Source organism: Terrapene carolina, unplaced genomic scaffold, assembly GCF_002925995.2.
Source record: "Terrapene carolina triunguis isolate 2854851 unplaced genomic scaffold, T_m_triunguis-2.0 Scaffold67, whole genome shotgun sequence".
Lineage (NCBI taxonomy): Eukaryota > Metazoa > Chordata > Testudines > Emydidae > Terrapene > Terrapene triunguis.
The window spans coordinates 51455832-51527729 of NW_020664418.1; the positions used below are offsets into that span (position 1 = coordinate 51455832).

The 71898-nt window shown below is 50.7% G+C and overlaps 1 protein-coding gene across 1 annotated transcript in view; it reads right to left on the reverse strand.

The window, feature by feature from the left end:
* Positions 1-1968, reverse strand: part of RASGRF1 (Ras protein specific guanine nucleotide releasing factor 1) — an 83800-nt gene extending 81832 nt beyond the window's left edge. The window contains exon 1 of the mRNA XM_024200725.1: positions 1693-1968. Within this exon, the coding sequence (XP_024056493.1) occupies positions 1693-1968 (276 nt within the window). The remainder of the gene's footprint in view (positions 1-1692) is intronic.
* Between the last annotated feature and the right edge of the window lie 69930 nt (positions 1969-71898).

A 71898-nucleotide genomic window follows, 5' to 3' on the forward strand; every position in this document is an offset into this window, starting at 1 on the left:
CTGGGCTGAGGCTTTTGAAAAACAATGAGGCCCTGTATGTCCACAAATGCCGGGGACTTTAGACCAGTTGCCAGCCCATCTGCAAGCCTGGAGGGGGCCGGAGGGGACAAGTCACTTTTGTATTGTTATATCTGACATCCTGCTTGTGTGATAGTTTCCCCATCAGCGAACGTGTCAACTGCAAGGGGCTGATCGGCGTCCATTGAAACCAGTGGAAAGGCTCCCATTGACTTCAATGGGCTGTTGGATCAGGCCCTGAACTCATGCAAAGGACCGGAAAATAAATGGCAAGGAACAGGCATGCACCAGCAGTGGCAGATTCGCTGGCCCAGCAGGACTTTTCCAGCCCCACACTCCTAGGATATTTTCCTAACACCTTTAGTGGGTTTTTTAACACCCTCCCCCCGGAACTAACGTCTTTGCTGCCCTGCCCTTGTTCACCTGCCAGGGTTCTACCCTGTCCTGGACCAGGGCCCATCTGGGTTTGTGCAGCGCCTGGCACAAAGGAGCCCCGTCTTGGTTTGTCCCTAGGCGCCAGGGTAATGCCCAGGATTAATACTCATCCGGTGCGCTGCACAAGCTGCGACGCCCCCAGGCCCGGGCAGGGCCAGAGGCCGAGCTGCGCCCAGGGCGCATTCCCAGCCGCACCCGCAGAAACGCGGCTCGGGCCCGCGCAGCGGGAGCTGGGTTTGCGTTGCGGGCCGAGGGGGCTGCGGAAGAGCCGCTTCCGCTCTCCGTCCATCGGAGGGCGCCGTTGCGTTGCAAGGACCCGCCTAATTAAATCCGGCTGATTACCCGTAATGTAGGGAAATGATCTCCGGAGAGTCCCCAGCTTAACGCTAATGAATTAACTCGCCGCTGCGCCTCGGTAGCGCCTCCAAGAGCCCCCTGCCCTTTGGGGCATTTCGCAGCGCCCCAGCTGCAGCTCGCCCTGCGGGCACGAAGCGCCCACTGCCCGGCGCAGCCCCCTCCTCGCCCGGCCCACCGCTACCTGGCGCGCTCACCTGGCTGCCGCAGCAGCCCTGGCACGGTGCACCTGCGGGGCTTGACCGACCGAGCGTGCCCAGACTGTAGTGCAAACACGCTGTATTGCACACCTAGACACACGGTGTTGCACGCACTATATTGCGCACACACTATGTTGCATGCCTTCTATTGCACACGGTATTGCACACGCACTGTATTGCACACGTACACACACGCTCTATTGCACGCGCACACACTATATCGAACGCGTGCACACACTGTGTTGCATGCATTCTATTGCACACACGCACTGTATGGCACACGTACAGACACGGTATTACTCACACACTATATCGCACACACACGGTATTGCGCACACGCGCTGTATTGCACACACACTGTGTTGCACACGCACTGTATGGCACACGTACAGACACGGTATTACACACACACTATACCGCACACGCACTGTATCGCACACACACTCTGTTGCACACGCACTGTATCGCACACTCTATTGCACGCGCACACCGGATTCCACACTCTCTCCCAGGTCTCCGGGGCAGCCTGGCCCTTGCGATTCCCCGACCCGGGCGGTCCCTGGCGCGCTGCCGGGATGCCCACTGCCCAGGAGCGGTCCGTGCCCGGCCCTGCCGCAGCCCCCGCTGAGCCGGGCTCCGGGGCCCCGAGCGGCGCAGCCCGGGGCAAGCTCCGCGCGGCACCGACCTGCTTCTCCAGCGAGTCCCTGGCGGAGAGCGAGGGCTTGGGCGAGGGCGCGCGGTCGCAGGCGCTGCCCTCCAGCAGGTAGAGGCCGGAGGGCCGCGAGCTGGAGTCGCTCTCGAAGCAGAAGAGCATGTTCTGCAGCAGCGCGAACCACTTGCTCTGCCATTTCGTGTTGTCCCCGCTGCGCTTGCACAGGTAGCCGCGGCGGCTGCCGTCCTTCTTCGCCAGCAGCCCCAGGTAGGCGACGTGCCCGTCGTTCAGCCGCATCCCCTTCTGCATGGTGCCCGGCGCCGCCGGCCGGTGCTCACCCGGCCCCCGGCCGCCGGCTCATGCCCGCGCCCAGCCCCGGCGCCGCCTGCTGCAGAGCCCCCGGCCGGCGCGCTGGGGACCGACCCGCTCGGCTGGCAGCGCGGCTGGATGCAGGAGCCCCGGATCCTGCCAGCGGGGGAGTCATGTGATGCGAGCCGAGCCGAGCCGAGCCAAGCGCGGCACCATGGACCGAGCCGCGCACAGCCGGCTACGGGCAGCGGGGACCTGCCGGGCGCGCAGGCGGCCGCGTCTCCATGGCAGGGCGGGCGCTGCCCGTGCCGGGGGGGGGGGGGGGGATCAGGGCAGGCGGGTGCCCGCAGCCCGGCGGGGCGGCCCCCGCTGCATTGCGCCCTGCCCCGGGCTCCGCGCGGCCCACGCGCACCGCGAATTTCAGCGCCGCGCGCGGAGCCCCGGCTCGTGGACACGGGGGCGCAAGTAGCGCCCCTGGCGCCGGGCCACGCGCGGGGCGGGACACGCTGCCAGGATTCGCCGGACCCCCGCCTGAGGCTGCAGCCGGGCGATCCCGGCCACCCGGAGAAGCGCAAGTGCGCGGCCAGCCCGCCCCAGCGGCGTGCGGCGGCGGTACCCAAATGGCAGAGCGCGCGGTATTTTTAGCTTCTCCTCCTCGCCTACACACTTGCATGGAAAGTACAGGGAGCGCTGCGTCTCCCCGCCCGGGGAGCGGACACGGGAGCGGGCAGGCGCAGCTTCTCCTGTGGAGGCCAGGAGAACGGGCAGCCTGGTTGCAAAGCCCCAGCGGTCCTTTGCTAGCTAGCCAAGTTGGATTTGGCTTTGAAGGAGTCCATCGCCCCTCAGTGTAACCCTCCCCCTGAGAGCAGAGACATGCCCAGGCTCAGAAGCGGGAGGCTCCCTGATTAATGGCCCAGTAATCTGTTAACCTCTCAATAGCGCCTGTGTTTACATGGTCAGGGGGGTTGTGGCCTGGCTGGAGTAATGTAAACCATGTCCCCTCCTGAGCTCTCCGTTTGAATATGAATCTCCTAATCTGTTGTACTCTGGGGTCCTCCCAGGCTGGGGTAATGGGAGACCAACCCTTTGCGTGGCAAAGCATTCATCATCCAAAACCCTGGAACCCCATTCCCTAGTGCAGTAGCTCCCTTGCTTCGCCCCACAACCCCCAGGTGAGATTCCAAGCCACCCCACTAGTGTATTGCCAGTTGAGCCCAGGAACAGGTGGGGGAGGGGGACAAAGGGAGACCCCGCTATTTATTTCCATTGGGCTAATTTCGTTTCCTGCAATTCCTTCCTTTGGGCTCTTCTGTACTTGCAGAGTGGAAGAAAATCGCAGGAGGAGCCAGGCACGAGCTGTGTGCAGGGGAGGGGAAAGGGGATGCTGTGGGGTGTTATCCCGTCCCTCTCTGGCCAGCAGGAGGGACAGGGCTCTGCCAGTGGGCATCACGCTACTCCACTCCACAGGAGCTGTGGCACCAAACTCTGCCCCGCTTGCTTAGATACCATGGTAACGGGCACGACCGTAAAACCGAAGCCAGGCAGAAATGTCAGTTCCAGGAGTGGAGTGGCAGGTGGTCAGGGGGCAAGGGGGATGGAAGAGAGGCCTCTGCAGCACTGCGCGGAGTGGGCACCTGCTGCGTGAAAACATGGCTAAGCTGAAGAGGTGGAAAGGGAACCCTAGGCCCCCGGCCCAATGTGTGACCTAGCTCCCATAAGCAAACAAGAAGGGAATCGAGAAAACGATGTTAATTTGACTGAAAATGTTGGAAGGCCTCCAAGGACTTTAATGAGGTCACAAATTGCCATGGTAACACCAAGGAATGGTCTGGGCAATAGGAAGGTTGTTCACATTTGCAGGCACCAAGGAACCAATTTGATTGGACATTTCATATGACCACACCCTTGGTGGACATGTCTAGTGCCCCACGGGCACCTTTGGGTGTTTGGATCTGGAGGTGTGGAGATGGGGCTTTGGCAATCACATCTAGGCCACAGAGACAGCCTTGGGGAAACCAGAGAGGACATCATACCTTAACCACAAAGACAACGCAGGCTTCAAGTGCCTGCGATACCTTGTGTTATCCCCCCGCCCCAGTCTAATATTCCCTAACATATGGGCTTACCCTGTCCTCTGCGCTCTCCAGCATTTCGCTGTGTCTCTGTTTCCAGTCCTGGCAGTCACAATTTACTTAACTCCTTTGTAGCATGGCAGGCTGAATGTCACTCTGCCGGGATGAAAGAACTGGTGGCTGAATGTCAAACATGCCAGCAAAAGATGAGCCCAGGTGTCCAGCAGAAGCCGGTAAAAGAATAATTCACCACACCAAGAAACTTTGATTTGTTTTCTATCCTCTCTCGCCTTCTATGTGAATGAGCCAGAATTAATCCCAGCTGCTGAGGAAATGGGCCTGCCTCTGCTCTTCCTTACTCCAGTCTTATACTGCTGTAACACCAGGACCTCCTGTGGATCTGCTCCAGTTGACAGCTGGAGAATCAGGCCCAAGCTACAATGGTTGAGTTGATCTCTCTTTCCACCCAAAGGGACAGGGTGTGTTGCCAGGGCATTTTACTGAAAGCTCTAACTTACAAATTTTGTGTAACCAATAATAAAAAGGATTTTTTTCCAGAACAAATGTCAATTTCTTTCTCTGTTTCCAAATATTTTAATTGCAATGTTTTCTTCTCTCTCTCTGCCCTTAATCAACTTTTAAATCTCTCTGTTGCGCTGCTTGCTCATGATAGCAGTCTAAGGCCAATGCCTAGGATTTCATACTTGTGCCTAAACTTATGCTATTTCCCATTATTAATTGGAGATGCACCTAGGGGCCAGGGTCCCATTGTGCTGGGCACTGTATAAAAATAGAGCAAAGATGGTTGCTGCCCACACTAGATCAGTAATGCATTTTCCCAATATATTATTTGTAAGGAATTATTCACCCAGCCCAGCTCTAAACCACGCCCCGTGAGAAGCTCATTCATGTATTTTTACCCACAATATGTTCCCAGGCCTCCAGTCTGAAGTCCCACCCATATACCTGAGAAAAAGTGCAAGCTGGAACAGCAAAGATGAAAAAAGTACAACACCCATAAAGAGTGGGCCCTGGGCTGCTGTCCCAGTGCCCAGGACAGGAAGCAGAACATCAGCGGTGCACAAAGCTCCAGGACAGAATCCCAGGAGAGACGGGCAGGTAATAACGAAGCTGTGGAAAAGGGAAAGGGACCCGCACTGTATATTTTCTATACAATGCGTGTTTCAATGTACTGCAAAGAGAAACGGAATGCTGCCTCACGCAGCTCTGAAGTATGTGTTTTGAATGGTTTGCAGGGCTAAAGGATGTGACTACAGTGTGGTGAATAAGTAGTGTTTGGATCATTGGCCAAGGCAGCAAACCAAGGCCCCAACTTTTAGAAATGCTGTGAACAATTCTGCATGTCAGACAAACAACTAGAGAAGTTAGTTGCAGGTGCTGTGAGGGCACCGGAAGCTGCGGTAAGCACATGTGCGGATAACCGGTTCCAGGGCTTAGTGTCGTTTTCATGGACGGCTACAGAAATTGTAATGTCCAGTTCTAAATCTCTGATCCCAGCCCCTCGACTGTCACACAGCAAAGGGCACTCAGTCGAGTTGCTGGTCATTTAGGCAATAATATAAGACTGGTGATGTGGGTTTGCCGAGTTCCAGTTGTTCTCAGACCTAGTGTTGTGGTGGTTACAATAACTAGTGGCTGTCTACTAACACCAGCCTGGCACCGTTGCTATGCCAATATCATGCGGATAGAGGGGTGACATGCGCTGGGATTGTCCAGGGCTTTAGTCGTCTGTGTTTGCCCACTGTCAGCTCAGTTACCTTGCAGACAGCTCTCTGATGTGCCAGCACCCTGCTAATCAATTCAATTTCTACAGAGTCTCTGCCAGCATTTGTTATTCTAAGTCCTGCTGGAAAGCCACAGACAACGAAAATTGGTTTTGCTCCCTGTGCCCTGACAACGTTCCCTTTTCCCCTCCCCCACCGAACACACGCCAGGACTGGCTTTTCAGTACTTGTGCTGCCTGGCAGCGTGTGTCAAATACACTTGAGAAGAACCTAGCATGGGGCTGGTTACCAGGGCACCCCTCATCTGCTGCATCTGTTGCTGACATGAGCCGGCAATGGGCAAACAGCAGTTTAATAAACATTCATCTTAAGGTCAAAGAGCACCGTGTTGCACCCGCCCAGGCCTCCTCCCCCTGCGGACATTCAGTGACCAGCAGTGTGTAGGTCGCATGCAGGGACAGGGAGCAAAGGTGTGCTCTGCGGGAATGCGGCCTTGCAGCACCGGCACTGATCAGGCCCTGTGTGTAGTGCTAGCATCTCTCGTTTGTTCATGGATTCCAGACAACGTCCTCACGCTTACCAGCCAACCCGGTTTAGCTACAGGTTGAGCACACTAACCTTCAACATGTGCACAAAACAAAACCCTTTCCTTCTCTGCCACGTATTGCTGGACAACGTGGGAGCGGATGCTTACCCAGTACTCCCCTCCTGAGACTCAGACACGCACTGCGAGCCCTGGTTTGATCGACACGCCTACAAACCTCAGCCAGGTTAGCAGAACGGATCAGCTCACCAAAAGCCGGCACACAAGTCAGAACCTGGCTATTGAGCTCAAAACGCCACAGCCCATTGCATTGCTAGCACAGCAGATGGCACTCGCAGTGACAAGTTAGCTTCCTGACTCCTGAGGAGGCACTGAAGCCTGGGGATTTTTATACAGCTACTGGGTCTGAGGCACCAGCCCGGTCATCAGTTCTGGCCAGGGGAAGCAGCAGAGGGGGCAGGACAGGCATTGACACTTGAGGTCACTTAAATGTCTTTCCCAAGACAGCAGGTTCCAGAGCTGTGAAAATTGGGTCACTTTTTCTTTTAAGTAAAAAAAAAAAAAAAAAAAGTCTTGACAGTGTCCAGACATTGCCCACCTCAGCCGCCCGCACCTACGCTCCAGTCTGCATGCTCAGAGTTCCCTGGGTTAGGTACATTTAGAGCAGAAACAAGCTACATGCACCGGACTCCTACACGAACATGTTGACTGAGGCTGTACTTTAGGCCAGGACTAGACGGGTAAAGAGGAGCTGGATAGTTCCATGGCAATTCTGTAATTGAAAAGTGCAGGTTGTTTGATCACAGGATCAATCGGAAAGGCAATTTATAGAGCAAAGCCAAGCCAGGTCTTCTCATTTGTAGATCACCAGCATAGGTGCTGGGGGAGCTGCTGCAGCCCCTGGCTTGAAGTGGTTTCCATCATATCCAGGGGTCACAGTTTGGTTCAATGGCTCTCAGCCCTCCCCCGCCCCCCCCCACACACTATCCAAATTGTTCCAGCCCCCCGGTCACCAGTGAACGTGGAGGTATCAGAGTCAGTCCCCGGACATTTATTTCTGAGGCTCTGAGCTGTTAGAACAATGGAGAATTCGGGGAAAGCCTGCTCGCCTTTCACTGATCTCACCCCCACCTTTCAGATTTTCATCACGGGCTCCGTTAACCCTTTCTGCCCGCCCTCCTTAGCCAGCTCGCTTCACTCACCTTTGGGGAAATAAGTCTATGGAAGAAAATTTCAAAGGTATAACTAGGAATTTGGTGCCCAACTCCCACTGGCTTCCAGTTGCCTAACCTCCCGTTACACCTTTGAAAAGCTTTTCCCTCTGTGCTTATTACACTTGGCCAGAAGTGGGAAGTAGTTGGGTCAGACCCTTGGCCCTACTAGCTCGGCTTTGTGCTTGGACTTAAACCTAGTAGTTCTGGCCCTGGAGAGGGGAACCCCCTGGCTGTTGGTCGTGGCAGGGGGATGTTCCTGGAGAAGAGAGCATGCTCCAGCGATCTGACAGCTGGAATGGTCCTTGGGAGCCAGCATACTTTACAGCCGCCCCAAGGCTGCTCTATGTATGCCAGAGTCTGGGCTGGTGCAGAACCAGCCCTAGGACTGGGGTGGGGCAAACCTCTCCATTGCACCTCCCTTTTTCAGCAGCACCCAGCCCACTGGGTGCACATGAAATTCATGCACAGCGTGATTATGGTGAGACCTACATGAGGGAGAACCCCAAACAGAAACCCCTTGTCTTTGGGGATCCCACTGTGGAGCAGGGGTAGGCAACCTATGGCACGCGTGCCGATTTTCAGTGGAAAGCAACAGAGGGTCCTGTGGCACCTTTGAGACTAACAGAAGTATTGGAGCATAAGCTTTCGTGGGTAAAAACCTCCCTTCTGCAGATGCAAGATTTTCAGTGGCACTCCCGCTGCCCGGGTCCTGGCCACCGGTCCAGGGGGCTCTACATTTTAATTTAATTTTAAATGAAACTTCTTAAACATTTCAAAAACCTTATTTACTTTACATACACCAATAGTTTAGTTATATATTATAGACTTATAGAAAGAGACCTTCTAACAACGTTCAAATGTATGACTGGCACGCGAAACCTTAAATCAGAGTGACTAACTGAAGACTCAGCACACCCCTGCTGAAAGGTTGCTGACCCCTGCTGTAAAGTTTCCAGTGCAGTTATATTTAACCTTTACTTCGCTAGGCAAACAATTTTTGCTAGTCCCCTGGATGTCTACTAAAGACAGATTTCACTGAATACACACTGGGACTGGTACCTGAATATATCATAGAGATTTCACAATGAGAAACCAAAGTAGAAACTGTCTCAATCAACTCTACAGAAGAAGATACCCTCGCATAGGTTCAGGGACAAGCAGTATTTTTTAAATGCAATCATCAAGTAACAGTGAGGAGGAAACAAACCAAGTGTAGACAGTGGGGCTATGCCAGTTTACACCATGAGAGGATCTGGCCCATATGTACTAGAGATTGTTCCACCCTCTACTTAGTGGCTCCCACAAATTTTCAATGCTACAAGGGTCAGATAATCATCCCCCTTTCATCAGACATCATTCTTTCACATTAACCAAGAGCCATGCCAGATAGACAGATTCAGCATTTTATTGCACAAATAATTATCTACTAATAGGCCAAGTCTAGTCTCATTCTTTTCATCTCTAGTCCTTACCCCTTCCTAATCCAGTTTCTCTTTCACCCAGCCAGCAAATGTTCCAGGGAACTCCTTTGTAGAGCAGCGGTTCTTACCCTTTCTGGGGCCGCACCCCATTTGTAAACCTCGATGGCCTGGCATGACCCCGTACGTACCTACATTGTTGACAGTCCACAATGGTTCCTGTCCTGGGGGGCTGGCTCGGTTCGGCTCCCCACTCTGGGCATTGCATCCTGTCACAATGTCTTCAAGCTTTGTGTGGGAGGCCTGGGGGTTCAGTCCTGCCCTTGTGGGGGTGGGAGGTTCTGGGAGGGGGCTGGGTCCTGCCCTGGGGGATGTTTGCAGAGCCGGCCCCACACTCGCCTGCAATGGCAGCTCCTGTCCTGCAAGGCTGGCTGGGTTCAGCTCCCTGCTCTGGGGTTGTGACTGGCACATGGGGCACAGTGCCAGTCACTGAGATCTGCCCAGGCCAGCCCCCTGTCATCACGCCAGAGGGGAGGCTGGGCCAACCTGAGCAGTGCTGCAGGAGAGGAGCTGTCGTTGCAGGGTGAGCATGGGGCAGGTTCTGCAAACCACCCCTCCAGGGCTTCCCCCCACTCCCGGAGGCAGGACCCAATCTCGCCCCCTTTCCCACCCTCCCCGGTGACCTTTTGGCACATTCTGGTGACCCCTGGGTTGCAGAACCCCATGATGTGGCCTACGGGCAGCGTTTTCAACAGCTCTAAACATTGGCCTAACCCTGCTTCCACTGCAGTCAGTGGCAAATCGCCTGCTGGTCCCAACCAGAGCAGCGCTAGGCCATCGCTGGCTGCCTTCGAAGATCCCACTCTGAGCATTCGGGGCTGGCCCTGCACGGCAGCAGGGCACAAATATCCTGCCCCGTCCCACATTGTGCCCTGTGCCAGGGCCACCCACGGGACCAGTGGGGAGTGCAAAGGCAACCCAGGCCTGGCGTTCACGGCTGGCACTAGACTCCCCAAAGGAGGCCAAGAGAGTGGAGACAGAACAGGACCCCCCACCCCCCAGCTCCGGCCAGCAGACCTGAGCCATGGCAAGAAGAGGGGCAGTGCTTATGACCCCGGCACCTTTCCTGGCTCCTGGGGGCACCGCGTCTGGGTCAGCCATACCCTGCTGAGGCGCTCTGCGAGGTGACCTGCTCCCCACCGCCTGGCAGCCATGGCTTAAAATCCACAGTCTGGATGGCCATTCACTGCGACTGGGACCGGGGTATCGGATTATGAACACAAACCAGAGGATTCCCGGTGGGTCCCTCGGAGTTCTGGGTTACCTCAGCCACTTACAGGAAAGCGCTTTCATTAGCGCTAGTAGCTGCTGGTAGGCCACAGGCCGAGTCTGCCCCCAGGTGTCCTACTGGAGCCCACACTCCTGGGCAAACTCACTGTTCCCAGCGGGAGTTCGGCTCACTCCTGGGGTCCTTTCCGAGCCCAGTTATAGTCCACTTACCTCTAGTCCCACCACAGGTCACCAGCTGGGAGCAGCCTCCAGGGCCCCTTGTCTGTACCAAGCTGCCCCCAAACAAGGTGGGGGAAGGCTAACGACCGCCTCAGGCTGAGCTTCCCTTACTCCTGCATCTTCCTAGCAGTCCCAGCCAGCCTCCTGCTCCCGGGAAAACGCCTCCCCTCTTCTGGGGCCCGTCTCACCCATTTAAACACCACTTCCCAGGTGGAGCACGCTCGGCAGGGGCAACGGCTGGCACTGCCTGGGGGCAGGAATGCTCATTAGCCTTTCCACCCACGGGATGGGGGCATGTCCCACCGCTGTCAGTGTGAAGTCGGATAGATTATGACCGATCTCTTTGCAAGCTTTTCCTGCGTTTCTAATGTAAGTCACACACGCTCCTCCTCAGCCAGGTGTAGTACAAGGGGAGGACCCAGGCCCACCCACTACTCTGGGTCCCGACCCAGGGACCCTCTAGCGGCAGCCTCACTGCCCTCCTTCTCTCCCCTTGTCAGACTCTGTCCCTGGGCCGCTTCCCCTTCGGCCCTGTGCACCTGCTCGGCACTTTGTAGCAAGGCCTGCAGCCTGGGGTTTTCCTCGACTGGAGCACCCCAGCTCCGTCCCCAGCACTGCTCTGTCCAAGGTGCTACCTTTCAACCCAGGAGCCAGTCCTCCTCCTTTAGCAGTCAGGGAGAGACTACTTCTCCTCCTGCTAGGCAGCCTTTATATAGGGCCTAATCTGGCTCTGATTGGCTGCCTCTGCCCTGCCCTGATTGGCTCCTAACAGGCCTCTGTTGATTGACCGCCGGCCTGCGCAGCCTCAAAGGCCTGTTCCAGCCTTTTTCTCGGGGTGGGGCACCGCCCCACCACAGGCCCCTTCACCAGGCCTGTTCCTGAGCAAAAGCAGACTTGTTTTGGGGTCCAGGAGAGCTGGCTGTATTTTAAAGAATCCTTATTGCGGTTGCAGGAACAAACCATCCCAATGTGTAGAAAGAATAGTAAATATGGCAGGCGACCAGCTTGGCTAAACAGTGAAATCCTTGCTGATCTTAAACACAAAAAAGAAGCTTACAAGAAGTGGAAGATTGGACAAATGACCAGGGAGGAGTATAAAACTATTGCTAAGGCATGCAGGAGTGAAATCAGGAAGGCCAAATCACACTTGGAGTTGCAGCTAGCAAGAGATGTTAAGAGTAACAAGAAGGGTTTCTTCAGGTATGTTAGCAACAAGAAGAAAGTCAAGGAAAGTGTGGGCCCCTTACTGAATGAGGGAGGCAACCTAGTGACCGAGGATGTGGAAAAAGCTAATGTACTCAATGCTTTTTTTGCCTCTGTCTTCACGAACAAGGTCAGCTCCCAGACTGCTGCACTGGGCAGCACAATATGGGGAGAAGGTGACCAGCCCTATGTGGAGAAAGAAGTGGTTCGGAACTATTTAGAAAAACTGGACGTGCACAAGTCCATGGGGCCGGATGCGCTGCATCCGAGGGTGCTAAAGGAGTTGGCGGATGAGATTGCAGAGCCATTAGCCATTATTTTTGAAAACTCATGGCGATCGGGGGAGGTCCCAGATGACTGGGAAAAGGCTAATGTAGTGCCCATCTTTAAAAAAGGGAAGAAAGAGGATCCGGGGAACTACAGGCCAGTCAGCCTCACCTCAGTCCCTGGAAAAATCATGGAACAGGTCCTCAAGGAATCAATTATGAAACACTTAGAGGAGAGGAAAGTGATCAGGAACAGTCAGCATGGATTCACCAAGGGGAAGTCGTGCCTGACTAACCTAATTGCCTTCTATGATGAGATAACTGGCTCTGTGGATGAGGGGAAAGCAGTGGATGTGTTATTCCTTGACTTTAGCAAAGCTTTTGATACAGTCTCCCACAGTATTCTTGCCGCCAAGTTAAAGAAGTATGGGCTGGATGAATGGACTGTAAGGTGGATAGAAAGCTGGCTAGATCGTCGGGCTCAACGGGTAGTGATCAATGGCTCCATGTCTAGTTGGCAGCCGGTTTCAAGCGGAGTGCCCCAAGGGTCGGTCCTGGGGCCGGTTTTGTTTAATATCTTTATTAATGATCTGGAGGATGGTGTGGACTGCACTCTCAGCAAGTTTGCAGATGACACTAAACTAGGAGGCGTGGTAGATACACTAGAGGGTAGGGATCGGATACAGAGGGACCTAGACAAATTAGAGGATTGGGCCAAAAAAAACCTGATGAGGTTCAACAAGGATAAGTGCAGAGTCCTGCACTTAGGACGGAAGAATCCCATGCACTGCTACAGACTAGGGACCGAATGGCTAGGTAGCAGTTCTGCAGAAAAGGACCTAGGGGTCACAGTGGACGAGAAGCTGGATATGAGTCAACAGTGTGCTCTTGTTGCCAAGAAGGCTAACGACATTTTGGGCTGTATAAGTAGGGGCATTGCCAGCAGATCGAGGAACGTGATCGTTCCCCTTTATTCGACATTGGTGAGGCCTCATCTGGAATACTGTGTCCAGTTTTGGGCCCCACACTACAAGAAGGATGTGGAAAAATTGGAAAGAGTCCAGCGGAGGGCAACAAAAATGATTAGGGGTCTGGAGCACATGACTTATGAGGAGAGGCTGAGGGAACTGGGATTGTTTAGTCTCCAGAAGAGAAGAATGAGGGGGGATTTGATAGCAGCCTTCATCTACCTGAAGGGGGGTTCCAAAGAGGATGGAGCTCGGCTGTTCTCAGTGGTGGCAGATGACAGAACAAGGAGCAATGGTCTCAAGTTGCAATGGGGGAGGTCCAGGTTGGATATTAGGAAACACTATTTCACTAGGAGGGTGGTGAAGCACTGGAATGCGTTACCTAGGGAGGTGGTGGAGTCTCCTTCCTTGGAGGTTTTTAAGGCCCGGCTTGACAAAGCCCTGGCTGGGATGATTTAGTTGGGAATTGGTCCTGCTTTGAGCAGGGGGTTGGACTAGATGACCTCTTGAGGTCCCTTCCAACCCTGATATTCTATGATTCTATGATTCTATGATTCAAAGGTGGCTTTCACAGAGAATCCATAAAAACTCATATTTTTATGCAAAAATAGCCACTTTGTCAAAAGAAGGAGGAACTCTCCACAAAGCAGCACAAGAAGTTAGTGCCACATTCCATCAAACATCAACTGTTAATTTTGCACAGCTGTAGGATAGAATCATAGGACTGGAATGGACCTCAAGAGGTCTTCTAGCCCAGTCCCCTGCACTCATGGCAGGACTAAGTATTATCTAGACCATATGTTTGCAAAATACTGGGAATCCGCACGTGTGTGGGTACCTGCCTAAGAACATGGAGGTTACTGAGATATTTGTGCATCGATTTCAATAATTCCTAATGGATACGGAGCAAGAGGATGGAATTAACAGAGAGAGAAAGCAACGTAAGATCATAGTAAAGAAGGAGGCACATATTGCACTTTCAGTGCTTGTAGATAATTTCCCTTACAGATAAAGTTACATACACACACCGGGCCACAATCTGCCATTTTCCATCATCAGTCCAGGCAATGACTCTTCTACTTGGCTCCATAGGCAGATAGGAATAGGATAGATCCTAAATCCTGGGATCCCAGCTGGTAGCACACTGACGTACATCCATATTCAAATTACTTTTGTGTCACCTGGCACATGTCTGGCTAGAATCAACCTCTGCTGCCTGTTGATTGGCAGAAGAACGCCCATTTGATAGGTACCTGCATGGAATGTGTCCTTCCCACTCCAAAGAGCATTTTGGCAATTCTACACACGTTACTTCTTACTGATCCGACGCTATTGGCAAGTGTGCTCCTACTTGTAAAGCAGATTCCTCATTCTTGGAAGCACAGAGGTTTCTTTCTGTGCAGTTGCTTGATATGTGAATTTCAGCATTCAGACACAACATGCTTGTCAAGTCCAGGTGCTTTCCTGAGGTGTACGTTTACCAGAACGTGCACTGGGATTCTTGACATCACCAGCCATGGCTAGCAGGATCCCCTCCTCGTGATTGTGTTCTACGCTGTAGCCTTCTGAAGCACCATCAGTGAACAACTGTGACTCTGAGTGCACAGAAAGTGCACCGTGATAACAAGGCAGGCTGCAGAGCACGTGCAAGGCACCATGGTGCTCAGAGAATGCGACGCTGAAGCATGCTTACTGATTACGAGAACTCGAAAGGTTTGTAGACTTGCTCAAATGATGAGATTTGACTACAATCGGCAGATGTAATGCTGCTCGGTATTGGCCGAGCAATTCTCTGCTCACGTTAACGATCATGCTGCTTTCCTGTTAATTGAAGCTTGAGAGCAAGTGATGTTCAGAGAACTGGGCTCAGGCATTTCACCTGCCCGCTGTGTGGGGAAACAGACAGTCAGCGTGAATGCAGACGATGGTCCAAGCTTCCGGGGACAGAAAGAGACACGTGGGGGGGAGCGTAGATACTGCAAACTAACAGAAAGCTTTGTGCTAGCAAAGAGCGATCGGGGTTTTAAATGAGCCATGCGCAGGTCTGCTGCAAGGTCAGAGGTTCCTAGAAAAGCTTCAGTTGGGTGACTCATGGATACGGCCTATTTGGGTGCGTAAGAGTTTGCAGGATTGCGGACTAGATTTGCATCACCTTGTTTCATCGGCTTATTCTGGATGATCAGAGGAAACTATTTTAGCTGCACCAGTGCAAGGGAACTATTCCATGACTAGAAGTGAGGAAACTATTAGGGCTGTATTAATTATAGATTGTTATAAATATTGTTAACATATAAATAGAGAGAGATAATATGCATGTGCACGCGCGCACACACGCGCACACACACACACAGAATTTTGCCCAGACATTCACTATTCAGAGCGTCCTGAGGGCTGCAGTCACAGCTAGCATGCTTTCACTGTACCTGCCCATAACACTCAGAGGTGTGTCCTGAATAATGAAATGCAGAATCCACAGCAGGACTGCAGAATTTCAGAATTCCCCACAGAACGATCATGACCCAGACGCCTGTCTGAATATTCCTTCTCCCAAAGGGCACAAAACACCAAATACAAAGGAAGGCATGCCGGTTCTGCACCAAACTACAGTGATTTACACTGTACAATAACCAACACGATTTCCTGAATCAGATTCCAGTTTGTAGAGGCTCTGAGGGTGAAAAAACTGGAGAAGAGCCAAAATAAACCACATGAAACTTGCAGCAGAATCCCTCCTTGCCCTAGCTAGCACGGGCGTTCTTCCCAGCAGGTGCTTTCACCAGAGGGGGGGCCTTGCAGCTAGAGTTTCAGAGCACCAGCGGGGGCTGCAGGACGCTCCTGGAAGCGCCGCTCCTTGTGACATCCCTGTGTTTGAAGCTTCCCAAATTCTTTCCTCTCTCCCTCAGTTTCTGCCGCTGCGTTAGAATGAGCCCGGGCCTGCTTTACCCCAGCTGTGTGCTGAGCGGCCGGGCAGCACTTTTAAAGAAGGGTTCAGACAATACCTTCCTTTCACTCTCCTCATGGCCCAGTAACTGAACGTGCAGGAACAGCATTTACTGTGACGGGCAGGGACTCAACACATCCCTGTGCATCAGGGCCTGCTCCACCTCAGTGCAAAGACCCCCACTGCAGCCAGTGAGCATTGGATCAGGCCTGCATCCATCGACGTCTAGGGCACTGTTACCACGAGCGCAGTGGGTGCAGGTGAGGGCCTGTGCTCTTGGGCAGGTGCACGAGCAGGAGCAGAGAAGCCCGGGACAAGCCCCGGGGAGTGGCTGGAAGCTATGAGAGGCAGGAACACAGAGAGGCCCTTGCTGTCCGTACCCACTTCACACTCGAAGGCTATGGCCAGGCTCAGCTCTGCTTCCATCAGCGAGCCCTGCAAACCCAGGGCCACGTGTGCTCGAGGCTGCCCGTGCTCCGCTGGCTCTGGGCTCTCACCTACCCGGTTTGTTTAGCTCGCTTCCCTTGCTTTGAATACAACCCCCGAAGACAGGTGGAGGTGGGGCGTTGCTTTCTCACTAGAGCGGTTTCCTTTTCCACTTGCATCCTATTGCCAGGACTGAATGCGTGTGCGCTGACAGCAGGCAGATGGCTGGAAGTGAAGTCCTGCCCCGGCACCACGCCTCGTGGGGCTGCTAATGGGACACACCTGAGACAGCATCGCTCGGTATCAGCTCTTCCTTCAGCGCTCTGCAGAGCAACAGCACGTTTACGGTTTGCTGTTCGTGCAGGAGCCGGGGTAGGCGCCACAGTGTGTGCGCTATTTTCTGATTCATCGTGGACATGACTTCAAATGAAACGGCAGCACAGACTTAGAAGTCCTGGTTATTTAACGGTTGCAAAATAAGTCATTGGAAAGCAGAGGGCAGTTAGAGTTTAGCATCCTCACGCCCGGCATCTCTCTGGTGCCTGCTAGGCAACCACTTAGGAACTGAAGCCTGCTCTCAGCCCACGAGACGCGCTGGAGGATTGTGGAGAGAGGCCCCTCAACTCAAGCTGCTCCTCTTTCTCTGGTCTCCTCCACAGAGACCGGCCCTCCAGGCAGCGGTGGTGGGTACTTATGCAGCAGCCACTAGCGGGTGGCCAAGAGCTACCAGGTCTTTTCAATGAATACACAGCCGCTAGCAGTGTGAATTTGGAGACCAACGCCAGATGTAGCATGGATGTGCTGATGGGAGACTCCCAGGTGTGGGGGCTGCCCTCTGTCCCCCTGCCCTCGAGGGAGCTGTGAAACATTTCCCATCACGAACTGACTCGAGGGCAGGCAGAAAACCTGCCAGAGCTTTGTGAACCATTGTCGCTGCCTAAAGACCAACCTTCCACCCCGCTGAGACTTCAGTGAAGAACTAGCCTAGAGCTAGAGCAAAGCTGAGGCTGGCAGTCCCCCAGGGCACAGCTCACCCAGGAAAGGTTGCTCCCCACTGCTCTTTGACCTTGGCAACGGCCCCGGTCTGTTCTTCCCTCCGTCCTGGTCCTCGCCCTCAGTCTAGCCTTCGCCTTCTGAACACAGCACTACTACTAGGCTCCTTTCTGGGTTGATCCTCCGCGGCCATGAACTGACCTTGCTCCCCTGAAGTCTCTGCTTCCAGGCCCTCTTTTATGCAGACTTACTGCTGCTCCAGCCACAGCGCAGGCGCTGCCTGGGAGCCTGAGGACTGGCTCTGAGTGCTACTCATCTAATCCTCTGCCACCAGCTCTGGGTAGCCGTTCAGACACATGCAAAGAAACCCAGCCAAACTACTGACCAACATGGCCCCTAGGCAGCGAGCGTACTCTGTGCTCTGTGCTGTACCCTGTGAGCAGTGCTGAGCTAGGAATGAAAGACGGGCCGGGGCTCAAGCAATTTTTTTACATTCATAACTGATGCAGCAAGCCCAGAAGTGCCGCGTCTTAGCCCTGCCAGGCCCAGAGGGGCCGGGGCTCTGAACCGCCAGGCCCAGAGGGGCCGGGGCTCTGAACTGCCAGGCCTAGAGGGGCCGGGGCTCTGAACCGCCAGGCCCAGAGGAGCCGGGCTCTGAACTGCCAGGCCCAGAGGGGCCGGGCTCTGAACTGCCAGGCCCAGAGGTGCCAGGCTCTGAACCGCCAGGCCTAGAGGGGCCGGGGCTCTGAACTGCCAGGCCCAGAGGGGACGGGGCTCTGAACCGCCAGGCCCAGAGGGGCCGGGGCTTGAACTGCCAGGCTCTAGCACAAATTAAGCATTGCCTGTGAGTCTGTTGTGATGTGGAGAAGAGCTCCATGTAGCTCAAAAGTGTGTCCCTTCTGCCAACAGGAGTGGGTCCAGTAGAACAGTGGCTCTCAACCTTCCCAGACCACTGCACCCCTTTCAGGAATCTGATTTATCTCATGTACCCCAACTTTCACCTCACTTAAAAACTACTCGCTTACAAAATCAGACATAAAAATACAGAAGTGTCACAGCACAGTGTTACTGAAAACTTGCTGACTTTCTCATTTATACCATAGAATTATAACATAAATCAATTGGAATATAAATACTGTATTTACATTTCAGTGTATAGAGCAGTATAAACAAGCCAATTGTCTGTATGAAATTTTTGTTTGTACTGACTTGGCTAGTGCTTTTTATGTAGCCTGTTGTAAAACTAGACAAATCTCTAGCAGAGTTGAGGTACCCCCTGGAAGACCTCTGCATACCCCCAGGGTACGTGTACCCCTGGTTGAGAACCACTGCAATAGCAGATATTACCTCACCCACCTGGTCTCTTGTATCCATCACATACGACTGTTGTGCATTCAGCATGTAAAAAATCGCTGGTGAGGTCACAAGTCTCTGGCCCCGTTGCTGCACCCCAGCGTGCATCGGTGTGTCTCACACTTCACCACAGGAAGATACAGAGGCTGCCCATTCGGGTGCGCCCAGTGCTACAGTCCTCCTGGATAGGAGGGGACGTTCTATTGCCTGGTCACACGATGGAAACTGACCTTCCCCTTTAGCCATCACACTCCATCATGTGTCTCTAACTGGTCAGTGGGGCCTTGGTTCATTACCTACCGGCCAGGGTAGCAAACCCCAGTGCCGGCCTGTCCTGAGCCGTTCTGTGTAACCCTGTCTGCAGCGAGGACGATTTGCAGTGGGATAAGCTGCTGGTTAAACCAAAGGGGCTGCAGTTTGGCCCTACTGGAGACAGAACTGGCTTGGGGCTGAGATGACTCTGTGCAGCCCAGCAGGCTCATTATAAACGAAAGAAACCAGTAAGGAAAGGTTGTAAAAGTGCCCAAATTCCACGAGCCCTGCAGTTTTGTGTAACAGACAGAGGCAGTGTCTCCTATGCACTGCTTCAGCAACGCTCCCCCCTGCAGCGGCGCCACCAGACACTGTCAGATCCTCTCCCCGGGGAGCTGTGATTTGTGTGTAATTGATTTCATTTCCACAGGCGGCGGTTATCTATTGCTGATGTGTGCACGTAACACAGGTTCCTTTTAATAGCTGGGAGGGAAGCGTACGTATTGATTACTACATGTGTAACACACACAGCGCCTGAAAATCAACAGTCTAACGAACACTGACCCTGACGGACACATTCAGAAACATTCAGGCTGGTTAGTGGCAAAAGCAAATGACTTTGGTAAGAGACTGGGGCGCTTTATCTGCTTTGTACCCCAGGCCATTGACAAACAATGAACATCGTAGGCATTTCGTTATTACTACTGCTTATTACTTTCCAGGTACTAGGACGTGCTAGGTGCGTCTCAGGGCAGACAGATGACATGAGCCCTGCCATAAGAAGGGTACAAACTGTCTGCAGACAGGACCCAACAAGAAGTGCCTTGTGATCACTCTACCCCTGTGTGATTAACGAGGGGGTAGGGCTGACCTAGGAGAGAAGGCCTTAAAAGCCAGAGGCTAAGCGACCAAGGGGAGCTAGCGAACAGGGGACTGCAAACAGGGGAGTTCGTGGGAGGGAGATGTAATATCATCGCTCTGGTTAGGAGGGGCCGCATCACCAGTGCCAACGCTGCTCCCGTCTCCTCCACCTGCGCCTGTATCCAGACAGAGAACCTAACCATGGATGCCTCTACCCAGATCCTGGTGTGGATTTGCAGAGATTGTGGCCTGCATTTCCCACTCACAGAAAGCCAGGCTGGGGGGACCATCCAGTGTGAGAGGTGCCTGCTGGTGGAATCGCTCAGGAAGCAGGTGGCAGAGCTACAGGAGGAGGTGGCTAGGCTGAGGAGTTCCTCGAGAGTATTCACATGGAGACATCCAAGTCTGAAGACACTATCCAGCTACAGAGGACTGCTGTCATGCCCCCGGGGGAGGAGGACATGGCTCTGTCACAGGGAGAACACTGGCTGCTGGTGACTTCCGGCAGCAGGCAGTGCTCCACCCCAACTCCCAACCCTCCCGCCACGGTGATGGAAAACCGATATGCTGCCCTGGCAACAAGCGATGAGGAATCACCCCCCAAAGGTGGAGGAGGAGAAGCCAAGTACCCCCAAGGCTGGGAGGATCGCAGCCACCACTCCCAGGAGGAAACGTAGGGTAGTGGTGGTTGGTGACTCTCTTCTGAGGGGGACAGAGGCGCCCATCTATCACCCTGATGTGGCATCCCCTGCCTGCCAGGGGCCTGTATTTGAGACGTTATGGAGGGATTGTTGAGGATCATCCGGCCCTCTGACTACTACCCCATGCTACTCATCCATGTGGGCACTAATGATACTGCGAGGTATGACCCTCAGCAGATCAGAAGTGACTACAGGGCTCTGGGAGTACGGGTGAAGGAGTTCAGAGCACAGGTGGTGTTCTCTTCGATCCTTCTGGTCAAGGGTATGGGCCCAGGCAGAGACAGATGCATCCTGGAGGTGAATGCCTGGATGCGAGGCTGGTGTGGCCAGGAGGGTTTCAGCTTCCTTGACTACGGGATGCTGTTCCCGAAGAAGGACTGCTAAGCAGAGATGGGGTCCACTATCTGGATACAGACTGGCTAACCTAGTGAGGAGGGCTTTAAACTAGGTTCAAAGGGGGCAGGTAGAAGGGTACAACTTGCCCAGGAAGGACAGGCAGGGAAAAAAGGGAGAGGGTGTTGCCTTATATATTAAAAATGTGTACACTTGGACTGAGGTAGAGATGGACATAGGAGACAGACTTGTTGAAAGTTTCTGGGTAAGGATAAAAGGGGTAAAAAACAAGGGTGATGTCATGGTAGGGGTCTACTACAGACCACCTAACCAGGAAGAAGAGGAGGATGAGGCTTTTTTTAAATAACTAACAAAATCATCCAAAGCACAGGACTTGGTGGTGATGGGGGACTTCAACTACTCAGGCATTGGTTGGGAAAATAACACAGCAGGGCACAGATTATCCTATAAGTTCTTGGAATGTATTGGAGACAATTTTTATTTCAGAAGGTGGAAACAGCTACCAGGGGAGAGGCTGTTCTAGATTTGATTTTGACAAATAGGGAGGAACTGGTTGAGAATTTGAAGGTGGAAGGCAGCTTGGGAGAAAGTGACCATGAAATGGTCGAGTTCATGATTCTAAGGAATGGTAGGAGGGAGAACAGCAAAATAAAGACAATGGATTTCGAGAAGGCGACTTTAGCAAACTCAGGGAGTTGATAGGTAAGATCCCATGGGAAGCAAGTCTAAGGGGAAAAACAATAGAAGACAGTTGGCAGTTTTTCAGAGACATTATTAAGGGCACAAGAGCAAACTATCCCACTGCGTAGGAAAGACAGGAAGTATGGCAAGAGACCACCCTGGCTTAACCAGGAGATCTTCAATGATCTAAAACTCAAAAAAAAGAGTCCTACAAAAAGTGAAAACTAGGTCAAATTACAAAGGATGAATATAAACAAATAACACAAGTATGTAGGGACAAAATTAGAAAGGCCAAGGCACAAAACGAGCTCAAACTAGCTAGAGACATAAAGGATAACAAGAAAACATTCTACAAATACATTAGAAGCAAGAGGAAGACCCAGGACAGGGTAGGCCCGTTACTCAATGGGGGAGGGAGGGGAATAATAACAGAAAATGTGGAAATGGCAGAGGTGCTTAATGACTTCTTTGTTTCAGTTTTCACCAAGAAGGTTGGTGGCGATTGGACGTCTAACATAGTGAATACCAGTGAAAATGAGGTAGGATCAGAAGAGGCTAAAATAGGGAAAGAACACATTAAAAATTACTTGGACAAATTAGATGTCTTCAAGTCCCCAGGGCCTGGTGAAATGCGTCTTTGAATACTCAAGGAGATGACTGAGAAGATATCTGAGCCATTAGCGATTATCTTTGAGAATTCATGGAAGATGGGAGAGATTCCAGAAGACTGGAAAAGGGCAAATCTAGTGCCCATTTATAAAAAGGGAAAAAAGGACAACCCAGGGAATTACAGACCAGTCAGCTTAACTTCTGTACCCAGAAAGATAATGAAGAAAATCATTAAGCAATCAATTTGCAAACACCTAGAAGATAATGAGGTGATAAGTAACAGTCAGCACGGATTTGTCAAAAATGAATCGTGTCAAACCAACCTAATAGCTTCCCTTGACAGAGTAACAAGCCTTGTGGATTGGGGGAAGCGGTACATGTGGTATATCTTGACTTTAGTAAGGCTTCTGATACTGTCTCGCATGACCTTCTCATAAACAAACTAGGGAAATGCAACCTAGATGGAGCTACTATAAGGTGGATGCAAAAGTGGTTGGAAAACCGTTTCCAGAGAGTAGTTATCAGTTGTTCGCAGTCATGCTGGAAGGATATAACGAGTGGGGTCCCGCAGGGATCGATTCTGGGTCTGGTTCTGTTCAATATCTTCATCAATGATTTAGATAATGGCATAGAGAGTGCACTTATAAAGTTTGCAAACAAAACCAAGCTGGGAGGGGTTGCAAGTGCTTTGGAGGATAGGGTTAAAATTCAAAATGATCTGGACAAACTGGAGAAAAGGTCTGAAGTAAATAGGATGAAATTCAATAAGAATAAATGCAAAGTACTCCACTTAGGAAGGAACAATCAGTTGCACACATACAAAATGGGAAATGACTGCCTAGGAAGGAGTACTGCAGAAAGGGATCGAGAGGGCGGGGGGGGTCCATAGTGGACCATAAGCTAAATATGAGTCAACAGTGTAACACTGTGGCAAAAAAAGCAAACATCATTCTGGGATGTATTAGCAGGAGTATTTTAAGCAAGATACAAAAAGTAATTCTTCCGCTCTACTCCATGCTGATTAGGCCTCAACTGGAGTATCGTGTCCAGTTCTGGGTGCAACATTTCAGGAAAGATGTGGACAAGTTGGAGAGAGTCCAGAGAAGAGCGACAAAAATGATTAAAGGTCTAGAAAACATGAGCTATGAGGGAAGATTGAAAAAATTGGGTTTGTTTAGTCTGGAGAAGAGGAGACTGAGAGGGGACATGATAACAGTTTTCAAGTATGTAAAAGGTTGTTACAAGGAGGAGGAAGAAAAATTGTTCTCCGTAACCTCTGAGGACAGGACAAGAAGCAATGGGCTTAAATTGCAGCAAGGGCGGTTTAGGTTGGACATTAGGAAGAACTTCCTAACTGTCAGGGTGGTTAAGCACTGGAATAAATTGCCTAGGGAGGTTGTGGAATCTCCATCAGTGGAGATGTTTAAGAGCAGGATAGACAAACACCGGTCAGGGATGGTCTAGATAATACTTAGTCCTGCTACGAGTGCAGGGGACTGGGCTAGATGACTTCTCAAGGTCCCTTCCAGTTCTATGATTCTATAATTGCCCTGTTTTGTTCATTCTCTCTGAAGCACCTGGCGTTGGCCACTGTCGGTAGACAGAATACTGGGTTATATGGACCATTGGTCTGATCCAGTATGGCCGTTCTTATGTTCTTACAGCACTTTGCCTAACACCCCCAGTAAAGTTCTGCCAGATTTTAATTCCCTAGCTGTGCTGTGATTTATCCGCGGTCAATGAAATGAGAAAACAGCCACTATGGACTAGAGATGCCGCTACAAACCAGATAGGGTTACAAAATACTCCCCACCCCTTGGCAAGACGTCACACACTGTTTTGCAAAAATGAAAACATCCCTGGAGAGATGTGGAGTTTTAAGTGCCTAGAACAGGGCTCCAGTCAGGAATAACCTGTTGTTTATACATGTGCAGACACAGAGTCTGATTGTTTTGGTTTAGAAGCATTTACATGCAATGTAAGCTCAGTGCGTGTAAATGACCCTTCACACAATCTCTGTTCACTGCGTGTTAACAAACATTTGGACAGGAGAACAATCGAGCCAAGCCTTAGCAATAGCTAAGCAATTGTTTGAATGCCATGTACAACTGAAAGGCTATTAGATGCCTATTGAATCCATCACGGGGCTTTCTTTACTGAAGAAACCATTCAAGATAATTTTAAATCAATGCTCCAATCAAGCACAGCAGGAGGATGAGTCTGAATACAACACAGGGGGTAACAGTGGGCCAGAGTTTGGGGTCCATGCTTTGTGCACCAGTGCAGTGTGGGGGGTGGGGGCAGCAGAAGTGGGTGACAAGGAGGTTGCTTTAAGCTGGTCATGTCCTGATGTGCAACTCAGAGCAGTATGATGGCTGCTCTAAATTGTACCATCCACCCATGCCAGAGAAAGGGATGCCCTGGCCACACCCTTTTCTCCCCAGCCACGCCCACTCTGCCAGGGGGATGGGAGGGGATATGGAATAGATGCCACAGGTCTGTGCCAACTGGGGATTCACTTAGACAAGGAAATTCTCCACCGGCGTGATCTGCCAGCTTTGCGGGGTATGCATGAAGCTGCCCTAACCAGAGCTGGATCTGTCCTCGGTCTTTGCCAGCCAGATACAACTCTGCTGTCTAACCTGTGTGATAAAGCTGTGTGCTCTGTGTGGCTCCGGGCTGAGACCTGCAGAGTTTAGCCACTGGAGACGTGCTAACGGGATGCTCGGTTGCACCGAGTGACCTACAGCAGATCCTAGGGGGTGCCCAGAACAGCTGCTTTTCCCCGCTTTGCTTTCCACCTCTGCTGCCCAAACCAACCGAAGAGCCAGCAAACGACAGCTCAGCAGCGCCCTTTCCGCCCCCACTTTGTATCACACACCAGTTTGCAAAGTGCTCCGTGTATTTGCCTCAGAAATGCTACGAGTTGGGATTTAAAGAGGAAACAAGCCCTGCCTAGGCCTCAAACTCAGAGACTCTTCCATCCAAATCCATTAGCACATTGCCTGCGTTTCTGTCCGTCACTGCTGCATCCAGTGATCTGTCCCCTCGACCGGTTAGCAGGATACACTGATCAGTGCTCCAGAATCAACAGCATCACCGAGCTAGTCCTGATCAGCCTCCGGCCAACGCACCAGGGGTTGGGCATAAGCAGCTCCCCATCCCCTGTTGCTCCCACATTGGGCTGGCCAGAATCTCATTGGGGAGCGTAACCCCTGCTCCCGGCTAGAACCCCCCCGTGCCTGGAGGGGGTGGAGAGAACAGAGCTATCAACCTGGGAGATCACACCCCTGTCCTCACACGACCAGGGGCTCCCCTGGCAGAACCTTCCCCTGGATATTGACCTCTATAAGTCCCATCATCATCACCAGTGACACTAATGTGTTGTACCATCAGCCAAAGGAGGGTTTAGATCTCCAGCCAAATCCCAGCCATACGATGCTGCGTCACGCCTAACACACAGGCCCCTTTCATTAGTGGCGTGTGGGTGGCAGGCACCAGCTTTGGTCGTTCACTTGCCGGCACCTCCTGGGGCAGCTGGGCGTGGCAGGCTGTGGGGTTCGCACATGGCTGACTCCTACGTACAGATAACCGCCCATCCTGGCAGGGGTCTGGAACTGAAAAGGGGCCATTAATCATCAAGTCACTGGATTGGGAGGGGGAGGAGCAGCGCTGGTGCAGGGCACCGCTTGTGCACCCTGCTGGCCCACAGATCACCAGAGAACCTTCCTCCTGCCACAGAAAAACCTTCCCCAATGACAGGACGCCCCAGCTCCTGTGTATGGGCAGCCACTGGGCTCTTCGTGAGCTACTGCCAGCAATGGGCACTCGAAAGTGGCATTTCCCTGCGTGCACAGCCCTGATTTCAAGTGAGAATCCAGCAGCAAAGAAATCTGAAATAATTAGTAATGGCTGTAAGAGAAAATTCAAGCCATTCGAAAAGCTCCTGCAGCATGCGTCGCTAGGCTGGTTTCTCCGAGCACTCTCTCTCAGGTGCGTGGCTGGCTGGTTTCTCCGAGCACTCTCTCTCAGGTGCGTCGCTAGGCTGGTTTCTCCGAGCACTCTCTCTCAGGTGCGTGGCTAGCTGGTTTTTGCTTCCATGCTCAGGATCTAACTGAGAACCATACGTGAGGTCGGGAAGGAATTTTCCCTCCAGACCTTGGAGTTTTTTTGCCTTCCTCTGCAGTGCGTGGGTACAGGTCACTTCCCAGCGTTGTCTGGGTGTATCTCACTGGCTCCTTTCCCTGCCCCTGCAGGGGTCTGGGGCACCAGTGCCCCTCGGTCCTTCCTCAATTTCTGCTTGCGGCACATCACAGTCGTGTCGGCTGTGGGTTGTGATACTTGGGTTGTTGGGCTTAGTGTGTGGGTGCTGGGTGGTGGTAAGAACATAATAACGGCCAATGGTCCATCTAGCCCAGTGTCCTGTCTTCCGACAGTGGCCAATGCCGGGAGCTTCAGAGGGAATGAACAGAACAGGGCAAGTATCAAGTGATCCATCCCTTGTCATCCAGCCCCAGCTTCTGGCAAACAGAGGCTAGTGACACCTAGAGCATGGGGTGCATCCCTGACCATCTTGGCTAATAGCCAGTGATGGGCCTGTCCTCCTGGTGGTAGCTGTGACATACAGGAGGTCAGAGTAGATGATGTGGTGCTCCCTTCAGGCCCGACTCTGTGACTCTATCCGGAAGGCAGTTCCCTCCCATCTAGTGGTTAAAATAAAAACTGGTTTTGCAAACTGGCTTTTCAGTGTATGATGGGCTTGTCCGGTGTCACTGGAACGACCTGCCTCTCTTCTGTACACACGCATTGCTGTGGTGAGTGCACTGGCCACCTTCAGTATCCCAGCTCCCTTTGACCAACTGGGCTCCACCCTTGTTGTTCTGACAACACTGATGTTTCAGAGTTGTGATGATATTGCCAGTGACTGTAGTCAGGAACGCGCGAGCGGAGCAGATGGGAAAGTGACATTCGTGCTGAAGTGCTGGGGGGAGCGTGATGTACAGCTCAGGCCTAGCAGGCAAGACCGAAGGCACAGCGTGTTCATTAGGCTAATGCATCACTCGGGACTAAATTTGCTGTGTTTGGTGTAAAAAAGGGCTGGCTGCACATGACCTGCTGATGTCAGGAAATCATCTGTGCTAGGAAATCAGGGTTTAGTTGACATACTTTAAATGGCAAGCTCACGAACTGTTCTTAGGCTCTGCAAAATTATTTCAACAGCCCTTTGAACTGCTAAATATTCTCTGGGAATTTCAGAGCTCTGGATGACAATGTGGTAATTTATGCCAACATCTCTCTCACTCACTTTCAGCGCATGCAGAGAAGACTGTTGGCAAATTTCCTTATTCCTCTTTATGCAGTGCTGGGATGCAAGAAGAAAAGTGTTGCCTTTATGTGCAGGGGACTGGACGAGGAGACCTCTCAAGGTCCCTTCCACTCCTACGCTTCTGTGATTTCATGATGGTGTGTGGCCCACTGGGGACTGAAGTCCTCCACCTACAGAACAGACCGTGGCACCATGAGCCCTGCCAATGTGACTTTGCCCAGCCTGCCAGGCCCAGCGCTCGGCGGATGAGAGGAGACGTCAGTCTCCAGGCCTGTTCCCAATTCTGAGCTCCAGAAAAGCAAGGCTTACGGCAGAAATGCCAGGGTCTAGCCAGTAGGCTGAGGCGAACGGTGCGGAAGAAATGACCAAAACGCCAGCGATGGTGAGGTGGAAGCAGGGGCACTGAAGGGGAGTGCAGCTCTGCCCCGTATGCTAAAAGCCCAGAGCCTCCCTCATTGCTAGGCTCTGTTCGGGCCAGGCGTATGGGACCTGCCTTCTTTCGCCAGTGGGAACCAGGGGGTTGTTTATAAGCCCGTTGGTGGTTGAGCTGGCTCTGCAGCGTCAGGTGAACTGGGGCAATGAGAGCCAGTTCAAGAGATGTGTGGATTTGCCTCACCACCCATCACTTTGTCAACTCAGGGAGCTACCGTTTTCCACACTCATCCGAGCAGAAGATCTGAGCCGTCACACCCAGGTGCCAGCCAGGACCACTCCCTGCTCTCAGAGCCGGTGTCCCCAGAGTCCAGTTTGAACTCTCTGCTGCCGTTTTTCTGACGGACGACAGGCACCGCAGGGCCCCAGGCTGTGGCTAGCCAGACGAGTCTTTCTTTAGCTGTTCACCTTGCCACGGACGCTTCAGAGGGGGCCTTTTATCCGTCTGTAGCTAGCCACACTAACCGGGCCTTGCTCCTTCGGGCATCCCTGCCCTGCTGCTCCCGGGTTCTCACTGCCACCACGCGGCGCTCAGGCTGGGTCTGCCCCGGGGTGGAAGGAGCAGGCAAGAAGCCTTCCCCATTCACACCCCATAGCAGGGCCCTGGCCCCGGCCCAGCCCTGTGCTCAGTGGGAGCGCTGGGGCCTGCCGAGGCTACTGCCAGCGGCAGCCCTTGTTCACCACGTACAAGGGGGCAGCGAGGCTGTTCTAACACGTGACCCCAGCCCTCCGGGGGAGCTGGGCCTGTCTCCAGCCCTCCTGCGGCTGTGGATGCCCCAGCAGCTGGCAGCTCCGGCCTTCTCAGGGCCCGTCCCCTGCTGGGTCGCAGTCCGCAGAGCCAGGGGCTGGGGGAGCGTCACACGGGGGGAGAGACAGCTGCAGGGATGGGGACCCAGCCTCCAAAAGAGGGTGACTACTATTGGGAGGGAGCAGGTATTGGGGGACAGAGATGGGGCAGAGGGCATGACAGGAGGGGCGGGGGAACCAATGTAAGTACTGGGGGTCTCTCTCTTTAAGAGGGGTGGGGAGAAAGAAAGCCATGCGGCGTGCACCTAGTGAAGGCTGAGGGTGAGTGTTGGGGTCCTGTGATCCTACAGAGGAGGTAATTCCCACCCACCCCAAAAATATCCCCCAATATTTTGGGCACAATGATGCCCTGCTCCCTGCAGTCTAGCTCTGAACGCAGGTGTCAGGGCTGAGCCCACGGACAGCGTCTTGGATTCCCTTTCTGGGCCTCGTTTCTCTCCCTGCTGCCCCAGCACCTGCCCGGGTGCACGGCCCAAGGACTGAGCACAGCGGCATCAACACAACGTGCTCCGCTCCCTGTTTTGCATCATTCGACGTCTGAGTCCCGGCTGGGCGACCCAGGCAAGCGCAACAGCAGAGAGCTGCGGTGAGAGGCGATGGGCCCCTCTCAAACAGACTCCTGGGCTTCCAGGCCAGAAGGGACCAGCGTGATGTCTAGTCTGACCTCGTGCGCTTCGCAGGCCACAGAATCTCGCCCACCCACTCCTGTAACGACCCCAGCTGAGTCACTGGACTCCTCAACTCCTGATTTAAACACTTCAGTCGCAGAGAATCCACCACTGAGCCCAGTTTAACCCTGCAAGTGACCTGTGCCCCATGTTGCAGAGGAAGGTGAACCGCCCCCCCAGTCTGTGCCGATCTGACTCAGACTAGACAGACAGACATGGTCACTCGGAGCCTGCAGGCACTCTCATGTAAATGTCTGCAGCGCTAGGAACGGACGGCAGACGAGACCCCAGAGAACCCCTGGCTCTTTGCAAGCAATCTCTGACGGAGCAGGATGATGGATGGGCAGCTGTGTCTGGGGCAGGGGTATCCTTTCTCCCTCTAACACGAGGTGGGCAAGACTTCCCATCAGTCCAAACGCCATGAGACAAGACACCTCCCCCCGCCAAGAAAGAAACTAAAAACCGCTTATGAGCTTTAAGCTTCTCCCCCGTTGGCATTTTCCGACTCCTGAACCCGAAGGGGGGAATCATGAATGACTCAGGCCACTGGCCCCGTCCAACCTGGGCACCTGCCGGTGAGGGGGGGGCCACTCCCCATCCCTTCCCCAGGCACTGATCTCAGCTGCCTCCCTCCACTGGACACCGCCCTCTGCTTTGCCCTGCTCCCTGCCTGAGCTACAGGCTCTGCCCAGCTCCTCCTCCTCTCAGACAGTGCCCCTGCCTAGCCCGCTGGGGAGAGTGCAGCTGGGGGGGGCCAGGGGCCCCACTCCTGGGCTCCCTTTCCCACCTCTCCCACTCCCTTTGCGTCTCTCACCCCACTCAGTGCTGGGGAGCTGGAGAGGGCGGGAGGAGCCTGCTGCCCCAGCCCCAGCCCCAGGGTGGCAGGGACCAGGCCTGGCACAGGGGAGCTGAGACTCACGCTGCGGGATGGAAACAGTCTCGGCAGCTGCCCTTGGGGACAGCTCAGGGAGAAACTCGGCCTGGCCCGGAACGGCTTGCGAGAGGCCAGGCTGAAAGCTGCAAAATCACAGGACTCGTGGAAATACCGGGAGAATTGTCAACCCAGTCCTAGCAGTGCTGCGGTCACTGCCAGGCATTCTGGGAGCAGGATGGGCTGGTGTTTAAAGCACTGGGCTGAGACTCCAGAGCTGGGCCCCGCATGGGCCCTCATCTCTCTGGAACATCCTTTGGCTGTTCCAATTAGAGCCCTTCAGAGCAGGCCCGGTTCTTGTGCTGTGTATGTCCAGCACCTAGCACCTGGGGGCCTGACCTCAGTTGTGATCCTGACCTTAATACATACAAATAAATACTAATGTCATAGATCAGGGGTGAAAATTACTGAGAGCCTGGAAGCTGTTGGTCAGTGCTTGTGATCACATAGAATCGTAGGACTGGAAGGGACCTCGAGAGGTTATCTAGTCCAGTCCCCGGCACTCATGGCAGGACTAAGTATTATCTAGAACATCCCTGACAGGTGTTTGTCCAACCTGCTCTTAAAAATCCCCAAGGATGGAGATTCCACAACCTCCCTGGGCAATTTATTCCAGTGTTTAACCACCCTGACATTAGGAGGTTTTTCCTAATGTCCAACCTAAACCTCCCTTGCTGCAATTTAAGCCCATTGCTTCTTGTCCCTATCCTCAGAGGTTAAGGAGAACAATTCTCCTCCCTCCTCCTTGTAACCACCGTTTATGGACTTGTGAACATACCGCGGTGGTGTTAGTAGCGCGATACAGTGAGCCTCCAGAGACTAACATGAAGTAACGTTTGAAATGATGGTGTTACCTCTGAACGACAAGTGCATGATTAAGGGCAAATATGTCACTGGTGATGGTGTCACACAGAGAACTGATGGTGGCATTCAGAGATACAAGTACAATGCTAGGGACAAATAGGTTCCTATAGGCGTCATAGCTAGGTGCATTTGAACATATTTTTGCTGAGTTCTTATAGGGATGCTGGTTTTGCTGCGACAGATAATCCGTGGTAAGAAGTGATACAACCTAGTGGTTTATGAATTTTCATCACATTGCAGATCAGACTAGCAAGCTGCCGGCTGACCATAGTGCTGAGGCATTTCTGAAACCTCCGAGGTTTTACAAATGCCTCAACATCGCTGAGCACAAAATGGATTTGATTTTTTTTTCTGATCCTGTACTTTAAAGGCCAGAGGGTCCCTGCTGGCAGGCAGTAGTTAAATGTGACAACTGTAACAGCACTGAAAATACACTGAAGATCATAGATTTGCTGAAGAATAGTTTAGATTTGCTAAACGTTTCCTGACATTGGAGAAACAGGAATGTTCTGTGCACAAATATCTGCACATGCACCCTGCTGTCTAGCCTTAATTCTGGGATGCACTTGATTTGTAATTTTCTTGTTGGAGTTACATGGCATCTTCCAACTCCCGCTTTTTCTTTTAATAGCGACAGCGAGCGTTGCAGCCTCAGTTTGAGGCAGGCACCTAAGAACTCTCCCTCCATTCTCTTTCAATAGAATATACACTCGCTTCCGGGGGCAGAATATTAAGGGGGGAGGAGGCAGCAGGTGCGTTGCAGCTGGAGGCGGGGGGGGGATGCGAAGTTGTGCAGATGAAAAGCGCGAAGGGGGCTAAACAACAAATGCAAGGAGCAGCTTGTTGCCCGATGATCAGAGCTGCCTCCCAAGGAAAAGTTGGGTATTATGCGCTTCCTGCCGCCTGTCTGTTCACCGCAAGGCTGCCTTAAGCGGCTGTTGGCAACACTGACTTTGTCAAACCTCCCACAGAGCCAGGATTAGATATTAAAGAGTTACATTGTTTGGAGGAGCCCAGGAGCCAATTTGCATATCAGAGCCCATAGGGGCTCTGCTGGAGCGTTTAGATTAGAATTTAAGATGTGAGTTGAGAGGGAAATGGCCAATCTACGCCTTTGTTTGAACCAAGACATTTCCCCCAATTTACAGGGCTATATATGGACTATATGAAATTACTTCCTAATAATATTTACTACTGATTTCCAGCCTGAGCCTTGTTTTTCCCCGTGGCATTTCATAGACCCTTATTAATATTCTGGAGCGAGTGGGAGAGACACACACACAGCTCTGTATCATTTCTGTTTAGTAAATCGGATGATTGGGAAGGAGAGAGCCGCACATCAAAGCAGCGAGACGATTTCTAGGATCTATTACATGTCTTTGCGGATAGATTTGAAAAAAGCCTTCGAGAGGGTTGATGTATTCCTGGCAGCAGATGTGAAGTGCTGTCTTAGTGCTAAGCCTGAACCTTAGCAAAGACAGAGGGAAAGGGAATGGAATAAATATCAATGACTGAATCATTTCTCATCTCCTTCTCAGCCTCTCTCCGTAGGTCCAAGCTACCCCATGCTCCAATTCCCAGTGAAGTTCGTTCGTCTGGTGTCCGGCATGGGACGTGGCTCCAGACTCCCTGGTAATTTTAAACGGGCCATGCCAATGCCTCGAAGCCAGCCTGCCAGACACACACTGCGCTTTTCTAGAACCTCTCCAAGCACTGTCTCAGCATGAATGAACGACTCCCCGCAGAGCTCCTCTGAGGCGCATGGACAGTGACGGCCACATGGCGCGTCGGGGAGAGCTGAGAAGGGACCCCGCTCTCCTGCTGTCCCTGCTCAAGTTGCAGCCACGCGTCCACACTTCCTGCCGATGAGATTCGCACTAGAAGGCCGGGATTTGTTTACTTTGACCTTATTTCAGGTTTCTGTGGCTTTGGGCCAGGTGAGGCTTTTTGCTGACCCTGGCTGGCCCCTTTACAACTTGCTCAGTAATTAAATGAAGTGTCCCTGCGGCAGTTCTCTGTGGAGGAAGAAAAGTTCTGCACCGTTTTGGGGCCCAATCCTGCAGTTCTTACTCAACTAAAGCTTCCAGTGACCTCAATAGGTTTTGTCTGTATGAGGACCGGAGGGCTGTATCGTGGGCTACTGCCTATCCGTGAGCACAGGCCCCGACCTGCAGTCCTAGCGCAGGTGCATTGGCTATGTCCACACTGCAGCTAGGAGCGAGAGGCTGAGCTCAGGCAGACAGACTCCTGCTAGCACGCTCCAGATAACAGTGTGGACATCACAGCATGTGGCCACCAGAGTCCAAGCCTGCCCAATCCCCTGGTCGCACTCATGCGACCTCGAGCAGGGCTAGTGTCCCCTAGCGCCAGCGGGGACATACCCAGAGAGGCTAAAGCTGATACCTTCAAAAGCCTCCACTAAATGTGGATGCCCAGTTTGGGGCAGTGTGCACAGCATACCCCCCCATTACACACGGAGTCAACTGCAAGAGTGGGACTAGAACCTGGCATCTCTGCTCCCACACCAGTGTCCTGGCCACTGGACCCCACAGCATTCCGTATGGCGGAAGTGACCTGTCTCTGCTGTGGCACTTTGCACTGGGTGAATTTCACACAGCATGAGCTACTGTCACTGCACCACACGGTGAGCAAACAAACAAGACAATCTGTTTGCTATGGGAGCAATAAACTAACGAACAGGCCTTTGCTACAGGATCAGTGTCTCTTGCCTAGAAAATAAACATCTCAGCTTTGCTTCAGCATCTCCTTTTCATAAAATCAGAAAGAAAGCCAAGGCATTTATCTAGCAGCAGGAGTCCATTATCTTCTGGAAATGTTCTTCCACTGGCACTCTCTGGAGCCGCCTGCTTTCTGGTAATATCATGACTACAGCCACTGGAAAGCCATGGGAATTTTTGTCCCAGAATTGGTGGAAAATTTTCAAAACATCTGCCGGAAAATGCATGGGACTTTTAAAGCACAGTCAGATGAGTATTAATAACTTAACAGATACATTTATTCAGCCGGTAGTTTAAAAATCAAACTATTTTTTATAATTCCACCGGCCTGATCTTTTATTTTAATCTTCCTAGCAACAGGATGATGGAAAACTCTAGGCATCCCCAAAACACCAGGATGGTTGTTACAAAAAACATATCATCAAAGTAAACTAAAGTGCATAACTGGCTGAATCATCGCAAGCTTCCTCAACAAAACCCTTAGCACGTCTTTCCTCCAGATCTCTGGCCACGTCTTCTATGCCTGCCTGCCTGCGTACCAGGGAACTCTTCCATGTGGGCTTATCCTTTATACAGAAGCCTTTCCCAGCATGCCCCTCTCATGGGACATCCAGCTGTAGCCATGCTATCGCTCTCAGCGATCCACTAACATTTCTAAAGCACCTGCGCCCCTATCGCAGATTCTGGTGCAATTGTTTGAATGCTTCAATCTAAACCTTTTCCTGTGGAATATCCGTTCAACGTAACCCAGTCACACGCTTGCCCTTGTTAGGGTTCAGGGTTAATGCCCCACTGGGATGAACGAGAGCAGGTCACACTTGTTCAGAGCTATCATTACAGGGGCATAACAATATTTGCATGGGCCTCCAAGCAAAAGGTAAAGTGGCTCCTGCCTTCCCCATTGGGCTGCAGAGCTGAACAAGCCTGGCCCCTGTGTGTGGAGGTGGCCATAATGTTGCTGCAGATGCTCTCTGAACTCAGCATGGTGCTGGCGAGGTTCCTTTACCCTGAGTCCCACCTCTAAGCAGGCTCTCAGCTGAGGGGAAAGGAGACAGACTAAACGCAGCGGTAAAGACTTTTTCAAACTTTACTTTTAGGAGCGTGACTGTGCTACTTTCTGTCCTCTCGTTGAACTAATGCGGCGTTGCACTGGCAAAGAACAAGGAAACAAATAATTACAGCTGGGATGAAGTGTTAAATGTGACACTTGCAAAGGCGCTAAATAAACCAGCGAGGCTGTGTCTGTACTAGGGACTGGAATTGCTGGTCACTGAACCGAGGGCGTTGCGGCAGTGTCAGTGCAGTGTGGCCATGCCTGCCTGCTCTGCTCTGCGAGCTAACTGCAGATAGGGTCAATGGGCCAGAGGGGCAGAGCTAACCAAGGGATTTAAAAACCTGGCATTCCTGAACTGTGCAGGAGCCACTGACGGGCCCCAAATGCCCAGTCTAGGCACCCTAATGAGCCCATACCACAAGCCTGGATCCCCGTGGCAGGTTCCTGGACAGGTGCATGGGGAGACCAGGCAAACGGCATCATGCCAACCTTTTCAAACACTCTGGACAGTTGAGAAGCTGGCAGAGGCAGACTCTGTGTCCTGAGCACCACTGACATTAATGCGGACTCCTGCCTCACCGCGACTCTGGGGGACCCTGCACACCTGATGTTACCAGAGGTCATGAAACCATCTCCAGATGGCACAAGCAAACCTAGAAAGACACCACGTCAGCTCTGCACTGGGGGTGGCGGGTGCGTTTGGGAGACTGAAAGCAGGATGGAGATGTCGACTCGCATGCAGTGATTAATGTAGCGATTGCAATATCTGCATTTTGCATAATATACGTGAAAGCAAAGGGCAGAGCTCTCCAGTGCAGACTGCAGCAAGGGGCAGCAGGACGTGCAGCAGCCTGTTCACAGCCGGACAGACAAGCTGTTGTATCCGAGACTGTTATTTATATTAGCGCAGCGTGCGGCTGGCGTGCTGCCCGGCCGGCTCTGTGCACGTGTTTCCAGACGGATGGTGGGAACTAGGGCTGGATCACGCATAGTTCTCACACTGGGAGCCAGAGTTTGCTCCGCTGGTGCATTTCTTCTTATGTATTAAATATGGACATTAATAATTATCCCACTAGCATCATCTGGATAAGAAGTGCTGTTCTGGAGTGTCCTGGTAGGGTTGGTGTATTACCAGGGTAAGACAGCTCAGCAGTTCTGCTAGGAAGTGCCTGTATGAGTGATTGTACTTCTGAGGGGTCAATGCATTTACATGGCGTATGAAAGCTCTGTGTTAGTTACAGGCAGGGCGTTTATGGGGGAACAGTGGTTTAGGGTCTGAGATTAACAGCAGGATCAATGGGCGAGTTACAGAGGGTTCTCGTCCCATGACATTTCCTTCCCTTGGTGTCCCTCGGGCAGTGCCAGCTCTCCCATCTACGCTCCTCCCTTGATCATTTCCTTGGCATCAGCAGACTCCGAAGGCTGCACACTAGGGTAAAACCCCACCCTGCCATTGTGGCTTGTGCTCTCAAAGGGCCAGAAAGCAGCAATTTCCGAGTCCCGGGTATTTAATTTGTTCAATTCCCTCTATGCGGCATGAGCTATGGTTTTCTCCATTCTTTAGAGCATCGATTGACTCCTGTGCCTTAAACTCTGTCTCCTATGTTAGAAGAAAGAGAAGCGAGAAGGGGGAAAGGTTCTTTTCTGTGTTAAACGTGGCAATGAAGATCGCCACCAACCCATTTCCAACAAAATCAGCCGATTGCACAAGTGTTTTCAAACATTGTCCTCGCCGCTCTTCAACAGCTAGATCCAAATCTGCAACAAGTGGACGCCAAAGCCTGGACACACGCTGGCATGCGGGCACCTGTGTCTGCACCCAGAATACGGAGACTGCATGTGAACAACGACCTGACTGCTTGCACGACTGCCCGATCTGCAGGTCAATGCAGGGACACGCGGGCACATTGTCCACACGCTGACTCCCTTGCCGCACCTGTTGAAGGTTTGGCTCCTGAAATGAATGTATTCCATCATTTCCCCAGTGTGAATTTAGTGAAAGGCACGTGACTAGCAGACTCAGAGACTGACAAGCCAAGCTTTCCCCAGGCTGCCCCACCAGTTCAGGTCCCCCACCTCTGCCAGTGGGTTTGAGTTGTGACGAGGGCTTTGTCGCTGAACCCCGTCATTAACACAGGTAACCCGGCCTGTCTCGGAGCTGCTGAGTGAGCAATGGGCAGGGTGCGCCCACCTGGGTGGGAGGAGCAGCCGGGTGAATCCACAAGGCCTCAGCTCAGTAGCAGATTGGTCCCCTTCTGGTGTTAGGTAGTTGCTTGCCAGGTTTGCACTCGGCTGGGGCGGGGAGGCATTCCGGGTGCAGCGTTATCAGGATGTAATAAGGGCGCTCAGGTCCACTGCTGCTTTTCATCGCATCCAGGTGGTGCTGCTTGCTTGCTGGCCCAGTGCAGAGCTGGGACAGGGACCGGGATGGGGATGAACTGGCTGATGCTGGAGGAGACAGAGGCGATGCTTGTCTGAAGGGAGAAGCCGCCAGAGGAACTGATGGGGGTTATGAGGAGAATAGGAGCATCTTTGGCAAAGCGGCGTCCAATCTCAGGTTACATTTGGATCCCCGGCTCTTCAACCCTCTCCCAAAGAAAGCGTCACGGCCAGAGGCCACTGCCTGCCCCTAGCTGGAAGCTCTGGAGGCCAAGATGCTGGGTGTTCTCGGGGGTGTGTGTGGGGCATCCTAGGCTACGGCACTTGATCCCTGGGAGTTAATCAGAGCCTGAATGTTTGTAGCTCTCAGAGCCTGGAGCAAGGCCCACCCTCCCAGCTACGCTTCTGCTGGATGGGTCTATGCTGACATGGTCTTGTCTCCTCTCCCTTGCCTGTGGATGGCTGGCTGAGCACAGATGGGCCAGTGGAGTTGCCTGTTGTGATTGCTGATAAGTGGATGTTAGTTTTAGCGTGTGAGGATCCCAGATGCCACCTGGAGGGCCGCTCTGCCAATTCTTACAGTAAATGCAGGGGCCCCTGAGAAGCAGGGCCGGGAGATAAGATCACACAGATGTCAGAATGCCTCCTCTGAGGCTGTATTTCAGCAAGGCCATTTCTGTGACAACTCTCTCACTAGGGAAGTGACTTTGCTTCCTAGTTGCTGGGCTGTTTCCTTTCACGCTTATGGCCAAGGATTAATCCATTACATCTGGCACTCAAAGTCATCACTTGTCCGCTGCTGACCCAACACCGCAAGGCACTGCGTTCTCCTGATCTGGGTCCCGGGAACAGGCTGCTCGGGTGGGGAGGCAAGGTTGGGAACACACGACACAAGACTTGCAGGGCAGGACGAAGGACACTCCGGAAAGCCGGGCCTGTCCCAGCTACAGAACGGGGAGTCTGGGTGCCAGCAAGTAACATGGTCTCTCCAGCTTCTAGTGGGCTTCAGAATCATCCAAAAATAAAACCAGAAATCAGGGATTTCAGGGTTGTCCTAGTCTCCTCCTTGATGAAATGCAGCCATCCTGTGGGTGCAGATCCTCTCACCCGTAGGAGGCCTCTTAAGGCCGTTCCAAACAGCAATAATCAAAATAAACTTAAAAAAACCTGCAGCTGTTGTGATCTTAGGGGCCTCGCTGATGACTCCCTATGGCCAGACTCTGGGCTGGGAAGAGACACCATGAAGAAGCCAAAACTGGGGCCTGTTTGCCTCCATGTTGAGCACCACCGCCAGGGAGTGGGAAAGGCCCAGGCTTTGGTCGGTGCTGCACAGAACTCTCCCAAAGGGAGGGAGGGTGGAAAAGGTCCCTCTCTGGGAGACACCTGAACATGGGAACTGAGGCACTGATTCTGCCTGGGACCCGCTAGCCCAGCCCCTGCGTTCCTAGGGAGTCACTGCACTGCCATGGGGCCACTAACAGCCTCTGATGCTGCACGGGGTAGTGACCCCCTCTTCCTCTAGGACTCTCCATCACTCGGCACATTTCGGGTGCTGCCGCCATGTGAGAACACTGTAAGGGGTTAAGAAATCACTTGTTTTTACAGAGACTCATTCTGGGACTAGTATGTTATTATGGGAAACACCAGGGCCAACATTTTAAAACTCAGGTGCATAAAATTAGTCATTTAAATCCATATTTAGGCTTTTGCGTTGCCAGGGCCAGGCCGATCACCCTCCTCTCTGACGGAAATCGATGACAGCCGGGAGCACTCGGCTCATTGACATCTAGCCGCTCTCATTTCAATGCCTAAATAAGAATTTAGGGGTGAGATTTTCAAAGCCCCCTAAGAGACTTGGCTGCTCAGTTCCCATTCAGGTTCGTGGGAATTGGGCAGCTGAAGGCAGCTCAGCCCGGGCCAGATTTTCAAAGGTCTTTAGGAGCCTAAAGATGCAGCGAGGCACCTAATCTTAGGCACCCACTTGTGTAAGGTTTCAGTCACAGGAACAGCCCCTGGAAATAATGCGAACCCGGGATTGTTCCTTGTGCTCGCCCAGGAAGAGATTTACCAGCGTGGAATTTGTGGGCACTATTCCTTTACTCCTTACCCATTGGTAATTAATTAAGAGTTTCATATCTGGCTCTTGGTGAGTAATTAATGACATGGTACCAGGGAGAAATGGATTTTGCCCCTCTTCCTCCCAGCAGGCATAAGAGGGAGCAAAAATCCCATGGACCTGTGGATTGATAAGGGATTGTTTGAAGAAGTGTGATAAGTGCAGAGTCTGGATTTAATGTGTGAAATGAGCCCTGCTAGAGGCCAGGCCTATAAATAGCTCCAGCAAGCCGGGGCGCCGCAGAGGGGCAAGGTTTCCATCCGTTACACTGTTCAGGTGGATTTCCAGTTCAGAAGAGGCTGGCAAACGTTTTATGGTTATAAACTAATAAGATCTCCATTAGCTGCTTAGGCAAGCGGGTCAGATTATACAAACGAAGGCCTCTCTGGGGATGCCCAGAAGGATTAAATGCTCCTCTCCACCACCCCACTGCACTCAAATTGCTTCGCAAAGAAACAAGAGTCCTGGTGAAGATACTTGTCTGCACACAACCGCTGTTTAGCAAGCGGAGTGCCCCACTTCCAATGCCACAGCCCCCACGCCATGCACAAATAGAATCTGTCAGGGTAATTACACTGCTACAGGATTAATACTGCTTTCCCGTAGCATCCCTGCAGCACGCACAGAACGGAGCAGGGGAGAATCCGATGATGGGCCAGGTATCCTGGAGAAGCAGATCTTTCCCAGAGGCATGGGGCTGCTCTAGGAAACTGAGCAGCTGCGAAGACCATTCAGCCTCGGTGGGCAGGTGACCAGCAGCCAGGCGCGTGTGCCTGGAGAGGTGCACATAGACCTGTCAGGAATCACATGGGCGTCAGGCTGACGCTGCACAGGCAGGTCCTGCTGTGATTCCTGGGGAGATGGATGCAGGCAAGGGGAAATGGAGAGCACTGCAGACCCCTCCCCATGCCCATGCCAGGCTGGGGGAGGGGTAGAATAGCAGAGAGCCCCCTCCCCCCCACACACACACCTAGCAGACGCTAGGGAGATAAGAAGGGCCAGAACGCTCCACCTTCTATTAGCTGAGTAGGGCACAGAGCCTCACACCTGCCCGTCACCGACTAGCCGGGGCTTGGTGTAAGAGACGAAGGGGTCAGCGTAGCTCCACGGAGGTCAATACCCCTGGACACCACCCGAGGATCTGGCGCACAGCTCTTGTGCAGGGTCCATGAGAAATCCCAGCTCCCTCCTTCTTCCTCCCAGCTGGGGGGACGGGCTGGCTTGGCTTCTCAGCAGGGCACTGCCCCCTAGCCCAGCGCGCTCGTGTTTGGTATCTTCTTCTGGCCGGTAAGTCTAGGCCTCCAGCTAGTATGTGTCTGCTAAACGCTTCAAGCCCGAGAAACCTGCAGGGACCAGAGCAGAGCCCTGAGGATACCTCTTCTGACTCCAAACAGAGAAGCAGGTGTGCTGTATTTCTTCTTATTGCCTGGCTGCCCTGTTTCCTAAAGCATTATATCCGTTAGCCACCAGGTGGCAGGATTAAACGCGTTGACATCTTCATTTGACAACCACCAGTGTCTAATTTCAATCTGAGCCTGTTAATTGTTCGAAGACACCGATGCGGCCGGCCTCGCCAGAGGGAGAGAAGGCTATTTTCAGCTCTCTGTGAGACAACATGAATATTTCTAAACCTTGCTGGTTTTCTCCCAGGCGATAAATGTGCTGTTGATAGCTTCAGTCTGGCTTTTTAATGCATCCATGATAGGCTGCGTTTAGTCCTCGCTTCTCAGCAAACATTTGTGATTGGGTCGTGCAGCTGGTTTGCACGCCATGCAGTTACTGGTTTCTTCATTCCTGAACAGCTCATAATGCAACACACACGACAGACAAAGGATGGGAGAAAAGGCGCGTTATTATATTACCCCCATTTTAAAGAGGGGGAGCAGCGGGACAGAGATGAAATGACTTTGCCAAGGTCACACTGGGAACCTGTGGCAGTCCTGGGCTCATATCTCCGGAGCCCAAGCTGGTGCCTTCTGCCATTGGTGGGTCTGAAATACGCTCACTTTGCACTGCTCAGCAGTTTCAGATGGCACCAATCTACTTCCCTGTCATCCATTCTCCTCCTAGCCCCCTACCCCACGACTTCTACCTGGAGTCTCACTTGCTTCAAATGGAACCAAAAGCCGAACGCAAAACTCTGAACTTGCCACATTTCACAGGGTTTCACGCTGAAGAAGTTTCACTTGAATCCCAGCCCAGGTTCACTGTCAGCTTCCTGGTCTTGGCCTGAACGACAGGTTTCACTCAATCCTCCAAAGGCAGGTAAGTGACGCTTCATGCAGCTGCCCGGCACACAAACACATCTCCCTGATTGCTGCTACTTCGACATTGGGCAAATGCCTCGAACCTCTGTTGTGGTAACACGTCTGCATTGCCTGCCTCCCTGGACCGTGGTAAGGGGCTGGCGAAGGGGAATGAGGAGTCAGCGCCTCAGGTAGTTTATTCTGACGTGAAGATCAGAACCCCCCGTCTGACCGTACCTTGCGGGCAGGAAACAGCCGCCCAAGCTCAGGAACGCTGCACTGCTGCTCCCTGAGGAGCCGTCTCTCTTCTGTGTCGTCCCACGTCGCAGAAACGTACAAAAACGGTCTGAAATCCCAGCTCTGTCACTGCCTGGGCTACAGCGTCAGCCCCTCGCTCCCTTGTTGCGCTGGAGCAGTGCCCCAGCCCAGCTGCTGATTAGCGAAAGCAAAGACGCCGGAGAGGGACAAAGTGCACAGGGCCTGACCTTGCAGTCCTGCCGCAAGCAAAACGCCCGCTGTGTGGAGGGGGTCTGGGAGTGAGCGGACTATGGCACAGCCTGCATTGGAGTAAGAATCTCAGGGCTTGGACCCCAAGAACAATGTAGCTTTTGGGGTACGCTCACAGCTCAGTCCTGCACGGTGCCAAGCCCCACAATTCCAGGGAGATCAGCGGGAGCTGGCACTCGCTGCCGGCACACCAGGGCTGGAGAGGAACTCCAATTCCAAACAGTTCCCAGGTGTGGACGGTGGTCACCATTGAGGCATCAGCATTTCCCTGGAGTTACCACACCCCAGGATCTGAGACAGGGCAGGCAGTGGCTGTGCATGGGCCTCACGGTGCTACCCCATACCATCCCCTGGAGAACCACGGCCCTTTCTGTAATAGCTGTCGCTACCTGGCCACAAAGACTGGCTAAACCAACACAAAACTGTGTGTGCGGCTTTGCTTGCACTATGGACTGACGTGTGCAAGGAACCCCTTGATTCTCCTGCAGGAACTATGCGAGGATAGCAAGGCCCCCTCAGCTCTGGCTCTGCAGACAGTGACCTCACTCACTGGGGGACTGAGTAGGTTAAGACTCCTCGGGATTATGTGTGAAATGTCCCCCTCTTGCTGTATTTCCCTGGTTTGTCAGGAAGGCGCTCCAGCCGGCAGCCAGCTGACGAGATTGCTTTCTGGGGAAAGAAGTTTGTTATAGCCCCAAATAAACTATCATTCTTAGCATGTCGCAAAGCTTTCCATCCCCAATTTGCAAACTAGTTTTAGGTAGGTAATGTAGACCTGCTGCCTAACCCACCCCACATTGACCTAGCCTTGGGCAAAACGCCGGCACTAACAGCTCGACATGGATGCCCTGCTACTGATAAAGCACCTTCCCCTTCTGCCAGGGATGGAGAATCCATCCCTCCCCCTCGGTTAGTTACCCTCGCTGTTAAAAATGTGCGCCTGGTGTCTAGTCTGAATTGTCTAACCTCAGCTTCCAGCCACGGGGGCTCACGGCGCCTTTGTCCGCTAGACTGAAGAACTCTCTGTGACCAAAGCTCTGGTCCCCCGGCTACGATCAAATCACCCCTTAGCCTTTATCACAGAGCTGGCCAGACTCCCCTGCTGACGGCTCCCCAGATCACTGCAAGGGGATCCCGACACTGAACCCCCCTGTGCTTTCAGCTTCCCTGGGCCTCAGCCTGCTGCAGCACTGGTTCCTCCAGGGCCTGTCTGGCACCTTCCCCAGGAACTGACCCTTCGTCTGTCACCCCTTTTGCAGAAATGGAGCCCTCAGCCTCCCTGCCACGAGCCCGCAGGACCAGCACTGACCCCAAGTTACCCCAGCCCCCTGTCCCAGATCCCCCCGCCAGGGGTTACTTCTTCGGGGATCTGCCAGGGAGGGGTGACCCCTTAACACCCCGACACTTTGCACAGGAGTCTAACCCCCCGCTGCACACAGAGTAACACACCCGGGATAGGCCGAGGCACGCAAGTGGCTATTTAATATGTCTCCTGCGGCTCTTTGCAGCACAGGATATTAACCAATCAGGCGGCTTTTACTATGTTCTTAACCAACTGTAGTTAAAATACTACTACTTGGGCCGTCATTTGGCTGTGAGAATAATAAATACCAATGAACTATTTCCGCTGTCATGCTGTTTACATGTGAATCTACAGCACTAGAGTAAATGACACAAGGAGTTCACACGCCTGTGGCTCTTTTGTGGAATGTTGATCGCTAATTTGGCTCCTGAACCACTGAGGTCTGAGTATCACTGTAATACACAAAGTGCAGAGCATAGAGAAAAGCCCCCGCCCCCGTGCGCACTGCCCTTCCCTCAGCTCACCCGTCCTGTGGGAGACCATCTGGGTTCAGGTAGGCTGGGCTCCCCTGCCTCACCAGGCTGCTGCAGCAGCTTCCCTCAGGCCCTGCCCTTTATAACCTCCCAGTCCCTCCGTCAGGTGACTCCTGGATCAGCCTCAGGTGATCCCAAACCTCTACCAGGTGACCCCTCCCCTGCCAGGTGACCTCTGGTTAGGAGCTAGTCTCTTGTGTAGGAGGATGTTTGTATTTATAGCAGGCCAACCAAGTTAATTACCCTCTGTTGCCAGCCTGGCATCACTAAGCCTTGGCCTTTCAGTCTGATATGGAGGTAACAGCACGACAGAGAGGGCAACCTGCCCCCACGTTCACAATGGAGTCGGCAGTTTGGTATCGATATGAGCAGAAAGTTCATAATCTCACACCGAATTACTAAAGTGGGCAGACAGATTCCCAGATCCTCAGGCCTCCTCGTTGCTATGCTGTCATCTGAGCTCTGAGAGACTCTCGCTGTAAGGCAGGTTTTCCAATCCTTTAATCGGCCTCAGGGCTCTTCTCGGAACCCTCGACAATCTATCACCATCCTTCTTGACTTGTGGGCACCAGAGCTGGACGCGGTATCCCAGTGCCAGACACAGAGCTCCCAGAACTCCCTGCCCTACTCAAGAGCCCTCTGTTTAATGCACCCAAGGACAGCATTAGCCCTTGGGGCCACGGTGTGGCACCGGGAGCGAGCGTAGCCAACATGGTATTTCAAAAATAAGGGGCTGTTTTCTTAGCACCCCAACTCCTCCTCCCAATAGTATTATTATCATTATTATTAATAATAATACCAAGCAGCACTGATTAGGCCTCAGCTGGAGCATTGTGTCGAGTTCTGGGCACCACATTTCAGGAAATAAATAAAATAAATCAATTAATGGAGATATCCTATCTCCTAGAACTGGAAGGGACCTTGAAAGGTCATTGAGTCCAGCCCCCTGCTTTCACTAGCAGGACCAAGTACTGATTTTGCCCCAGATCCCTAAGTGGCCCCCTCAAGGATTGAACTCACAATCCTGGGATGTGGACAAATTGGAGAAAGTCCAGAGAAGAGCAACAAAAATGATTAAAGGTCTAGAAAACATGACCTGTGAGAGAAGATTGAAAAAATTGGGTTTGTTTAGTCTGGAGAAGAGAAGGCTGAGTGGGGACATGATAACAGTTTTCAAGTACATAAAAGGTTGTTACAAGGAGGAGGGAGAAGAATTGTTCTCCTTAACCTCTGAGGACAGGACAAGAAGCAATGGGCTTAAATTACAGCAAGGGAGGTTTAGACTGGAGATTAGGAAAAACTTCCTAACTGTCAGGGCAGTTAAGCACTCGGATAAATTGCCTAGGGAGGTTGTGGAATCTCCATCCTTGGGGACTTTTAAGAGCAGGTTCGACAAACACCTGTCAGGGATGGGCTAGATAATATTTAGTCCTGCCATGAGTGCAGGGGACTGGGCTAGATGACCTCTCGAGGTCCCTTTCAGCTCTATGATTCTATGATTTATGCACAGCTAAAAAGCTTGTTAGCAAAATGTATCTTTTTCTTCTTCCGTGGAAATGTACAGAGTAGGAAACATGGAGAACACACGTCAGTTTTTGGCCCACCAGTTATATTCTTCTTGAAGAAGAGACTGTTGCCTTGAACACCTGCGCTATGTATTCTGTGCCCCCGAAATGCAGTACCGAGGGCCTGAGTTTCATCTACACTAAGGTTCTTGCGGTGTAAAGGGGCCTTAAAGTGGGAGTGCATTGCCAGAGCAGTGTAAAAGGGCCTGAGTGTGAATCTGAATCAGCCCGAGTGTTTATTCAGAACTAAAGTGGGTCAAATTATTTGCAGATAAATTATCTGATGAATTTTGTCATTTTTCTTGAAAAAATTATTCACAAATATCGTTTTTCATCATTTAACCAATTCTATGAAATCCTATGTTTTTTTTGCTTATGAAATTCCATGTTAGCATATGTGCTGCACCAATCTGTGTGTAGCCTTCCATAATATCTATTCGCTAGTATCACTGTACAGCAAGTGCAGGGCATTATTGTAAAAAAACCCGATTGCACAGATTTCTCTCTTAATACCCTGCTCACTGAAAACAGGCTCCAGGAAAATTTTACCTCCCTAAAATAGATTCTTTTGAAATGTTAAAAAAGTGTGAGATCAAGTATGTTATTCTGAAATCCTCTTCTGGTGACACGACTACTATTCCAGGTCTTTGGGCCAAAGATGAAGTAAGAAGTTTGTTCCGTAAGTACATGGAAACAACCTATTATCCCTTGACATAAATCTTCTACAGAATACGGGCTTCTAAACCGGAGGCGGCTGCACCAGCCTGAAGAAACAGCAGCTGAGATCTTTTTTTGGTTTCCTGCACTGAATTAATGGACGGGTAGATACAATTTTAAAATCTGGGTTTCCTCTAGCTGCAGCATGCTGCGTTGGCCGTTGTGATGTGTTATGCCCCCCCGGAAGCCACCAGATGTGCTGAGATACCACTGAGTCTATCTGTTCTGCCAGCCTGGGCCCCTTTAACCTGTCTTGCTGAGCCAGGCTATTAAAGCCTCCTCTAACCCACACACAGGCAGGGCCACCCCCAGCTGCAGATCAGCTCTGGGCAGACTCAGCTTAAGGGACTTGCTCCAGCACTCAGGTGTCCACCTCCCTTGGAGTGCAGACCCAGAGATATAGTATGAAATTCGCCTCCTCCTTCAACATGGAGGAAGGTGTGCACAATTTCTCACCCCCCACCCCCCGTTAGAAATGACAGAAACTGGGTTTAATAATAAACAAAACAAATTTTATTAACTACAAAAGGCAGATTTTAAGTGGCAAAGGGGGAAGCAAACACAACAAAGCAGATTACTAAGCAAATGACACCAAACATGCAAACTAAGCTAGTTTCACTAAAGAAATTGGAAACAAATAGTATTTCTCACCCTAGATATTGTTGCAGGCAGATTACAGAAAGTCTTGAAAGGCAGCTGCACAGGTCTCCCTCTTGAGACCTCAGGTATCATTACTCACAAGCTAGACGCCCTCCCAGCTTGGGCTCAGTCCTTCTCCCCCCACCCCGTTCAGCTCTTGCTTCCTGGTGTTTTTCAGTGTCTCTTTGGGTGGGGAGGCAGAGGAGAACCATGATGGTGTCACTCCCCTGCCTTATCTAGCTCTTGTGTAAGGCGGGAACCCTTTGTCTTCGAGTGGAAAACCACTGGCATTCCAAAAGGGGTGGAGGTGTATCCAGCTCCAGGTGACTCGGACCCGTCTCTGCAGGACTGTGGCAGCCACTGCCTGTAGGCTGTCTCCAGCGTCCCCAGGAAGGCTAAGCTCTTTCACAGTCCATTGTCTCTTCTCTTAGCCCTGGCTGGATTTCCATTGTTGTACCTGAAGGGCTGGTTGGGGCTGACACCCAAAGTAACACATTTGAAATACAGATACATGGTTAATATTCCTAACTTCAGATACAGAAATGATACAGGCATATAAATTGGATAATCACATTCAGTAAATCAGAACCTTTCCAATGATATCTCCCATGAGCCATCTTGCATAAAGTACATCTCAGTTATGTCATATTCATATCATAAGCATATTTTCCTAAGGAATATGGAATGGAATGTCACAGCTGTATTCCTTCTGTACCAGCCAACATGCTTCCTGGTAAATGTGGTGATTCATAGTTAGAAAGGACATATTAACAGCGCAATTAAACCACACCAGGTCCATCTGCCAACTGCTTGGGCACCATCTGTTAACGAGACGCAAAGGGTTACATCTCCACTCCGAGAGGATATTTGATAAATCTCTCTCTCTTGAAAGCAGTGCAGTCAAGCACTGAGGGAGAATCCAAGCTGGCAGCTAGTCAGAGTGGCAGCCTCACATTCGGAATCACAGCCCCAAATGAAGAAAAAGTTTTAAAAACACCCAGAGATGAATTTCACTTGCTTGAATTTCAGCCTTTAGGTGCCCATGAAAATGTCTCTAGTATTTATTGTATTTTTCCCTTCAGGGTACACCTGCCCATTTGGACCGTGTGGGGGAACCAGGCGCTCAGGTAGAAATGGCGGAGTCCCCTGGGATGGGGACCTATGTTACAGCTGGTTACAGCGAGGCATGCGGAGTATTTCACCCAGTGCATTAACAACGAGCCCTCGGAGCAAGGGGTGTGTGCAGGCTGACAGGACCCTGCACAGGGTTTGAGAGCCCGCGGTCACTTTGAACATACCAGGAAGGAATCGGAGGGGAGGCGGGAAAGGCAGACAGCCAGAATCTTCCACCAGCCGCAGGAAAATCCTGAGAGCTCGACGGTCAGATAACGGGACTGGCTGGCCCCTGTCCTCAGCTGAAGAGGAGAGATGGGCAGAGAGGATTCTGGCTGGCTGCCTCCATCTGCCTGCAAGATGTGGCCAAGTGATCCCTGGTGTCTATAACCCTCCGAGGGGGTGCGTGTGTCTGTCCTGCACCTCCTCCTCATTAATACACTCGCATCGCCCTGGCTCTGGCATCCCGCCTGTTGGTCCTTGACTCCAGCGGGGCTCCGCAGGTGAGTAAAGCTAAACCAGGGGTGTAAGTGTTCGCAGGGCTGGCCTGAGGCATTTGCTCTGCGTTAACTACCTGACTGTGTTTAAAGTTACAGTATTAGAAAATTATACCTTTTCAAACCCAGGCCTGTATCCATGGATCATCCCCAGCAGTGTATTGTCTGGAATACAAATAGGCTGCAAAGAACAACTTAGTGACAAAACTACAGGCTCTGTGACAAAAAAATGAATTTTTTTAAAATATTACTGCTCAGTTCCCATAGCTCACTAAAAAATAAATTGCTTTTTGCAGTGGGTGAGAACTGATGACAAAATCTTTCAGAATACTCAATCATGAGGCTGCTTTGCCATAGATTTTCTGGCATGAGGAAAGCACTTTAAACAAACTGCTGGTCTATTGAAACCAGGACTATGGGGGGAGACCAAATCAATTTCATTTGAAAAGAAGGAATTTTCTACTAAATCCGATTGCACTGGATAGCAGCTCACTCACGTGGCAGTTCTTTGGAACTCTATCAACAGAATTTCCCAGACCGTGCACAGCAGAGGGTGGGTTTTGTTGCATTTCCACGCAGTTCTGATGCAGATTCGATTCTGGCCCCGCTCTAGCTGCTTTGCGCCGGCAGACCCTTGCAAAGGTTCCAGAAAGCCAGCTGAACTGGCTATGAACTGGCTACTGGGGTGTCCCCATTTCATCCCCAGGTGGGATACCCCCTTGTTTCACTCAGAGTTTCAAATTTGAACGAACCCCAAAACACAAAGCAAAACCAGTTCTCCGCTGGGCATGCCACACTCTCTGTCCCCTGCAGTGGCGCTAACCCCTCCTTAGTCTGATGTGGTCGTTAACATAACTAGGGTTAAAGGGTCAGGCAGAAGTTTGAATTGCTTGTTGCCCCAGTGGCTGGGCTGGCACCTTATTGTTGTCATGAAGGGAACCTGAATCCTTCCCTGCCCTTGGCAACTTCTCCCTCCCTTTCCGGGTCAGTGGCGATAGGGAACACGAGGTGACAACCTGGGCTGCCAAGGCCAGAAGTGGGCACTACGCCTGTCCGTTTCCACTAGCAGCTGGTTCCTGAGGAAGGGTCACGTCTGTGCAGCATTTCACAGGGGGCTCAGGAAGGAGATTTTTAAACGAAGGAGGCTTTGGAAACACATTTTACAGTTATGCTCAACGCTCCTCAGGCCTCTCCCTGCTCCCAGAACCTTCCCACCCCCACTCCAGCCTGGCAGCATTACAGAAACTCACGCAGCCCCAGATCCCACGGATCTGCTCTGTGTGACTGGGCCCTAAGACGGTTTCTCTGCCTCCCTTTTCACGAGCAGCTCAGCCGAAATCAATGGCGTTATGAGAGTGTTTTATGGCTGTCGGCGTCAATGGTGAGTTAATAGATAAGGGCCAAACAGATGGCACTCCAGAGCGTAGTTACCAGGTTTTATAGGACCAAGAACACTTGTTGCTGAGCACTGCACATGGCTTCCTTTGTGTTGCTCCTTATGTGAGCCCTAAAACGAGACCGCTCCACGTGGCAAGATAGGAGTAAGAGTGGGGCCCTTCTTCCACCATGAATCAAACAGTGTGCTGGGAGTTTTAAATCACCAGACCATGGACTGTAGCTAGTTGTATTAGAAATGCCCCTCTCCCACCAAAAGATTCAAACTGTTGTTTTGTTTTCTGAGCTGTAGAGGAGCTGAGGAGTTTGAGATATACTGAGCTGGCCTGATCCATCTGCTAAGAAGCCCTAAAATATTGTGCTTCGAGGCGAGTAATGATTAGAAATCCATTTCTCCTCTTGAAAACAGCTGATTCCAGTCGGATCCCTGGTTAGCACTGTGAGATCCAAAACTCACAGTGATACTTTACACACAAGCAGACGGGAGTAAAGCCAAGTTACACATGGCTCCAAAGTTTAAATTCGGAGCTTACAATGAACTGGCATTTGGCTCTTCGCACCACCTGAGACAAGAAAGCCGGAGGGGTGAGTTTTCAGATATTATGTGCGGCTTCTGTATCTTACAAGTGACTTTTCTGGAATAACTGGGATTTTGTTCAGAAGTCTGCCACAAAGGGAGGGAGGAGCGATGCTATTTCAGGGCATGCGAAAGACCTTTCATTGCAAGTTTTCCTCTCCCTCCCTGACGAATTTGAAAGATCAAATGCAGGAGACCCACTGTGCACCCTTGGAAAAGCTCCATGCAGAAAGGGGGAGTAAGTCTGAATCTGAGCCCTGGCCATTTCCTACATGGACTAAGGCAGCCTTCATTGACTCCACTAAGCAGGGCTATATTAGACCCCAAATCAGCCAAACAGACGTGCTCAAGTCCATCCCCATTCAGCGAAGAATTTAAGTCCATGCATAATCTCAGTGACTTCAGTGGGATTTACCCATGTGCTTAAGTGCTTCGTTTTAGGCATGTGCGTATTAGGTACTTAGTCTCCAGAAATAATGGCTGGGAAAGGGTTTGGCATAGAACAGGAAGAGGGTGGAAAAGGCTGGGAAAAACCTGCCACCATAACTCCCACTTCTTGGATCCTGGGTAGCAAATTCTCTCTCTCGCTTCATTTAGGTGCAGAAAAACATCCCCCTTTCTTGCTTCTTCCCCAGAGGGAGGATGTCCCAAAGAAACCACCTCCTACATGTGAAGTTGAAGGAAGATGGGGCTCACGCTTTCTTTCATAAGGTCTAATGAGGAGTCCCCTGTCTCCTCCACTGGTCTTGCTTTGGGACTTGAATTTTACTCTTAATCTGGTTCATTTCAGATCTCACTTGCAGTTCCCCTGCTTCTAGGACACATATATTTTGTTTCAATGCAGGGAAGAGAAGTATCTTCTTTACCTGATATTCCCCCCACCCCAAGTTATATTCATAATAAGATCTATATTGATAACATTTTGAAGACACCTCACTGTCATGCAGTTACCTCTGCTGTGGGTTGTCCCTGCAGTAATGCCCCCACTGTCCATGGTGTCTTGCTAGTAGGTTAATGTCAATTACTTATTTTAAGCCAGTGGCTTTCTAGTACAAGCACTTTCCATGGGCATTTCCCAGTCCATCCGTATTTCTGTCTGTGAGGAGGATTACGCCAGCACGAGGCACCAGCATTTCACCCATCGTGCCCTTCACATCAGTTTGTTCACTCAGATTGTTCCTGGACTTCGACCACGGCTGCTGCATAAGTGACATGACCTAGTTAGGAACCGCAGTCAGTGCAAAGAACAGAGATGTTTCGCTTTCTTCCCGATTTTCATTTCGGAGATCAGACCGATCAATCTGAAGAGTCCTTCTCCCCGGGGTGCACAGCCATGACGCCCAGGGTAGAGGGGTGTTGTTATTGATTTCTGGCCATGCCCGTAGTCTGGTGGGCATTTGGGGCCTGAAAGCCGAGTTTCCCAGCTATGTTTATTGGTAATAACAAAATGCAGCTGCCAAAGCTCGAGTCCTGAATAGACTCCCTGCTGGTCTCCAGCGCACGGTAGGCTGGACAAATACATGGGGCCATATTCTCACCTGCAGCCCAGGTCCTGGAGCATAAGCCCAAGTGAGAGCTCAGATTTACCGCTGCTGTGGTAAGGAGCTCCAGGGACCCTGCTCGCCATGCACCCTGCCTAGCACACCTCTGACATGCCTCCTTCCTCCCTTCCTGCCGGGGGGGGGGAAGCAGCTGGCCAGGAGACAGCCTGGCATGAGGAGAGCTCTCAGTCCGCCTGCCACGGGACAATCCACACTGCTGTGTGCACACCCAAGGCTGGGGTCTCCTCTCAGCCCAGCAGCACTCCACTGACTCCAATGCAAGTACTCCTGCTTGACACTGGTCCAGGGGAGACGGGAGAATCGGTGCTCCCAGAAGTGGTGGGCAGCCAACTACTGCCAGCGAGGGTGACACCCGACATGCTCATGCAACTGCAGCACTGGAGAACACGGCTATTGGTTTCAGTGAGAGAGATGAACAAGAGATTCACTGGCCCTTTAAAAGGCCCTGCTGCAAACACCCACCTCCTGAAAAGCTCCCCAGCAGCGATGAACAAATCTAGGGGACTCAGGGGAGCCTCTCCGCACCCAGCCTTTTGAGGTTCACCCACAGCTACTCAGCACCTCTTGATTCGTACCCGCCCTCCCCTGGGGAGAGAAGAATCAGGCTCCAGGGGACACTTGTTTCTCAGGTGTGTATGTGCTCACTGCCCTGAGTGACTGAGCAGCTGCTAGTGCTGCAAAGAATTCACTGAGTGCCAGCTTCCAAGGCAAGAAGAGGGCATCCTGTGACCTGAGCCCCTGCTGAACGCAGCCCGGAGACGGGCCGCCAGGCAGGCGCGCCGCCAGCTTTTCTGCCGCCCCGAAATGCCGCCCCCCACAGAGGTGGCGGAAGGTCCCGCCGCCGAAACACCGCCACAGTCGCTGCCCCCCAAATTGTAGCGCCCTAGGCAACCGCCTAGGTCGCCTAATGGGTTGCGCCGGCCCTGCCGCCAGGGAATCCTGCTTTGAGCCCATACTTTTTGCTTGAGCGGGAGCAGATTTTTAAGACGGGCATGAGATTGTGATTTAAAGGCTTCAGATGGCATCAAATCCATTCCCTTCTGACATCATTGTTCCAGGGGGTAATACCCACGCCGTTAAAAACCTGCACCTAATTTCTAGTCTGAATTTGTCTAGCTTCAGCTTCCAGCCACTGGATTTTGTGTTTAGCTTTGTCTGCTAGACTGAAGAGCCCTCTGGTATCAGATTTCTGTTCCCCATGTAGATACTCTCAGACTGTGATCAAGTTGCCTCTTAACCTCTATGTTAAACTGAAGAGATTGAGTGTCTCACCACAAGGCAGGTTTTCCGGACCTCGGATCATTCTTGTAGCTCTTTTCCGATCCCTCTCTAATGGATCAATATCCTTTTTCTAGAAGTGTGGACAGGAGAACTAGACACAGTCTCCAGTAATGGTCTCACTGATGCACAGACAGAGCTAATGCGACCTCCCTACTCCTACTTGATACCCCTCTGTTTTCACATCCAAGAATTGCACTAGCTCTCAGCCACTGCAGCACTCAGAGCTTATGTTCGCTTGGTTATTCATGAGGATCCCCAAGTCCTGTTCTACGTCACTGCTTTCCAAAGTACATTCCCTTGTCGTATACGTGTGTGACCTACATTCTTTGTCCCCAGATGGATGAGCTTGCATTTCATTATATTAAAATGCACATTGTTCCAATGTGCCCAGCTCCCAGGAGATCCAGATTGCTAAACAGCAATAAGGTCAAGTCAACTCTATAGAGCAAACCACCAATTTTTGGGTCATCTGCAAACTTTACCAGCAGCGATTTTCTGTTTCCTTCCAGATCATCGATAAAGACATTAGATCGCACTGGACCAAGAACAGTTCCCTGCAGGACCCCACTAGACACACTCTAATTATAAATGGGGAATCATCATCCAATTAGTTTTGAGAGCTATCAATTAGCCAGTTTTTAACCAATCTAATTAATGCACTGACTTTGTACAGTGTTAATTTCATAATTATGTAAGCGGTGCTGTAATTGGTCAGGCCAGCCAGGACAGAGGAAGCTGAAATGGCTTCAAGGGGGGTTTCCAGCCTCTTTGACTCACCTTAAATAGAAGCCTGAAAAGAATGAAAAATAGCGCTTGCACACAGGACTTGCCACCCCTTTGCTCGGGTGGTTGCTGCAGGGCCCAGTGAGTAAGGAGCCCAGGTTAAAGGCAAAGCATGCCTAGTACCAATCAGAAAAGCATGTGGCTTGATCTAATGTCCAGCCGGCCCACCCTGGCTCTGACCAGCACTATGCAATACTCCTTTCTTGAGCTCTCCTTTAATGTAGCTCAGTGCACCTGGTGGCCAAGCACTAATTGACATTAATTAGCCTTCAGTGATCATTAGTTTGGCGTGCCCCTGTTCCACTTGTAAGTCTCCGAAACTTTTGCTTGCCCATTTTGTGTGTTCTGAGCCAGTTATCCCCTGGCAATAGAGAAAGAACCCTATCCTAGGGAGTTAGACCAGATCAGTAAAGGTATTTAGACTCCTCAAGATGCAGTTAGGCACCCAAACACCTCCAAAAATCAAGCCCGTAACCCTGTGTCCATGCCTCTGAGCTGGTCTCAGACAGCCACTAGGAATAGCCCCTGGTCTTGTAATGCTGAATACCAGTCCAAATGTCGTACTCCTTTCTTAGGCACCTGGTCCCTGGCTCTCCGTCCACACTGATTCATTAACCTGAAAGATCATTACTGAGGAGAGGACCTGGCAGCTGGCTTCCCATTGCATTTTGCAATCGTTTTTCATCATCTTGGCTAGCAACGTGAGATCACATACTAATAAATACCAGCCAAGCTGCCCCCAGGAAGGGAAGATTTCTGCAGGCTCTGGGAGCAGCCGGCATTTCAAGCAGGGCGGCAAGCAAGTGTTGACAATGTCGGTGCGGAGTGACCCAGAGCTACAACACGCTCTTCCAACCCACGACAGCTAGAAGCCTGCTCGGCAAAGAGCTGACTAAAGCTGAAGGACTGTTTTGGCAACCTCTACCCTAGCTACAGCTATAAAAATCATTCCACATGCTCCACCGTTGGAGAGAACGTGCAGTTCTGGGATAATGCTTCGAAAGAAAAGACAGCTTGGCTCTAGGGGCTTCAACTCTGTTTTCAAAATAGCTCATAAATCATTCACTGTGATATCCATACCTCCTACGATGAGTCCCTTGAGTCTCATGCTCCTTTGAAGATTTGAGAGAGCATCGATAGTTTAGAAGAGCACAGAAAGGATGGCATTGCTGTTATTTGTATTATGGTAGGGTCCAGAGGCCCCAACCAAGACAGGGCACCACTGTGCTAGGGGCTGTACAAACCCATAGTAAGAGACTGTCCGTGTCCTAAAGAGCCTACACAGTACAGACGAGAGACACAGGGTGGGGAAAAGGATCTGGGGTACAAGCAGCATGCAGGTGGCATGGAAGTCCCACAATTCCTCTTTGTGTAGATAGGGTTTTGGGTGGGGCTTTGTCTCTTTTACGTGTTGTTTCATCATTTATATGAACTGTATCCTCGTGCAAGGGGGGAGGGAAGGGAAGACAGGAAGGAAACACGGCAAGGCAGGAAAGAATGTGGAGAAGATGGAGGGACATGCTCTGGGCTTTCAGGCAGCGAGCTCCCTGGCATCTCCCAGGGTTTGTCGATATTGGGTACCATGGGTGTGTCCCCATCGGTTTTGCTATTTGTGCCTGGGCCGGAGGCGTGCAAGGTGCACTGAGAGAGAATGTGGCCATGGGCTTGCCCAGGAGTTTATGATGTCGATTGGAGACAGGCAGAGACCAGCCAGCCAAGAGGAAGGGCCGGCGGAGGGTGGAGGAATGTAGGAGTCCGGCACTGGGTGGCATGTTGGACACAACACACATGCTCAGAGAGCGGGTCGTCTCTCTAAAGAACTCGCAGGGGGTCGCTGCTGGGGAAAGGGAGAATGGAAAGAAGGGGTCTGAGGAGCAAGTGAGAGGAGGGGTGGGAGGTATCCTAGCGAACGAGTGAGGAGAGGACATGCTTGGACAGGGGCACCAGAGCTCAGGAGCCAGAACAAGGGCGTGGTGTGTGACCAGCTGCAAGGGGCCGCGGGCAGGGACAGAGCTGCCCAGAGCCTTGGCAGCAAAGAGAAGAGTTCTGAACTGGATGCACGCCAGGGACCAGTGCAGGGCTCTGTGGTGTCTTGCACTCGCCGTGGGACTGACTCTCCCACCCCAGCTGCTCCTGCACATAGCGTGTTACCCTCTGTCCCGCAGTGACGTCTGTGCAACACTAATTCAAACCTTGTGTGTCCCACTTCCTGGAATTACCGAAAACAATGACTTGACCGTTGGTTATTTGCAGCGGTACCGCTTTGTGAGCCTTCGCTGGAGCTCTTTCATCACATCCACAAAAGAAAGAGATGAACCACAGTAGCCATCAGGCCACAACACTGAAAATATCCAACTGCTGTGTTGTGCGGCTCTATTGCTTCAGTCTGAGCCCCGAGAGTATGTCCCTGCAAGGTCCCAAAATCGGAGACATGAAAGAATAAAGGAGGTATTCAATGGGGACAAGCAATGGCTTCATTGGAGGCCATATAGAACAAGATCCAGACACTGGATGCAACACAGTGAGACACAAACAGAATGGCACTGTCGAAAATAGAGAACTTGTAATTACTTCCCACCATTGCCTTCGCTTTTGGATCATATAAGTGTTTACTGGTGCAACGGCAGCAATGGGATAGCAGCTATAGGAAGAATGAGCTAAAGGGGACATTGACGTCCATGCATTCAAAACAGAACCTTGGACACCAATAAACTCACTTCCCCCTGAACTCCTTCCCCCAACAAATCAAGGGAAATGCAAAAAAAAAATCAAGTTCAGTTGCCTTAAAGAAACAATTTAAGTCTACTCAACACAATCAGGATCTAAGAAAGGAAGATGAAAATTACTCAAGTGATGGATTAGAGATTTCAAGTATCTGGAGAGTTGTATGAACGTTCTGAGTCCATGAAAGTTTAAAGTATAACTTCTTTCATCCCTGTAGGGTAAATGTTTTACATTAATGCATGCTGCAGCACTTCAGCAATTATTATTTAATACATGAATTAATTTAAAAAACCTAAACATCAAACAGTCTTTTTAAGTCTTATGTTTCCTGTGTTTTAGGTGGTCAGGATGAGAACTGCTGTACATCAATTCCTTGCTTCTGAATATATAGGAGTAACAAAGCCAGTGTGTGGGTGGGTACAAGAGTTGTCCTCTAAGGCTGAACCACCTGGACAATCCAGATTTCTGTAGTCTCCATGCCAAGTTTATTCTTACTGCATAGATTTTTTTCATGCTGGTCTGTTCAGAACAATATGAAGCTACAGTAAGCAGGCGTTCTTGTGCTGAGAAACAGCAGGAAAAATACTGTATGACGGCATAAGATTTTGCCTCGCAGTGAAATAAGTGAGCTTCAAATGTCAAGCTTGCTGTGTTTTGCTGCATATAAAAAAATCCTTCCAAGCAAGATGTGTCAAATGTTGGGTTTGGTCTCTTTGTTCCAATGGACTCCAGTAAATGGTAGCGCGTGCCTTCGAACCGATGCTGGAAAGGAAAAAGGGCGACTGGCATTACTGGCTGTACAAGTAAATAGAACAGATTTCTTGTCATCAGCGTGTCAGTTTCTTCATTTTCTTAGTTTGAAAACCTGCTTGATGCCAAACATGATTCATTCAATTGGTCTCAGTGTGTACATGTGGTTAACAGGAACAGTACGAATGTTTCAGAGCCAGGGAAATCTAGCCATGATCGGTGTGTTTCTGCACCTCAGTAAATTAAAACACTTTTTTTTAAAAGAGAAAGGGTCGAGTGTTGGGCAAAAGTTTTTTGACAAAGCTGATTTTCTATGGAAAAATTGGGTTTTTGATTAAATGAAATTTTTCATAACCTTTCTGTAGAAAATTTTGACTCTTCATAAAAAAGAACATTAAAAATTTGAAAAATTACATCTGAAAAATAAACAAAATGGAAATACCTCTGCAGTACCTCATCCGACTTGTAGTTCTGGGGCCTCATGTCCCTAATCTCCTCTATGGGTTGGGTTCCCCCATTGGACTACGACTCAACATGATGCAGTGTGGCCAGGAACTCCCATATTGCACTATGGTGCATTGTGGGAGATGTAGTCCATCCAGGGAGCCCAGTCTATAGAGGAGAATGGAGCCATGAAGCACCTGAACTACAACTCTCATGAGGTACTTTGGCGGCATTTTGAAATCAGAATATTTGGTTTTCAGCTGAAAGGTATCGGCCCAATATTTTTCAGTTTTTAATGAAAACTCTACATTTTCCATGATGGGATAAGGAGAACGATGTTAGCTGCTGAAAGTGCGGGATCCATTAAGGGCAGGAGTACAATAGTTAGATCTCCAGGATGGGAAAAATCCCTCACTGGGGGCAATCCATGGAACAGATGCTTCTGAAACGCAGGCACAGATGGACGTAAAAATGAAAAATTTAAACAAAAACTATTTAAAAATATTTCTCAGCTAATTTTTCCATGGATACCCATCCCCCACTTTCTGACCAATTCTAATTTGATATCTTCCCTTAGAAACGGGTGTGTAAAGTGGAAACAAATTCAAAAGGGCCATCACCAGGGCCATAAAACAAGGGATCAGTGGGTATGTCTACACTGCAAAAGAAGACCTGCAGCACCAGGTCTCAGAGCCCAGGTAAACTGACTTGGGCTCATGCTTCGGGGCTAAAAGTAGCGATGTTTGGACTCCGGCTGGAGCCCGGGCTCTGAGACCCAGCGACGAGGCAGGGCCTTGGAGCCCAGGCTCCAGCCCGAGCCTGAATGTTTACACGGCAATTTGCAGCCCCATAGCACGAGCCCGAATCAGAGTCCAGGCCAAGTGAGACTCACTGCTGGGGGCCTTTTTTTTTTTTGCAGTGTAGACATAACCCAATGACAACCGCCCCACTTCTGTAAAAGTGAAGAGCATGGGGGACAGGGGTGTCACACTGTGAATTAATTGTGTGTGTGTGTTGGTTTTAGTACTAAATTCTGCATAGCATAGCTGGAAAAGGAAGGACAATTCCCATGCGCCTCAATTCAGCAGCCCATCCCTATGGAGTAAGCACAAGGCTAAGTGCTTTCCTGACTAGAGACAGACAAACACAGACCTAATTGGTTTTTTGCATTAGGGCCAGAGGGAGGAAATTTCAAAACTGGCCTCTGAATTTGCACAATATGGTGCCCACGCTTATTTCTGCAGCCCGATGGCACTTTCCTGTGCAGGTCACTTAGCTGTTGGCTCACTCCCTGCTGGGCATGGGCTAATACCACTTCCCTTCTCCGGGAATGTCATGCACAAAACTGCAGGCACAAATTTGGAGTCTGGGTTGAGAGTCCTTTAAAAATGTGGCCCTATGTTCATTTTTAGAACTGCAAATTACTTTTGTTCCTAAAAATACATTGATAGACACCACCTAGTGTCCTCCGACCCTACATAGCTAGGAAAGATGTCAATGAGGAGAAAATAACGATGCTTTAATAAGTCTGGGTCACCCAAGGTCTACGATGGAGAAATGTCAACAAAGCAACATAAAACAGGGTCTAGAAAGTAAAGTGATTCCACTTACTTAGCCAGAGCATCAGCTCATCCAATCAACAATATTAACTAATCACAAGTAGCAAGAACATCTAGGATCCAAAAAGACACACATGCAAGCAAAGAAACGTCCTTTTGGCCTGACCTTCCCCGACCTAGACTCTGGGGGCCTTATTGTGTGACTGCTCGGCTAATTGCTGTCATTTTTGGTAACCGGAGGAGTAGCCTGCCTCCCTCCAGGCTGCCTGCTGGCAAACTGTCCCTGATCACTTGAAGCTGACAAACTGGATTGGGGATGAACAACATGGTGTAGGTTTTAGAACGAGGGAGCCATTCTGAAATAGAAAGCCTGCTTCACTAGAACCTTCTCCCCATATGCAAAGTAGAGAAGATGAGCTCTCGAGCTATAAGATAAAGGGCTGCCTGTAATTATGGTCCATTCAGGTTTAAAAACATTAATGGGGCATGGTAAGGTGTGAATGCCTAGTATGGTGTACCACAAAACTGGGTGACTGGGCAACAAAATGGCAGATGAAATTCAATGTTGATAAGTGCAAAGTCATGAACTCTGGAAAACATCATCCCAACTATACAGATAAAAATGATGGGGTCTAAATTAGCTGTTACCACTCAAGAAAGAGATCTTGGAGTCATTGTGGATAGTTCTCTGAAAACATCCATTCAATGTGCAGCGGCAGTCAAAAAAGCGAACAGAATGTTGGGAACCATTAGGAAAGGGATAGATAAGAAGACAGAAAATATCATATTGCCTCTATATAATCCATGGTATGCCCACATCTTGAATACTATGTGCAGTTCTGGTTGCCCCATCTCAAAAAAGTTATATTAGAACTGGAAAAGTTACAGAGAAGGACAATAAAAATTACTAGGGGTATGGAACAGCTTCCATCTGAGGGAAATTAAAAAGACTGGGACTTTTCAGTTTGGAAAAGAGATGACTCGGGGGGGGATATGATAGAGGTCTATAAAATCATGACTGGTATGGAGAAAATTAATAAGGAAGTATTATTTACCCCTTCACATAACACAAGAATCAGCAGTCACCCAAATAAATTAATAGGCAGCAGATTTAAAAAGAAACAAAAGGAAGTATTTCTTCACACAATGCACAGTCAGCCAATCTGTGGAACTCCTTGCCAGGGGATGTTGTGAAGGCCAAAACTATAAAAGGGTTCAAAAAAGGAATTACAAAGTTCCTGGAGAACAGGTCCATCAATGGCTATTAGCCAAGATGGTCAGGGACGCAACTCCATCCTCTGGATGTTCCTAAACCTCTGACTGCCAGAAGCTGGGACTGGATGACAGAGGATGGATCACTTGATAATTGCCCTGTTCTGTTCATTCCCTCTGAAGCATCTGGCACCAGCCGCTGTCTGAAGACAGGATACTGGGCTAGATGGACCCTGGCTCTGACCCCAGCGTATGTTCTCCATGCACAGCACTATGAGATCTTAACATTCCCACCGAGCCATGGTAGGGACTGAGGCAGCTGGGTACAGCATAACCGGGTATAACCTCAGCTCTCAGCATTCAATCCTGAGAGCGAATGCTCTCAATGGCACTGCTTAATGAGAAGATTCATGGAGCCCAGTAGCACCAGAAGGCACATCCCACAAATGAGAGTCTGTAGAGACCTCCTTGGAGAAGTTTAACTGAAGACTGTATTTGAGCCGTTATGAGGGATACAGTTCATTGCAGAGTACCAAATATCATGCAAATACATATTGCAGTTTGCAATGGTGATAATATATTTAGTCAGCCTCTGCCACAAGATGCCATAAATTCAGAATAACATTTTGCATTGCATTTACATTTGCTAATTTAGCAAAGGCGCTGTCAAAGCCACTTACTTCAGAATGTTGACTGTTGTCATAGAAGCTTGTTAGCAAGTTGTCAGAGCAGGTATCACTGTTGAATCTGAATAACAGATCAGGTGTCAATTGCGGTGGAGCGGTTTGGTTTTGGGATGGATTTAGAAATTCAGCTGAAGGAGCAGGAACTGTGTCTGTGATAGGAATTGGACGAGCTCTATATGCTGGTATTCTATGGGTGGCTTTGCCATTTCAACAACTTCCTGAGGAAAGCGGCTACTTTAGGAGTTACCTGAAATGTAAAACATATCGTCAACAAGAACAATAGGCTACTTCAAAACCCTTGAGGCCTGCTCCCAGCTAAAAACAGATCAGGGCTAAGGGGCTTCATCTTCCCAGTAACGCTGCCTTCAATGGACTGTCTTTAGTCAGTGACAGTGGCAAGGTGCACCATTTCAGAGTGACCCTGGTTCTAATGCTCTCCCCGCATCATCTGTGTGATAAAGGAGGGGCGGAAGCTCAGCAAACCGCCTCAGTCTGTTGCAGACACAGCTTGACGGGTGTATCGTCAACATGCACCAGGGCATCGCAGCCCTGGACCCGCTGCTTCTGGGTATAGTATCAGCTGCATGAAACTAGAACTTCCGCCTGGATCTAGCAGAACTAGGGGTTCAGAGAAGGGTGATGAGAATGATCAAGGGCCTGGAGAAACTCTCCTATGAAGAGAGATTGAAGAGACTGGATTGTTGCTCTAGAAAGGAGACCACTAAGAGGGGATGCAATAAAAATCTGTATAATAGGGACTGGTCTAGAGAACAGAGATCAGGAATGTCCGTTCTCCTGCCGTAGAACACAAGGGAACATGCAGAGACACTAAAGGTGGGAAATTCACAACCAGCGAAAGGAAACACTTTTCCACACAGCCTGTAATGAGACGGAGGGACTCAGTCACCACGTGTGACAGAGTCCGGGCACTCTGCTCACCAATTAAATCACCTGGGAGCAAACCCGGAGGGTAAAGCTGGGCCTAACTGATCGCTGGGGGATGGGCTGGAGAGAGCTACAAGGCTAATATACCCATTAGCCCAGTAAGTACAAAAGGCACAGGAAGGAAATACTTTGACTTTGACCTTGACCCAACCCTTGAGAGTCAGAGCCAGGAGAGCTCTCTCAGGAGGAAGCTACCTTCTGTTCCCCACTCCCCCCGCATGACTGAGTGAGCTGGCGGGTAAATACAGAGCTGCACAAAGTTTATAAGGCTGCTAGGGAGAACAATGTAAATAAATTGCATCAGGTGTTTGACCAGAAGAAGGTCTCCCAGTGGTTTGTGGCTAGGAAAGACAGAAGTGGGACAATGCCCTGTCACACTGCCTTAGGAAGTCCTTGAGGCCTAGAACTTAACAAGAACCAAGAAGGGACTGAACCTTCATGTGGGTAACAAGAACAGCCAGAGTTCTAATAGCTAATGGGAACACGGGATATTCAACCTCCTGCTTCAGGGCTTCAGCCAGACTCTATCTATCTATCAGACACCAGGCTGAGACCTCATGTGGGGGCAGATTATCCCCACTTTCCTCCAGAGCATCTGGTGCTGCCACAGTCAGAGACCAGACCCTGGGCTAGATGGACCTTGGGACCCATCCAAACGAGCAATTCCCATGTCTCTATTGGGTAGAATGGCCAACATGATACCTGGCTTGAAATCAGACCCACCTGATTCAGTGCCTTTGCATTTCCCAGGGCCTGGCTGAGGCTGGGTTGCCGATGGGTGATGACCTTGTGTGGGTGGGAAGAATACAGAACCACCCCAACCAATGGGTTCCAGGGAAAAGCTATGCCACAGCCCTAGTACAGCCCGCTCCAAAGTAAACCAAGGAGCTTTGGCACCTGCCTCAAAGCGGAACTCAGAGTTTCACTGGTTTAGCATCTAGACAGCTAAGCGCTACAGTTCTGTGCCATTGGGAGCTATGCCAGAGCCTTTCAGGGCGAGCAGCAACGCCCTGTTCCTAGAGACATCTAAAACTAGACTTTCAAACGTACTCTCGCTAGTGATCCTGCACTGGTTTGGAGCATATCCTGCTCCTCGGGTGCAGAAGACCCTGGTGTGGCAAAAGGATACACCGTGTAGATGAATTCTCCAGGGCTTTCCCCAGTGCAGTGGGGTACATGGGACTGTAGAGGCTGCTTCATTCGTTAGGCTTGAGCAGTGGCCTGGGAACAGCTCCACGGACGCCATATCCTGGGAGCGCGATTTCCACAGAGCTCCCCAGCAGCCAGCTAAGTCCCTGGGGTTGGGCCCTGGAGAGAGCGCTTTGTCTTCTTGCTTAGGTGAGAAAATAACGGGTGCTGTCCGCAGCGCCAGCTGATTTCAGTGACATCAATAAATACAATTTTCAAAATCAGTTACCAAAACTATACAATCCACACAACAGATTCCTTCCCTAATACCAGCTTGGGACCAGAACCATGAAATACAAACAGCACTCGATAAAGTTTCCAAAAGGTACTGGAGAGGGTAGTGCTACTAATGCAGACCTGGCATTAAGGTGAACGATGCACAACCTGCATGTCTGATATGTAAAACAATGGAGGCATTTAGCAAGTAACCTGTCATTTGTTTACTTGTGTCCCAAGTATTTAGAAGCGGGAGCACATCAATGTTAGAGAAAGAAAAGTATTGTGTAAACGATGCCCAACACTGAGAATCAGACTAACAAAAGCGTTAGATGTTTTTGAAACCTACCAATAATAAGGCATAAATACTTTTAGTATCAAAAGTCAGATAATTTTAGTAATTTGCTCATGAGCAATCGCTCTGAAAATGCAATATATCTTGCATCCCACAGATGGCAGCATAATTTATTTAACTGTGATCAAATGAAAACTACTGTCCAAGCAAAGAATAAACCAGAACTTGTAGATTTGCTAATGCAATTAGTGCCACATGCCGTTGTCAAGGAGTGTGACAGCCATTCAAAGATGTACATGTCAAATCAACGTTCTGTCTTTTCCCTTGCTGTATGGATCAGTTCCAAATACCTATACAGACTCGAATTTCCTTGTCCTTCTCTAATTGTACCTAAGAATCCCAGCACTGTTACGTTCTCTACTCAGATGTGTACATTGCTTCAATCTATTTAAAATGGCATTTTCCATTCTTTCTTTCCAGCAATCTCTGTGGCTTCACCTTAGTACTTTTCACCTTGAACCTTGCGGTGAATTTTCCCTGAAAGGAAATTCCTTTGCTAAATTCTTCCATGGATTTTTATCGTAATGATTTTAGTTTGCTTTGCAAATACATTCAGGAGTAAAAAGAGGGTCCACATCTTGACTTCACCTGTGCCTATCACAGGCCCGCCGTGTCAGCGTATTCCATGTAAACGCAGGGACTGAAGAACTCCTCTGCAAGTATCTTAAACTAGTGCAGGTCTCATTAGTTTTTCACTTTTCACTCATGGCAGAGACAAGTAAGCCCTAGACTGGCAGTCTGATGGGGACAAAAGACGTTAGCAATGCCAAATACAATAATAATTCCTTGGGTAACATTAAAATACCTCAACCATGTATTGGGTTTACACTTAATACACTGATTGCATGTTTAATACCATGTGACTATTAAAATATATGTATTAAGGCTTAACCTCTCCTGGAAGTCAGAAATCTCCTGTGTAGACTGAAATAAGTTTGGGCAATAACATTATTAGGGCCTGATGCTCGGCGGTGCCAACGACCTGCAGCTCTCATTGACCTCCACTGCAGGGGTGGGACCCTGGCCCCCCTGAAAACCAGGCCCATAGCGTCTCACCAATATGCAGTCTCTGTCCCACTAAGTCTACGTTGCTCATGTATGTAAGCCGCTAAAGGCGACGTCTAGGCTGCAGGCCTGCAACTCCCGCTGGGGCAGGCAAGGGCAGAGCAGCAGCTGCCACGTCTCTGTCCTATCCAGCAAGCACAGAGCAGGACAGCTCGGGAGGGTCCAGGGGTGGGAGTGAGGGGAAATCTCTCTACAGTGCTCCTTGCTGCTGCTCCACAAAGCATCAGGGTGCAGTGCCTCCCCAGCAGCACAGGGGATGGGGCCAAAGGCTGCCCATGACGTCTGACTGGGTGACCAACCCCCCTTGGGCCAACGGAGCACAGGGGGACGTCTCAGCTGGGCCACCCTGTATCCTGCTCTGCTCCTACCTGGAGGTGCGAAGGGGGAACGGAAGAGGTCTCCTGCATGGCTGAGAGACCTACCCATGGTGGTGAGTCCGGGGCAGGACGTGAGGAGACCCTGTGTGGTGGCAGTAGGTAGCAGAGGCTGTTAGTGAGTCTGGGAACTAGATGCACAGAGAACCACCAGGGTCTGTCTGCATCCAGCAGCCTCGATAAAGAATCCTTTGTATATCCATCAAACCTCAGACCTGCCTCTTCTGTACCATGAGTCACACCCGGGCCCTCTCCTCTGTGAGTACACCTGCCTGAGCCAGGCCAAAGCTCTGCTCTCCAGTCAAAGTCTGGCTATTTATATATGCATTGCGCCAGCAACCCCTGCAAAGCCATCCAGCCTAGGGGCATTCCGAACAAGGGTTTTAAATGCTTCTTTTCATAGTTAAAAAAAACCCGCTGGAGATGTGAAGGCAAAAGCGTCCCCAATACATCGGAGTTACATAGTCACTGCGAGGCTCGCCACGCTGACAGAACTGAAATCCTGCCATCAGCAGAAGCACGGCACCACCTTCTGCCAGCACCGCCATGGAGACACCCCTTCCACGAGAGCCTGCACCGGCACCGCTGCAGAACGAAGGAGACACTTCCTTTCCCAGACATCTATAACGGCAGCAGACTCCATGCCAGCATAGTGCACCAAGAAATCTCAAGCTGGTTTTCCTAATTAAACTGTCTCGATGACACTAATGCCCCATCCCCATTAGCATGCTAACCAGCGCTGAAGGATGAAGAAGGTGGATTATTTACATGAGAGTGATCTACTGGAAACAGCACCGAAATGCATCTTCTTCCCATTAGTTGCTTTGATTTGTGAAAGTCAGTGCAACTCCTGCAGGGGTCTCTGAGTACAGCTTCGGAGGCAGCACCTCCATATCGTGCTAATGTTTCAATCTAGACCATGCAGCCTGGGTATTTTGGTGAGTACACGCACCTTGTAATACAAACTTTACCCTTCTGAAGCCACATCCAAAGTCAAACCAAATGTCTGGAACCTTAGGAACAAAGCTTGTACAGGGGGGAGAGTTGGATCCTCCAAGCCTCCAGGAGCGCTCCCTCAGGGGGAGCTTCAAGCTATCCTCCCCCAGCTTGTGAGATCTGCTTTTAAATGTGGAGCGGACCTTGCACTCGATGGGATGTTGGACTCTCTGAGGCCGGGGAGGCAGCTGGAATGCATGTCGCTGAGGGGATAGACCTGGAGGCTATGAAACCTGGGGTGACTGACATTGCCCAAGCAGGGAGGCTGCACACAACGATGGCTGAGGGCAGAAGACCCTCATCGTCCCCAAAAAAGGCCTGGGGGGAACCACCCTGAATGAACAAACCTGAAAGTAAATAAATAAAACAACAAACAGGAATAAACCAAAACGAAATCCTTGGAAAACTAGCAGCAGACACGGCAATGCTCTGTCTCGAGCTGAGGAGGAACTGGGGGCGGGGGGTTGGCAGGTCTACCCCCCTATACACCCTCGCATCTGAGAACAGGGATGTGTAGGGTGCAAGTGCGGACCCGTGGGCATTGCTAACTAACATCTCTGACTGAGAGTGCACAGATCCTAGTGCGCACACATCCTCTGGAGCACTAGTAGGGCACACGTGCGCACACACACACACGCACACGTGCCAGCAAGAAGCGGGTAGGAAATTCTGAGCATTCAGCCAGGCTGCCCTGTTCTCTTCCAAAGCCTTGTCCGTAAGTCCTACAAAAGCTGGGCTCTGGTTTGGTTTGTTCTCAACAGGCCAAAGGATGGTCTCTTTGCTCTGCACTTTGTAAGTTGAGTTACAATTAAAGAATGAATTTATTGCTCCAACTTCTAACCATTATTAAACATCAAACCCACCTGCGTTATGGGAGTACTGGGGGAGCAGGTATCCAAAGATAAGGTTCTGTTGAAATCTCCATTGAAAGGAGGAAGAAAATCCCTCTGTTTCACATCACGGTCATCTCCAGATTTAGCAGAATAATGTCATGGGATAACTGAGTTTTCGATGCTTTTTTAAAAGAAAAATATTGAACTTCTGCAGAGAGAACCTTTGCAGTTGCTCCTCTTTGAATGTTGCCCTGTTTCCCCATAGCTCTGTAGGTTTCTCTAGCTATCGAACTGCAGTTCCCCCAAACTCCTCTCACACGCACGCACACACACTCACTGAGATCAGAAATGTTATCGGCTAGAGTTGAACGGGTAACTTTAAACACATGCTGGGTGATCCCCTTATTCAGAAAAGCTGGCCTGAGCTACACCAAGCAAAACTGAGGAACTGCTCAGATCAGAACAGGTTCCATCGAGCCACGCCTTCGACAGCGTTCAGCACCAGGTGCACTTATGGAAAAACCTGCTCACAGGTGAAATTCCTTCCTGATCCCCAGCGGCTGATTTGTGCCTTGAAACATGATGCTTTTTATCCCTGCTAAGAAACTTGTTTATAATCCCGAACGTACCTGCAACCATCCTCATTATCAATATAAACTTTCGCTGCTTTTGTGACTACTATTATGCTCTTGGCTTCAATTTTGTCTTGTGCAGTGAGTCCCACAGGTTAATTATACATTATGTAAATACCTTTTGCCAGTTTGAAATTGTTGCCATTCCGTTTCATTCACTATCCCTTTGTTCTTTCTTGTATTACAACAAAGCACTAACAGAAGTGTCCAGTGTAACTTCTATGTAATGCCCATTATTTAGTATCCCTCTACCCTGTTTCCTTCTTATTTACCTCCTCTTTGAACTAAACAGTCTCCAGCTTTTCACTGTCCTTGTTCAGGAGTCTCTCCCTTCAGACCTCTAATAACCTGGGTCATGTGGCTCTAGCCCCCTTCTCTGCAGGCTGTATCTGGCCCTAGGTCACTGATAGCGAAATGTCAGGAAAGCAGCCGTTCGAAAGAGACCCTTGATGTGCAGGAGATACACTGAACCATCCCCACATACAGCTTGTTCAAGGCTCTGCTCTGTTTTGCAGCTGCTTTGTAATGTAAGTTGTGAATATAAAACAAAGAAAATCATGATCGAATTAGCAGCCTTTAGCTACTGCATTGAATTAGCAAAAAAGAACGAAAGTGGGTTTAATTAAATCTATTGCTGGACCAGAATTTTGATTAACTGATGTAGTGCATTAAATTGTAAATCCTGGATGGTAAAGTGACAATTAAAATAGCACAAATGCCTTACAAATTAATTAATTTTTTTGAAAACAAACATGCTGCCTCCTATTGAAAATGAATGTGCCATAGAGTAAAGGAGGAGACAGGAAACACTTGCGTGTCTCCGGGGTCCGTGAGCCTGAATTCTGTGCTCACACTGCATATTAAACTACACGACCCGACTCCCCAAATGAAAACAAAGCCCCACTCACTGCCCTTTGAATAATCCTTCCAGCAGCTGCACTAAACATTCTAAACTAAACTCACTAATAACTTGCTCCTGCCACGGCATTTGGGCCCCAGCATGTCAATTCCCGAGGCAGCCAAGTTTGACTTGTAATGTTTCTTTTCTAACGTCCAGAAACATGCTGGCTCCGCACGGACTGTCCCTCTCTTGGGACAGGGGCTTCCCCTAAGGACGGGCCCCTAGGATGGTGTTCATAGGGTGTTCAGAGCTGGCACTCGCCAATCTGACTCCAAGGGGTCCCCATTGCTTCCCACAGCAGGTCTGCTGGACGGTGTGAGCCCGAGGATTGAAGGGAAAGGGGAATCCAAAGGACTGTACATGTCACCTGGAGCTGCCGTGCATAGGTTGGGCCCCAGACAGCTTCTGGGCGACCAGCATAACTGGGGGGTAGGTTCTTACTCTGGCTCCAAATGTGTCAGCATGGAGGGGAGTGGGCTGCGGGAGGGCAACTGGATCCAGTGTATTTGGATCCAGCGGTCAGGAAGAGCTGCATAGAAAGTGCAGAAGGGCAGCACGTCGGCCCTCCAGACTGCTCCATTTGGGATGAATTCCTGCTCCTTGTGATCCGTACACAGAGCCCGTCACCCGGGCTGAGCATCAGGTCCCTCGCGTTCCCCTGATCAGATCCTCAGTGCGTGATGGGATCACAATAGCAGGTTGTTTCCTGACCTCCTTTGCTCAGTATTTCTCCTCTGCTGACCGCGTGACAGCTCACTCGCTTTACCGTCTCCTCATCCTCCCCGGCCCCTGTCCTCAGTGTCTGTCTCATCCTCCTACTGCCTCTGTCAGGACCTAGACTGTGAGCGCCTCCTTTTTAGTGTGTGTCTGTACAGTACCAGTGCAACACAGGGCAGGCCTGAGGCCCGACAGGGGCCCTTTGTGCTACTGCAATACCAATAGCAGAGAGGCAGTTCGGTACTGGACAGGACCCTGGCCTGGGACTCGAAGGACCTGCATTCTCCTCCTGGCTCTGCCACTGCCATGCGGGCTGACCTTGGGCAAGTCTCTTCACCTGTTCCCCCTTCTGGGAGCTCAGGTAATGGTACTGACCTCTTCTGCCAAGTGCTATACCACAGCTAGCTCTATTGATCACTAAGAGCAAGAAAATCTGCAAATGAGGGGGAAATTTGAAAATCATTTTCTTCTGTCTGGTAATGAGTGAACATGCTATTGCCAGGCCCAGGACCTGGGGATCTTTCCAAGCTGAGCATTTGCAGGGAGCTTAGATACTAAATTTCTACTCAGGAATTTACCCATAAAATGACACAAAGATGTGAGCAAAATATTTGCAGCAATTACATGGATTGAACGAAAACACATCCTTGTTCATTGGCACCAAAATGTGTAGTTTTGAATTCCCAGAGTTTGACACATTTTGATGAGGTTTCTAGATCTAGTTACCATGGCAACTTGCATTAGTTTCCCAGTCACTGCATTAATCCATTTCCCATGAGATCTCACGATGGGCCATGATACTATGAAACTGAGCCAAATTCATCCCTGGTTTAATAGCACTGACGGGAGGGGAATCACCCCACGCACGAGTCTGGTCGTTATTTCTAGATGAACCCACATTGAGCACATCAGTGGAATTGCATTACAATCCAATAGCAGTGCCGTCAATGTGTTTTATGCATTGTCCATCTCTACTGCGTCTTCAGTCATATGGCTGCTTTGGAGGAACTGGGACTGCTGACCCACTGATCACATAAATCAAGTGAAGCCAGGAATGAACGGCACAGAGAATCAATAGTAGAAATAATTTCTCTGAATAATTCTTGGTCTCTAGTTTATTCATATTGTTGTATGTATTCAGTATTCAAAATATGAGCTGTTTGGATTGGACAGAGTTGTCACGTTTCAGTTTTGTTTTCCGACTGGATGAGTCAAACTCCTAGAATCAGACAAGTGCTGGTGAGTCTGAATTCTGCAATCTTTGCACAGAATTCCCTTTATCTGGAGAACGTTTCTGCAGGCCGGCTGGTTTGCTGCAATGATGTGGAACCCAAACTCGGCCAAAGTGAAACCAAACACGTTGAACTTTCAGAATGAGAATCCTCTCTTGCCTGTCCTCTGCATTCTGCCCACCTGATACTATGGTCCTTGGGAATTCATGCCCCAGGCAGCATGGTTGGAATTTTCCTCCCACTATTCTAATGCCTAACTCGACAGCTTCTTCTGTGAGAGATGCCTTCCATGTTCCTGCAATCGACATGCCATGGCTCAGCGGGACGAGATTAGTCACATTGCTTTCTCTCTTGACTGCATGTTTCCCAGTCCGATTGAATCTTAGTGCACAAGTACCCATGCCCTCTGCCTTTTGTACTCAATCCATAAAGAACGCACATGATTTACTCTGCCTATGCACTGGTTTCCATTGCAGCTAAACGCACAGAACAGTGCAACCAGACATGGATCCATCACCCCCCACAAGTGCATCTTGAAGAAAATACAGATAGGAAAACTTAAACAAACAATAGATTTGCAAAGCTGGGCTGGTGAAAACAAAGCCAAGAGACTGGAATTACACTTTGTGGCACAATGCAGGATACCCCTCACATCATCCACTTCACCCTTGCTTAACCTATCTGATTTGGCGAAACAAAAACCATGTGGTTTCCGAGAAGTCTGGGGAGTGCCTGGTCTGTAAGAAGTCACCTTGCACTAAAAGTAACTCTGAGTAACCAAGAACAGCCACTCTGGCGTATGCTGCCAAAGGATACGGCTAGTGATCTGGACTCTGCATTCCTGCCCGCTTACAGCTAAGTCTCCCTTTCTCCCACCCTCTGTTCTGAGCGTGCAAAGGCTAGTTGAGATATTGGATTGTTCAGGCCTGAAGGCTCCCAAGACCCGTTTAATAGACTG